Source organism: Rutilus rutilus (genome assembly GCF_951802725.1).
Source record: "Rutilus rutilus genome assembly, chromosome: 4".
Taxonomy (NCBI): domain Eukaryota; kingdom Metazoa; phylum Chordata; class Actinopteri; order Cypriniformes; family Leuciscidae; genus Rutilus; species Rutilus rutilus.
The window spans coordinates 23,984,379-24,056,467 of record NC_140212.1 but is presented as its reverse complement, the minus strand read 5'-3'; the positions used below and the strand labels follow the sequence as shown (position 1 = coordinate 24,056,467).

The 72,089-nt window shown below is 39.3% G+C and overlaps 1 protein-coding gene across 1 annotated transcript; it reads right to left on the bottom strand.

Annotated features, from left to right (window-relative positions):
• Positions 1-15,626: 15,626 nt before the first annotated feature.
• LOC311289873 (uncharacterized protein) lies at positions 15,627-42,371 on the bottom strand. The gene is made up of 3 exons (XM_084408124.1): positions 42,326-42,371; positions 30,727-30,870; positions 15,627-16,929 (listed from the first exon to the last, which is right to left on the bottom strand). Exons 2-3 carry the CDS (start codon positions 30,806-30,808, stop codon positions 15,740-15,742), a joined length of 1,272 nt encoding a protein of 423 aa, XP_084264250.1. The 5' UTR covers positions 30,809-30,870; positions 42,326-42,371; the 3' UTR covers positions 15,627-15,739.
• Between the last annotated feature and the right edge of the window lie 29,718 nt (positions 42,372-72,089).

Sequence of the window (72,089 nt, the reverse complement as noted above, 5' to 3'; positions counted from 1 at the left end):
GTAATTTACCTTATATCCAGAGACAGATCCAAATGCATGCAAAACGGTTTTTAATTTAGCAAGGGAGTCAGATGGCTTTGTTAAATACAGAATTATATCATCTGCCATAAGATTGATTTTATGTATCGTCTGGTCCACTTTCACACCTTTTATCTCTGAGTCTTGTCTGATTGTCTCGGCCAGAGGTTCAATAGCTATAACGAAAAGCCCGGGGGATAATGGACACCCTTGTCTGCTTGATCTGCTAAGGGGGAAGGCAGTGGACATTTGTCCATTGGTGATTATTTTGGCCTGTGGTTTTTTTTATACAGCGTTCTGACCCAATTAATAAAATAGGAGCCAAATCCAAATTTAGATAGATCCTTAAATAGATATGGCCACTCAAGCCTATCAAAGGCCTTTTCCGCGTCTAGGGTAACGGCTATACTAGGTTCAGTACTGGAGGTTGCCATATGAATAACGTTAAATAACCTACACATATTATTGGCAGAGGATCTCTTCTGGATAAAGCCGACCTGGTCTCGGTTTATCAATTTTGGTAAGAATTCACTCAACCTGTATGCTATAGCTTTAGAAATCAATTTATAATCCGCATTTAGGAGTGAGATTGGTCGGAAAGAGGAGCATTTTAAGGGGTCTTTGTTTTTTTTATGGATCACTGTAATTATAGCCATTGAAAATGAATCAGGGAGGCTTTGTGTTTTAGATGCTAGATTAATTACATCCATAAGGAGAGGTATAAGCAAATCCTTAAACTCATTATAAAATTCGGGGGGGAACCCATCCTCCCCTGGTGATTTATTAGACTGCAGTGTAGCTAGAGCGTTTTCAATCTCTTTGGAGGTAAATGGTGAATCTAAATACCTCTGTTCGTCCTGACTCAGTTTAGGCAGATCAATATTATTTAAGAATGTATCTATCGTGGACGGATCTTCTGGTGATTCCGACTCATATAAATTAACGTAAAACTTTTTAAAGGTTTCATTTATTTCTTTTGGGTTCTGTGTAATACAGCCACGTTCATCTTCAATTTGGTTAATTGTTTTTGAACTCTCCTCTTTCTTTAATTGCCATGATAAAACTTTATGAGCCTTCTCCCCCAGCTCATAGTACCTTTGTTTCGTTCTCAAAATATCTTTCTCAGCCCTATAAGTGCATAATGTGTTATACTTGAGTTTTCTTTCTACCAATAGACTATATATATTCTTATCTCTATGTTGCTGAAAGTCTTTTTCCAGCCCAAGAATTTCTTTTTCTAATTCTTCCACTTCTGCTACATATGATTTTTTAAGCCCTTTTGTATACGAGATTATTTGTCCTCTTAAATAAGCTTTTAATGTATCCCATAGTATGAAACTATTAGGGGAGGAAGGACAGTTTGTTTCACAGAATAGTTTGATTTGATCCCTGACAAATTTACAGAAGTCACTTTTTTTCAGTAGGGTTGGATTCAGGGTGGGAATTATACCGCGGCCACGCGGCCATGGCCGCCGTTGCCCTACACTTTGGCCTTCATGCCCCGTAAAAAAAAAATCATCGTACGGCCACAGTGGCCTGTGTGCCCTGGCCCTGTCCAAGTTCCACCCAAATAGTCTCTGAACTTAAATTAGTTTGTGGATTCGCGCAGGTGCAGTGTCATAATCACATCGATGATCTCACGCATCAAAACAGCAGTGCAAGAAGCATGTAACGTCAGCACCAACAGAAGAACGACACTCTGTTGTCGAAACTGGTGCATAGATATATACACTAGATTTCGCCTTGGCTACGGTATTCGTTCATGAACTGCCGTAGCCAAGGCGAAATCTATATGTCTATCTATGCACCAGTCTGCGCACACGTCACACAGCAGGAGGCGCGGGCGCCCTCAGATCACTTGGACGTCGCTGTGTTACAAGAGGTAAAAACGATATAAAAACTGTTCGTTTTCTCACACAAACCGCTCGTTTCGTGTCTTAGGCCATCAATGTGTACTTACGATGGGGAATTGTTTAATTTGGACGATGGGGAATTGTTTTAATTTGGACTCTGTGGATGGCTGCTCTTTTAGACCGTGACCATAGACCTGCATTATATGACTGACAGACAAGAACGGTTTGACCTAAAAATATCAAAATCTATTTGCTAGTAGATAAGTGCCCTTTTCAGAAAAGGGCCCTATGCAAGGTTATATAGGCCTATAACGGCGTCGGCGCACTGAAGCGTTTTTTTTTTTTTTTTTATAGTTCAAAGTTACTATAAGATTGAATGTTATTACCTTGACAAACTATAACTTACATCATTAAAGAGATATAAGACTCACGTTTCAGTATTTGAACACTATTGTATTCTGAGAAATTTATATTGACAGTTATGTCTTAATTTGTGTCAGGAGTTATGAAATGCAAAAATGAGTCGATACCTTTAATATGAATTATGAGCGTCAGATTCATAAAAAACTCCTGTGCTGTCGTCATGAAAGCGATTCACAAAACAACGTCCCTCACGGCTTTTAGCTCAAAAGTGTGCAGATTTGGAGAAATATTGATATATTCTCAGTTTACATCAGATTTCTATTGACAGGAATAATATTTTATTGAATTTATAGCCAAATGCGTCGATGTAATCATTATAAGCTCTGTATACTGATGTGCTGTGTTTTCAATTCATACCAGCAGCCTGAGGGCGCTCTACTGAACATTATAGTCCATATTTGAAACACATGAAGAAGAGCGTTCGACAATGCAGGAAATTATTAATTTATTGGCATTTGTGTTGTTTCTGAATGCTTTTATTGGCATTTGTGTTGTTTCTATTGTTGTGTGAGGGTGTATACCTTCTGGATGTAATGGCGCTCTCTCTCTCTCTCTCTCATTAAAAAATGTTGTTTTTTTTATTAAAAAAGTCATAATCCATGTCTTATTCCAAATTAGGATGTTATGGTATCAATCTGAATGGGAAAACCATCGAACTGTACGATGGCCTTTGTGCCCTGTCATATGGCCTTGGTGCCCCTAAAAAAAAAAAAAAGGTGGAGGCCAAATGGCCTTGCCCCTAAAATTACATAATTCCCACCCTGGTTGGATTCAAACGCCACCTGTACATGCTGGCCATTTTCTCAGGCATTACTATAGATAGAGTGAGTGGGGAATGATCAGAAAGTATCCTTGGCAAATAATCAGACTCTAATGCTCTGTAAGCCACATGTGTTGACAGTAAGAAAATATCAATTCTGGTATGTGAATTATGACGATTTGAATAAAAAGAATAGTCTATGGTCTGGGGATGTATTTGCCTCCAAACATCTGTTAAATTTAAATCTTTCACAAATGATAGAGTAGTTGAGGCTGCTTTAGACTTTGCAGTGGAGGTTGCTGATTTGTCCAAAATCGGGTCCAGACAGAAATTAAAATCTCCCCCCATAAGAATATGTTCACGACCCCCCGATACTTTAAGAAAAATGTCTTGAATAAAGGAAGTATCATCATAATTAGGGGCATAAAGGTTTAGTAAGGTCCATTGTTCAGAATAAATTAGACAGTTTATTAAGACATAGCGGCCTAATGGGTCACTTATTATTTCCTGAACAGTGATGGGAATGTTTTTGTTTATAAGAATAGCAACTCCTCTGGCTTTAGAGCTGAAAGATGAAGAGAAGACTTGACCAATCCATCCTCTTTTTAATTTATCGTGTTCCTGCGCAGTCAGATGAGTCTCCTGGACAAAGGCTATATCTGTTTGAATCTTTTTTAAATATGTTAACACCCTCTTCCTTTTAACGGGTCCGTTAAGACCATTGACATTAAAACTGACAAATTTCACCACCTTATTCATGTAAAAAGTTTAAAGAATTGCAGTAACCTGCCTAGTAGCCTCTCAACAATAAGCATAAAGAAAATGCATCTACGGAAACCAACAGAAAAAAAACAAACAAAAAAAAACCTCCCCGTTCCCCCAGGCACCGCCCCCCTGAACACTCGGCGCCATCCAAAAACACCAATCGGGACCTCCGTTGAATGCTCCCTAAAACTATCATACCCGACTAATACCTTATTGTCCCCGGAGCTCTCTTGTATTTAAGTTTGTAATCACTCAGTATAAACAAACTCAAGTGTAAACATTGTAACTCCCGCTCTAACCAGAGGTAAATGAAAGTTCAAAGTTCAAGTGCAACCCCATACCAATAGGATAAGTTTGCTTAATGTCCAAAAAAAAAAAAAAAAAAATGTGGCGGGGATATCGTTGCACTTACATAATAGTCACTGGATAGTTTGTGGATCTACAGGAATCGCTTCTCCTCAGAATCAGAGGAGTTTATGGTGCTGCACCTGTAATCACCTGTGAGACGCGGGATTAATCACCTCCCGGGAAGTTTCGGAGAAAGGATGCCGCTGCTTCTGGTGATTTGAAGAACTTTTTTTCTCCATTAGGTAGGATGACTCTCAAGGTCGCTGGGTGGAGGAGGCTAAACTGAAGCTTCTTTGCGTGCAGTTCCTTCTTAACATGATTGTATTATTTTCTTCATTACACTGAAATTATTATACAGTATTATATTAATTGTATTCTATATTTATTGTATTATTCTTATTTAAATGATATTTACATATATACACTCATGTACATATATATATATATATATATATATACACACACACACACACATACACTATATTTATACAAGATATACAATATAATACATATACCTAACTATATCTATTATATTACAATACACATGTATATATACATATCTTTATACAGCATTATATTTATTGTATTATTCATAGTTATTTACACTAAACAATATTTACATACATACACATACACTATATTTATACAATATATACACAATATAATATATATACCTATCTATTATATTACAGTATATATACATTATCTTTATACAGCATTATATTTATATATATATATATATATATATATATATATATATATATATACACACACACACACACACTATATTTATTATATATATACCTATCTATTATATTACATTACACATATATACATATATCTTTAGATTCTTATTGTTTTTTTTGTGTTATGTATTATGAAATTATAATATATATATATAAGGAAACACTGTCTTAGTTTTGTCTGTTGATCAGAGGTATGAATACAGAACAGAGTGTGAAATCCATAGTATTTACAAAAGTATATGTACAATATTTATACAAACCTTAGCACATCATCAAGGATGAGAGTTTTTAGACTCAATGGCTCCATGCCTTGACAAGTGGTCCACATTGGTAGTTCACAAGCAAACATGCCACTGTGAACAGTTGGTTTATGCTACCAGAAATGGACAAGGGAATGACTGTGTCAAACAACTTATGCTCTTTAACGCGACGGATAAGACGTTAAACATGTACCCTGAGCCTAGCCACAGACTGAGTGTGTGTCACTTCATCAGCTGACATTTGTTTTCCATTGGTCAGGAAAACAGGCCGGTGGATTTTACATGGCACTAGGCTATCAATTAAGAAGCCCTTATCCACCATGATGGCCATGTCAGGGGTAAAAAGGTTAATGATCCCTGACTGTTTGAACAGCTCCCGGTCACTAATAGACCCTGCATACAGTGCAGAAACAAATGTTATTGCACCATGAGGTGCCATTCCTACTAAAGCTTTGTTGGATTACATTTTTATTAAAGGTTTAATTTAGTTTTTCCACTGCAATAGTATATAAACTGATAAAGTTTAGTAGACTGATTTCAGATGATTATTGAGTCTCCAGCAAAGAGTCTCCTTTCCTGCCAGAGCTGTTTTCTCTATTGTGTTTTAAATGAGTCAGATCACTTGATTCTCACCTTTCGGAGCCCAGACGTTGAATCGTTAGGTTGATTTACTTTCACCTTTTGTCTTTAATGGCTCTGGGATGGCTCTTGGAATTGGAGTTCCTGTCCAGTATCAGCATGTGAATAGTTATGCTGATTCAATTGGACTCAGAGTAGGGTGTGTTCCTACTTCATTTGCATGCTTTGTTCAGAGTCTCCACCTCTATGTAATCCCTCCCCCTTGGAATGTATATAACTACAATGCATACTGTATTAGAGTTAGATTATGTTGGACGAAACCGCAGCCGCGCTCAAATAAAGAAACTCTTCTGTTTGAACGTGATCCAACGTCTCCTGGTCTGCTTTGAAGAAAGAAAAACTTTACAACAGATGGTGCCGTGACCCGGATGGAGAAACAGGAAACTGAATCTTGAAACTTCAAGATCAAAGATCTCAACAAAGCCTGACTAAGTTCCAGACTGAATCTTCTGAATCCAGATTGAAAACTTCAAGCTCCAAAAAGATCTCAAAGACTGAAATTTTTCCAGACGGAATCTTTCTCTACAAACGAAAGACTTGGTGAGTTTCACTTCATTCAAAGAACCTTTGCAGACCAGTACAAAAATTGTTTTCCTCTGCGCCGTTCAGAGAAGTAGTTAACAAACAGCTGTAGAGTTTGGTTAACTAAAGATAAGCCTCTAAAGTTTGCTTTTAGAGATGAAATTTACCCTCTGTTGTTGTTGGCAGGGAAGATTAACAGTTACATGTTAATATTGTGTGTTTGCTCTTGCTAGAGAAGACCTATCTGTAAGCTAGAGAAATTTAGCGTCATGTGCTAATAAGATTGTACCCTCTGTTTGCAAGACAGTAAAGAGAAGTTTTTTAGTGTTTGTTTGTGGTAACAGAAATTCACAAAATGTTTAGGAAAAGTACTAGACAGATTACACCTTTTTGAACAGATAGTGAATTCAAGTCTTTGTTATCAGAGCACATGGACTCCATCGTGACTGAGAAAGTCAGATTGAATTTAACAAAGAAATTTAGCATTGATGCAGACAAAGTGTGGTCAATTGAAGATTGTAAGAAGGTACTAGGAGAAAGTATTCGCAAGAACGATGCGAAAGCCATTCTCTGTTGTCACAGAGAATTTAGCTTATCCATTGCACAAGAACAAGCTCGTTGTATTGCTACATTAAACGATCAGAACAAACAATTGCAGACTCACATGTCCTGTCTCAAGTCAAAGGTGGGCCATAACAAAGCCTCAACCAAATGTGATTTAGAAGACCAACAGTCAGATGAAAGCTATCCTGATTTACAGTCTTTTGATAGTATAGAGGACAATGTCAATGCAGATGTAAATGCAGTTGAAGTGTGCGTAGCTAGACAAAAGCCTCAGGAAAAAGGTATTGATACAGTTTCATTTGCAACCCCCATATTGCAGCCACAAGCAGTCAAAACATCTTTAGGTCCTAAAGATATCGAGAGAATTTCTGAAAGTTTGCCATCAGTGCAAAGAAATTTTTCTGAGTTTAGGAGAGAGTTGTCCAAAAAGATGCGGCTCTATGATATGACTCTAGCTGAAGTCACTCAGCTAATATCACAGATCTTGACTGAGTCAGAATTCAATGATTTTGAAAGTGCTGTAAACAATTCTGAACTGCAACAAGCCAGTAAAGATGAATTGAGAGAGGAAGTTTTGAAAGTGTTAAAGGACATTGTTGGACCGAAAGTGGACTGGTCGAAAATTACCAATTGTGTACAAGAGAAAGAAGAAACTGTGAGTGAATATACTGAGAGGTTCTGTCAGGTAACTACAGTGTACAGTGGAATTGCAGATACTCCAGAAAAAGTGCTAGGTGATAATGGTCCCCTAGTTCGCGCATGGTTTCAGGGTCTTCTGTCAGAACATAAAAATGCATTGCCTTAGAACTAACATGGTCCAGTAGAACCCTGCAAAACAACTTGGACAAGTTAGCTACTTGGGAAAGAGACTCTGATGTCAAGGCAAGGGTAAAAATTGCAGCAGCATCCTTTAAGGTCAACTCAGAGAAGCCAAAGAAACGCAAAAGTCCTAGAGAAGCCAGTTGTTCTTACTGTGGCAAGCACGGACATTTTGGAAAAGAATGTAGAAAAAACAAAAATAACTTAAGACAAGTTGACAATGTTATGCAGCTCTTACTACATTTGTTTGCTACTTTAAAGCAACCCCTCCCCTCGTCATTGGACTCGTGGGTAAGCTTTTTGAGGTGTTAACCATTTGGGCTGTGATTGCTTAATCTCCCCAGTAACTCACAACAAAGATGAAAGACTTAGTGACTGTCACAGCCTTTGTTTGGGGGACATTCAGAAAACTCACAGCCTTAAATGTTATACTGCAGAACACAGAATATTGCAGTCAGACAACCATCCTCTGTTAATGATGTCTACTAGGACTGATGTTTCACTGGAGAATGGAAATGTGCCAATTTTCTCACACACTCTACAGTGTGCACACAACACAGGGACAGGATAGGACACGGACAAGTGGGGTGCCCTGGGAGGATCTGGACGCAACATGCGTTCGGGGGTGAACCCAGGGTGAAGACACTACCTCATAGGCCTTTCCCGATTTAGTCCATCCTTACCCTCACTGGTCCATAGGTGCCAAATAAATTAAGAAATAGGGAAAGAATGAAACGACAACAGTAGACTCTGAAAACGATAGAACCATAGTGTTTAAACTGCTACAACCATAGTGTTTTGAAGAAATACTGCTCTCTGTTTTTCTGTTTTCTGTCTTACAGTGTGCAGATAAAACTTGATGGCTTTTACAAGATCCATATGCAACGACCGTCTCATCTGCGTATGAAGCCCCAACCTCAAGAAGACCACCTTCTTGAGTCCACTGCTGAACGAACTATCACCAAAGAAAATGAAAAATACACAACGCAGAAAATTCACGGACCCTAATTGCATGTTTTGTTTCTGTGTCAGCATGCAATTACAGATGAACAACACAGAGCATGCTTGTGCCTGTAACTTTTTCAAGTTACAAGAATGAACTTTTAAGTGTACTTTGATAAAAGTTAGACTTAAAACCACTATACGATCAAATGACTTATGGAAGGATGAAGTCTATGCATGAATATTGCTGTTCTGCTGTTTCTTTGTTTTCTTGTGTTACTCGTATGTGTTGATGTCTTCGCAAGCAGAAACCTGGTGTAAAGCATCACCTCAGATTTCCATGAACAAGCCTCATGAGGGACGAGTCATCAGAGCAACTCTACGTGGTAAATGGACGCTACAGGAAACAGACTTCACAGCTATTCAGGCGCCATGGACTTTCAAGAATTCCACTCTTATGCTACATGGTTTTCTGTGTAATCATGTAGTTTATATGACATTTTACACCCTGCGTCGCAGGTGTCAACAGTTATGGTTTTGAGAAGAACTATGACACTCATGTAAATCAAGGACACAACACAGAATAAGTTATACATGCCTGTAACTTACACAAGTTACAAGAATTAACTTTTAAGTGTATAAATTTGTATTTTTGTGAGAGTTATTAGAACTCTCAAAGGGGGAAGTGTTGGATTACATTTTTATTAAAGGTTTAATTTAGTTTTTCCACTGCAATAGTATATAAACTGATAAAGTTTAGTAGACTGATTTCAGATGATTATTGAGTCTCCAGCAAAGAGTCTCCTTTCCTGCCAGAGCTGTTTTCTCTATTGTGTTTTAAATGAGTCAGATCACTTGATTCTCACCTTTCGGAGCCCAGACGTTGAATCGTTAGGTTGATTTACTTTCACCTTTTGTCTTTAATGGCTCTGGGATGGCTCTTGGAATTGGAGTTCCTGTCCAGTATCAACATGTGAATAGTTATGCTGATTCAATTGGACTCAGAGTAGGGTGTGTTCCTACTTCATTTGCATGCTTTGTTCAGAGTCTCCACCTCTATGTAATCCCTCCCCCTTGGAATGTATATAACTACAATGCATACTGTATTAGAGTTAGATTATGTTGGACGAAACCGCAGCCGCGCTCAAATAAAGAAACTCTTCTGTTTGAACGTGATCCCAACGTCTCCTGGTCTGCTTTGAAGAAAGAAAAACTTTACAACAGCTTTGAAGGTGCAATGAGACTTGTAATTTGAAAAGACCTCACTTTGTTGTAGCAAAGAGGAAGGTGTTTGGCAGCGGATCTCTGTACAATCCAGGATAACCTGTGTGTCTCGAAATTGATGGAATTCTTCTGGCAGATGGGCTCATACTTTCTCTTTTGGCATCCAAATGCACACTGACCCCAGGACAAAGTACAGGAAGTTGGCCCAGGTTGTTACGATGCGGCTTACAGTGGTCTGATGTACTTGAAACCGATGACCAAGGTCCTTTTGGTTGAGGCCCAAAGCAAGATGCATCAAGAACAGGAAGAACTCATCTATTGCAGGAAGTGCCCGAGTGTTTCCAGGCTCCTTGAAGACTTTGAAGTTGGTGACACGAATCATCCTGTCTATTATGAAATTGAGAAGTCACCAAAACAGAAGGAGATTTTCTCAGAGTTTCAGAGTCTGCTCCATCTTCCTTCCAAGAGCTTGATAAGACCAATTAGCAACAGATTCTTCAGATGCTGGAGGTGTGCACCAGGCTGAATGAACTCATGGATGTACTGGTGGTGCATTACTACTATGTGCTGGATCCAAATGAAGAACACAAATACAGTTAATGCTAATCATTTTGTAGTTTTAATTAACTTATTTTTTAATGTCTCTTCAGTTTGAATTCAAAAAGAAATTGTGCACAGTTGAGTTAACAATTTTTATTGTATTATATTGTATGTAGAGTGATGTGCTAGTTTAGAGTGTGGTTAGGTTTTATGTAGGAATCAGCAATGAAAATAGCCACAGTTGTGTGTGTGTCCAAGTGTATGTGTGTGTGTGTGTGTGTGTGTGTGTGTGTGTGTGTGTGTGTGTGTGTGTTTTGTGTGTGTGCTACAGAAGGCTTCTTAACCCCCTGAGGTCGGTGGTCTCGCCGGCGATACCAGCTCGCTTTTTTTTTATCAGTGTAAAAGAAACTCATAAATACTCTGTTGACTTTGATTTTCCATAGGAGTTTCATACATCAATCGATTCTGTTAAATGTGTATTATTTTTGTGTATACTCACAATAAAAACAAAGTGTTGTGCTTTTCGCCAAATTAAGAAAAATAAACACGGAGCGCGATCTGCCTTCTCTCTGTCCGTGTAGTCCATTCTGAAACGCGTCCGAAAATGAATCATAACTCAGCGAATACTTCTCACACAGACACGTGGTATATGTCTTTATGAAGCTTGAAATCTCTTCTTTTAAATGAAGTAATTAATATAAAAAACAAATGTTTTCAACTCATGTAATCCGTTTGAAAGCAAGGAGAGGTACCGTTTTTTCCTTCTGCCTCATTATCTCTATAATGAACCGAGGCCGCCCGCCCCCGGCGCTATTCACATGGTAAATAGTTTAGGTAATCTATGCTTCGCACCCGCCCCCCGATCAATGCCTTGAAAACACGAAGTTTCATCAGATCAGATTCACTGATAGTTCATCGCGTTTAGAGAGGATGGCTCGTTTCTCCGGGAAAGACGCCCTTCAGATGATTCTGGACAGCGAGGAATAACTCACCTTGGCTTTTCCTCAGAGGAAGATTGTAGCTCAGACGACGAACGGCAGCATTTTCAAGAGCGAATTGATCACGCCGAGTAAACACCGAGTTTTCACATGAGTAAATACGTGTACTCAAGTGGTCTAGTGGTAGAACATTTGCCTAGCGTGTCAGAGGTTCTGAGTTCGAATCTGCACTCATATAGTTTTTTTTTTTTTTTTTTTTTTTTATCAAATCAGATTATGTTTATCAGTGGTTGTATATCAGGCAGAGACATGTTTGTGTGTATTTTGTTTTGTAATTTCACTGGAACGAAAAGAGAGTCTCCACAACGGATTGAAGCGCGCGTCCGAGTGAAGACTGCGCGAGCCTAAAACAAACACAGTATCCGCGTCTGACTCGCGGGAATCCACGGCGCAAACCTGTGAGGGGCCCCATATCAGCTCGAGAAAACACAAGTTTATTCAGATCATTACTTGTTTACACCGTCTCGCAGCGCTGTGAGGAATAATAATAAGGGAAAATGTCCCTCAAAAGGTAGATGTAAACAAACTATTAAAAGGTAAATATAATTTTTTTCTATAAATAATTTTTATTGTGTTTTATTAGTAACAAATTTGGGGAGAGGATAAATATTCCAAAACTGAAAATACAGTATGAGAATTAACTGCACAATTACTAGACATGTTTACCTTGGATATTATACAATTTGCAAGCACAATTTGTGGAAAAAAAATGTAGCCTATATAAAAAATATAAATAAAATTTATTTTTGTGTATAAATATATACACATATATATGTGTGTGTGTATGCACATATATATATTTGTATAAGCAACGTATTAAACTGCAAATTAACATTTATATTCCTTGTATAAGACCTATGTTACAGACATATGAAAGACAACATTTCGTTGATTAGTTTTGGATAGATTATACATTTTTACTGTAAAATATCTGCCACCTCAAATAAGCTTTTATTTGCCAATTTTTTGTCAAAAATAATCAAATAATCAATCAAATCCTTAACTTTGAAATATGTATGATAAAATGTATACTTTAGTTTTTACAAAGAAAGATTACACTTGAATTGTTGTTTATTGAAATATTTACAAGGTAGATGTAAACAAACTATTAAAAGGTAAATATAAGCCTTTTCTTTAAATAATTTTGTGACAAAAAAGTGACAAATTTGGGGAGAGGATAAATATTCCAAAACTGAAAAAACAGTATGAGAATTAACTGCACAATTACTAGACATGTTTTCCTTGGATATTATAGGCCAAATTGCAAGCACAATATGTGGAAAAATAAAAAAGAATTGAGATGCTTCCAACTGTAGCTCTTGCATTCTTGTGGCTCAGTGACTCACCTGAATGAATGGCTCATTAAGTATGCGGTCCTCAGGTGTGAACCACTAAATATGCATGATCTGTGACGCCCACTCGAATATTGCCTTTCCAAACAGAAAGTGCTTTGCAAAATTCAAATCAATGTATTGTGTTATGTGAAGGATTAGGCAGGGTGATTTTCATATCATTTTGAAGAAAAAACACTAGGCAATGACATCTATTAGACAAAAGTCTTATTGGCACATATTTAGTATGTGTTTTGTGGTCTTATTTCAGAAACTTTAGTTTTTAGTTTTTTCAATAACCACGCATAAACATTATTCTCTCAAAAATGCAGACATGTACATTCTTGTTGCTCACATATTATGGTAGCCCTGTTTGTGCTAAATAGTGTGTAATTTTTTTTTGCCATTACTATGTTTAGAAGCAACTGAAAAAAGCACAAATGTCAGGGCATGTCAGAACATCTCAAGGACCCCAAAAACACCTCAGACCCCAGAGGGTTAACCAAGTGCTGACGAGATATGCACTAACAGTTGAAGAAAAGACCAGAGTAGAAATTCTTCAACAAGAACAAGCCACAGCATCCCGAATGGGAACCTAAGTCAACCTTAACCGGAAGGCACGAATCTCAAAAAACTGAAATTTTCAACTTCTGAGCTGAATGGACTCATGAGGGCCTTGGCAGCATTGGAAACCATGTGCACGGTGTCTCCAGATACGTCAAGGAGGTATGGGTTCTCCTTCCTTGCTTAGGTTTCAAGGCCAGTCTTTTTTCCTCTCATGACTGCACAGTTGTCAAGGAGGATGTTGGTCACTTGTCTCCACTCAAGACCATTAGTCTGCCGGACATCTTTAAGTTCCAGCATAAGTTCTGGGGTATTGGCAATGTTGATTTTTCTGCTTGCCAGATGTTGTGTTATTACTCTGTTGCTTTCATTATCGAAAAAGCGAACAGGCACATTGAGAATTTTATCCATATTCAGGGTTGTTACTTGATCAACATTGAGTGAGAACATGCATTTTTGTAGCTTCCCAGACAAAAAATTTTTTGAACTGTAGTGCGATGCCATGAGTGTTCATGTAACTCGCATGTTGATTTGAAACTGACAGGCTAGTTAGCGCTTTTTTGTCTTCTGCTAATTTTCTACACAGGGTGACCAGTGGCTGCGAAATTATGAATGACAAGTCATGTTCTACAATAAATGTGCACAAATATCTTTTTAAGTCACAGACACGGTCAATCATAGACAAACGGTGTGTCAACTGTAACAGTTGCTCCCGGCAACGTCGTGGTAAGTTTGAGTGCATGGGCAGCGGCTCTATGACTGGGGTCTAACTCATGACGAGCAAGCACTTTCTTGCCACTGCTGGTATATAGTAGCTACCTCGGGCAAAACGTGCAGAAACAAGCACCAGGCTCTCTCAGTTTCTGGCACCAACTAAACACAAACTCATATAATTATGAACATAAACATTTTGTTTATCCCCCTTTCTGATTGTATTAAATAATAAAAAACAGCCACTTCTTTGTCTATTTAAAGCTACAATATGTAAGATTTTTGTAATAAAATATCCAAAAATCACTTGCACAGTATGACATATTTCCTGCAGTTGTGTACTTACAATATCCCAAAAGTTCCCAAGATTTTTAATTTAAGAGAAATTCCGATTTTAATAATGGCTCGTCCCTGTCGCACTTGTCGCCTGTCAATGACGTAATATCCGCGTTATCCCTGGTTTCCGCTCGTACTGCCATAGTAACCATGGCGACAGACGTGGACAACTGCGTACGTCTAGCGGCACGCTCACGCTTTTGTCATTTCGTTCAAACTAATCAATGTTATATAGCTCAACATGATGAAATGTTAGAATATGATCAGTATGTTATTCTAATGTTGATCTAGTTTACTGCTAGTCTTATACAGACAAACTAACACATAGAATAACATCATAACTTTCAACACACTTAAATGCAGTTAGTGTGATAGTGTAGACCAAGTGAAACGACCTGTGTGAGTAGGAATTCAGCACTTGCGGGTAGTTCGGTAGAATGAAATGTCCTTATTCCTTTATATACACGGGACTCGTGTGTGGCGCTGATATCTGTCTCTCGTTAGCAATCACACCCTGCTTCAAACACATTCTATATGTTTGCACTTAATTATATTTATAGAACCTTAGAAATGTGATGGTAATTAGATTAATGTAGTGTCGATACATACCCTTATGAATGTATGTATGTATGTGTATCTCCTTGTATATGACCTGACAAAAGTTAATGTGTGACTAAGTGTATGACCGAGACAGAGGGTCTCCATTCAAGGGTATAATATGATAGACAAATCTAAACAATGTATTAGTTATGGCTGAGAGACATCTTCATTTAGCCTCGGGAAAACAACCTTGGGGGTGGAATAACTATAAAGAATGAAGGATGCGCCCACTCGTTGTCAATCTCTGCAGGCACTTTGTAATGACTGTATGACTGCTGACCTTTCCTTGCAAGGGAATAAATAATTGTTAAAGACAATTGATCCATGTTTGTCTCTTATTCAGTATTAGAAAATTGTTTGCCACCACACATGTTAAAAACATCAATGTATTCACTCATCCATAAACATCATTAGATCCTTCGGCATGACGGCAAGTTCCATAATTCCACTTATGCGTCATCAACCTGTGCCTTTGTTATTTTAAGAGGTTAGCGACCCCTAGCGGTGAAAAAAATTACACATTGTAGCTTTAAGCTTTTCATAATCTGTTCCCATAAAACTAAAGGTAATCTTAACATACGGCTTCAAAATAACAAACATGTTATGTTTGTGCATTCTGTCATTAAAGGTGATTCAAATAATGCAGTGCAATGTTCATTATTTCAGTTAGTCCTTTTATTTCAAATTTTACTTACAATGTTGTATTTCACAGCAAGATGGAAGCTAGCTTATCAAAAATGTTGACTTAAGTTGAATCAAAATTGTAAGTGACGCCTCTATACAATCGTAAATAATTTCACACAAATGCATATTTTCTGGTGCCATTTTAAACTTCTGAGCCATTTAAAACCCTTTCCACACAAAGAACAAAAATAGGGTCTCAAAAATGCATGCCTTTTCATGTGTATCTGTAAGTGAGATGGCAAAAGAAATGTTTTATTACACAGATCACAATTAAATTGCCTTCCAGAGTGAATGTGCATTTGATTTTCAAAATTGCTCCTTTTTGTTAACCTCTTGTCAGACTCACAATTCTGCAATTTCTTTTCAGAATGACTCTGGAAATGACGTTTCAAGTCTTTCTGATATGTGAAACACTTTCCACACTGAGGACATGTGTAAGGCTTCTCTCCAGTGTGAATTCTTATGTGAGTCTGAAGGTTTCCTTTAACTGTGAAACTCTTTCCACACTGAGGGCAGGTGAAAGGCTTCTCTCCAGTGTGAACTCTTACGTGAACCTCAAGGCTAGCTTTGCTTTTGCAAGTCTTTCCACAGTGATGGCACATGAAAGGATGCTCTCCGATATGAGTTATTACGTGATTCTTAAGGTGATTCAGGTCTGTGAAACTCATTCCACACTGACGACATATCTCTTGATTACTGTTCTCTCTTGAGTGAATCCTCATGTGGTAATTAAGGCTTATTTTACATCTGAAACTCTTTGCACAATGACCACATATGAATGGCCTCTCTCCAGTGTGAATTCTCATGTGAGTCTTAAGACCTTCTTTTCGTGAGAAGCTCTTTCCGCACAGTTTGCAGGCGAAAGGGTTTTCTCCAGGGTGAGTTCTCATGTGGGCATTAAGGGTTCCTTTATGTGTAAAACTCTTTCCGCACCAGTGGCAGGCAAAAGGCTTCTCTCCAGTGTGAATTCTCGTGTGGACTTTAAGACTTCCTTTTTGAGTGAAACCTTTTCCACAATGTTGGCAGCTGTATGGCTTCTCTCCAGTGTGAAGTCTCATGTGGACTTTAAGGTCTCCATGCTGATTGAAACTCTTTCCACACTGTTGGCATGTGAAATTACTTTTAGTTGCTATATTCTGAGCTATTTTTTGTGACCAAATATTTTCAGTCTGTGAGCAACTAAAATATTTGTCTCCAGTTATCAAACCATGATGTTTCTCATTCTGATATTTCTCCTTCATTATATTCAGTTCTTGACTCTCCTCTTTCAGTGACAGCAGGTCTAAAATGAAGGGGAAAAAATAAAAACACAAGTTAACTAGGGATGCACCGATCCGATACTCAGTATCGTATCGGCTCAGATACTGCCATTTTTGCCGGATCGGGTATCAGTCAGACGAGGCCGATCGAAATCCGATATTGTGTGTATACTATTCTGTGTTATTGTTAAGCCCCACAAAAGGCACACAAACATTATAAAGCGCCATATGTTTTCGTGCACAATATTATAAGTGTTCTGAAGCCATTATATAGTATAATGTGAGATAGAAATTAATATTTAAGTCGTTAAATTCAAGATCACGTAAACGTTTCCCTCAGCTGCGGCTGTCAATCATTCTTCATTCAGCATTCAAACAGCACGTCGCGTTCGGTTATGACAGTAAACAAGATGATTCAATAGCTGTGTCCCAATGTGAAGTCTGCATCCTCCGAAGTCCGTATTTGAAGGCCGATTGCGTCACAGCGGCGCGTCGAAACGTCACAGCGGAGCGACGAAGGATGTCCCAATTCAAAGGCTGCACACTTCGGAGGTCGCATTTGAAGGCCGATTGCGTCACCGCGGCGCTATGAAGGCTGTCCCAATTCAATTCTGCATCCTCCGAAGTCCGTATTCGAAGGCCGGTTGCGTCATCGCGGCGCGACGAAGGCTAAAGCGACGCCAAATGCACCCTTCGTTTCCCCGTGAAAGGAAGGATACATAAATGGACACTTTGCGGACTATCCTACCCCATAATTCATCGCGCGGCGGTGACGACAACATTTTTATAAAAAAAAATAAAAAAAAAAAGACGGCCGAGAGTTCGCTGGTGGACGGCAAATTCACATTTAAATGTAAGTATTATGTTTTCATTTACTCAAATAACTTAGCTAGTGAAACCTGAGTTAAAAGCCACAAGTTTTTCTTTCTTATAAACTTCACCTTAACTCCATCACCATTGCGTGGCTTCATTTGTCAGGTGGTCTGAGGCAAAACTTGTGCTAATAGTTTAATAATTGTTTCAGGGAGCAAGGAGCAGACAGCTCAATTTATTAAACTGCAATTAAAAAAAAAAAAAACTAAATAAATTAAATGACATTTTATTGTAATATTTGCACTAGTCTGTCAAACTTGTGTAAATAAGAAATATCACTCACCCTATAAAGCCCACAACAATAGGAAAAGCAGTACCATAGATGAGGCAATGGGGTTTCACTTGTATGTGTTTTTGTAGTGCTGTCATGCAAGCCATGTCTACAAAGGTTTTAACCAAATTTGAGTATTCATGAATATGATTTCTGAATATGAATGATTTTAAAAATACAAAGTAAGAAAGTTGAGATCACATCTTTGCTGAAATGTATTGTGCTGTTGTTGTTAACAAGCCATGGTTAATTTGCTCTGCCTTAGGATTGCAAGTGTCCTGGGACAAGGTGATGTTGTGAGTGGGAAACCCTCGGCTGAAACTTGGCCCTGGTTTGTCCTCATGGATGAGATGTTGGGACAGAGGCATTGCACCCTCATTGCCTCAATCCCTGAGGACACACCAGGGCTGAGTTCAGCAGTGTGTGACCAAGAAGAGGAGCCAGGGGTAGCAGCACCAGCACCACGAAGAAGGCGAGACAGAGAGGACGAGTTTTTGGACTTGAGAGAAGACATGGGACTGCAGAGGCGAGGAGAGCACAAGAGAGAATGGACAGGCTGTTTTCTCTTCTTGAAAGAATGATTGAAAAATATGTATATATATTATATTCTTTAACTTTTTTCACTTATATTTTTTTAAAAGGAAAAAATTATGCAACTTTAAATGTGTAAATAAAAGAGAATTCATTGCTCTGGACATTGTTTAATTTTGTAATGACAGTCATAATTTCTACATGAAACAAATTCTTCTATAACGTTTTTCCCCCAACTATTTACAACAAACGTTAAACATCTCAAAATCAACATAAACATTTAAATTGTACAGTAGGCCTACATAAAATAAGAAAAATGATGTAGACTTATTCAGCTGAGTTGGAGACACTGGTGTGCTGCTGGACCGGGATGGGCTCCACAATAGAGTCCCTGGTAAGGCCTCCTGCTGGTGGGACATCATCTGGGATGGGCTCCAGAGTGTTTGACTGCATATTTTCACTATCCACTAAGTTGTCTACCAACAGGTTTGCAGGGCTGACTCATGGAATAAATATTGAGATACTTTATTACACTGAAGTACTTTTAATAACCACTAATACCGCTTTGGTGAAAAACTACTAGTCATATATTTCTAACCCTAGTTAAGCAAAATTATCTTGCATACTCTAATGTACTTAAGGTATCAAGAGTAAAAGTAAAGGAATTCTGGAGGGGAAAAAAACTTGTCAGGGTTTTTATGATGGTTCTGCTTTTATATTACTGCATATGTTGCATTTTACTTCGGAATATTTTTAAGGTTGATACATTTATGTACTTTTGTGTAGTTTATTGTAAAACAATGCATCATATTGTAAAATAACATAATTTTGTAGTCCTGTGTGGGAAAATCACTTCGAGTAGCCTACGGCTGTGTCCAAATTCAGGGTCTACATCCTTCGGAGTACTCATTTGAAGGATGTTACGTCACAGCGCCGCGACGAAGGCTGTCCAAATTCGTAGGATCCTTCAAATGCGGCCCACAAATACGTCCTCCTTTTCCCCGAATTGGAAGGATGGGTGTGATGGATCCTTTCCCGTCCTACCTATCCCATAATTCTTTTCGGCAGAGCGTAATGGCGGACGAAGCGAGCGGTAGCGGAGTGTGAGAGGAGTATGCTTTTCGATGCAAGTTTTTTAAAAACTGGCTTTTCAAAAAATATATATTTTTTCAGTGGTTGAAATTTTTATTTTTATTTTTTTTAATAAGGAATGGCCAAAGCTCAGGCTTGTCATGTATTTGGCTTTTCATTCTTGGATAAGAATTGTGAACACCCCCATCCTGAGATATAATTTAATTTTCACATTAAATTAAATAAGGTTTTCTTATTGTGGGAAAAGCATATTCTGTCATTGACCCGATTTTAGCAATAACAAAGATAACTGATGGATCCTTTATGGTAATACATATGATATGGTACAACTACAGTGCAATGCAAATAGTAAATATAAGATAAAGTGAGAGGTAGGCTAATAGTAAATAGTTTAGTCAATAAAATAAACAAACAGTATACAGCAAATAAAATAGTAATGAAAAGTATAATTATATAATATCATAAGTACTAATATAATAATAATAATAATAATATTGATAATAGCATATAGTTTATGTATAATACTATAATAATAGCAATAGAATATGAAATATCAATTACAGAATATAGACAATAAAAAATAATAAGTTAAATAGTTACTATGAAGAGTAAAATAATTTAACAGCATAACTATAATAGATTGATAATCGCAAGTGGTATATTATTATAATAACAATAATAAATAATGTAAATGTATACATTTTAACATACATAGGCTATATAAAATAAAATGACGCAACCCTGTCTCTCTTTGTTAAATTTCAGTTTTTAAAAGGTATAAGAAGCTACAAGTCAAGAAATAAAGTAAACGATTCAGTCAAACATACAGCAGGCTACACCGTTAAAGTTAAATAAGCCTAAATATATAAAGTTATGAAACTTCACTTTGCCCTCAGCCACAACAATCTGCCAAGGAACAAATTATAGATTAATGAAACCAAAGATCGCCTGTTAGATAAACACAAGACGAATTATTCTCACTAGACTGACAGCGGCGAACGTCAGAAGCACTATAGCCGAGGTAAGGCTGTTCTCGGCGGGGTACATGAGCGCTGAGCGCCCGGTGATCCCTGGATCTCACAACTCCGAAACCGTCAGATAACATTTTTAAAATGGCGCTCTCTTTATAAAAACTCTTAAAACTACATTTCGTGACAGTAACAGTAGTATTTTTAAATTTCGCGGCCTTTCTCCTCTGAAAATATGTGAAAGAAGGGTAGGCTGTCCAAATTCACAAACACCGACTTCCGGGCTTTGCGGTCGTCGGAGGACCCCTCCTCCTTCAACCGGGTAGGAAGGATCCTAAGGAGGATGCAGACCCTGAATTTGGACACAGCCTACCGGACCGGTCTAGCCTACGGAGGATTGTTCTTGTCGCCTAGCAACAGTAGTGACTGACAGCTGCCGATCACGAGCGGGAGTTACATTCGCACTGGACTTTATTCAACTGGGTTTTTATATTCAAATAGGGTTGAAAACCTGTGTAAATATATTTACCAAGGTCCATTTATGTGCATAATAAAAAAAGAATACACTAGCCTACAAAATCGCATCAAGGTAAGATATAAATGAACATTTGAATCTTCGGCTAAGCCGAAAGTAGGCTACATGACCTGAAACATCCTTAATACCATGTCCTCCAGTAAAATATAAAAAATGACAATTCTGGCTCCATAGCTGTTTACTTAATTTTATCAAATGAATTGTCAGGATGGCAGCATAGGCTACTCTCGCACCGTTGCTTGGCGCCTGGAGCGATAATCGGGAACACCTGGCTGCGCAATTAGGAAATCCTACGAAGGCTGCATGGTGTGTCGTTCGGAGGACGCATAGGCTGCATCGTTTGAAGTCCGCAGCCTTCGAAGGATGCAGTCTTCACATTGGGACACAGCTAATGTTACTATAATTATACTTGATCTGTAGATAAAGGTCTATGGTTTTGCATAAAACAACTTTATCTTGCTGGACTTTATTGCTGTACCTTAATCATGTTACTTTCTATCGGGTGTCTGTTAGATCACATAAGTTAGATGCGCATAAGCGCTTTGTGCCGCACTGTATTAGAGCCTTTCATATCATAATACAGTGACGCAATGAAAGATTATTAATAGCCGTTCTTGTTCTGTCCTATCTATCATATGTTGCTACCTCATTAAACAGCTGTGCTATACATTTAAAAAATGTCTCAATTTTATAGTAGGCTATATATAAAAATAATTGATATTTTTTATTTTTGCTATCTTGTTTTTCATGAATGTATTTTACAACAATACAAAGAGCAATGTGTAACGTTTTACCAGATTTAGTGTTACACTTATTGTCTCTTATTTGTTCCCCAATAAACGTTTTTTTCACAAAATGTTCAGATTTTATACAATTATTGTGCACTCGTGATTTTTCTAGACTAAATTTTACTGCTGAATTATCCACTAATCTAGTTTATAATAGCATTTATGTCAGATTATGATCATATATTTTTTGTTGTTGTTGTTTTTCTTTATAATGAAGTTGTCTGTATTAAGTAGTATTGCGTTTAACACACAAAATAGTGATTATCAGTTAAACACAGAGTTATAGAAATTCTACTTAATAATAATAAAAAAAAACACTGCGGTGGTATCGGATCGGTATCGGTACTCAGAATTTTTGGTATCGGATCGGATCGATTCTGAGAAAAAATTGTATCGGTGCATCCCTAAAGTTAACCCCAGTTTAATGGCACAAAGCAAAAGATTTCCTGTAAACTCCAAACCTCTTCCCAATATTGTTTAATAATTTTTTTAGGACAAGTCCCAAGAACTTTTAACATGTCTTGGCAAAAATTTAAACATTTATATATAAAAAAGACAAAAATAAAAAAACACAGTTTGACCTAGCAGAACTGGCTAATTATAGACTGATCTCAAATCTAACATTTAGGTCTAAAATATTTTAAGTGTATACGTTGGCATTTGTGGACAAGTATTAGCATTGATTATGTGCCATCTAACCGACAACTACCACTTTCTTTGTGTAAATGAAGAGATGCCTTATCAAACACAAATACAGAGTGCCACAGTCAATTTCAACAAGAAACTGCAGAAAAGATGGGATGGCTACAAATGTTAATTTATTAAATTCTGACAATGCATAGGTAATAATTTTTTGATCAAAAACTTCCACACATAAGAGTCTAGATCTCAGTGGATGTACTGTTATGTCGTTTACTACCGTTACGAACCATAGTGTTGTGTTGAGAGCAACCTGTTCTTGGAAAATTAAATTTCCAATGTCTCCACAAAGATTGCACATTTTAATTAAATAAATAAATATGCAGTGAAACAGCGTCGTAGGCTGCGTTTACACTTGGCATTAACATGCGATCACCGTGATCCGATCAAGCAGATCGGATCATAAGCCAATCAGGACACGGTGTGTTTACACCTGTTCACATCAAGTTGCTTCTGTATCTGGATAACAGATCGGATCTCGCAGGTCGGATCTTGCATTCCCACAGAAAAAAAAAAGAAAAAAGGATGGCTCCGGTGCAAAGTCGACCTGAAGTTGGTGTTTTTTCTTTTAAAAACAGTTTTCAGTCGGGGGACATTTTACAAAGCTCACAAAATGAGGATGATGAAGAGGCTGCAAGTACTAATACAGGGTTTCTGCAGGTTTCAGTAAGTCAAATTTAAGACCTTTTTAAGACATTTTAAGACGATAAAGATTGAAATTTAAGACCTACACGACGCATTATCCAAGTTAGATAGATAGTTACCTCGGGATCATTAGAGTATCTATCTATCTATCTATCTATCTATCTATCTATCTATCTATCTATCTAGGATTATCTGATGTGTGTGTGTGTGTGTGTGTGTGTGTGTGTGTGTGTGTGTGTGTGTGTGTGTGTGTGTGTGTGTGTGAGAGAGAGAGGGAGAGGTAGATTTTTTTTTATAGAAAATTGTACTTTTGCATATTATACTGTAAAAACTCAATTATTGTTGATTTTAGTTGATTATAACTAGAGAGGAAATGATGAGATGATTAAAGTGACCAAAATGATCACGGTTATCACAGAATCCTGTTCAAAAAGTACTAATACTACAGAATGAAGTCAATTCAACAAGTTTTATGTCGAAAAACAGCAAATAACAAATTGATTAGCATCAATATGCACTTTTTGTTTACGTACATTAAAATACCATTAAAAATGATGGCCAGATTTTAAAAGAGTGTCTTGCAACATGTTATCTACTAACATGTACAAGTTCAAATAAAGTTTTGACAAAAAAGGTTTTATACAAAGACAAACCTCATATTTCAGCCTTTAAATATTTTTTTTATAAAAAGAATGAGTCAAAAAAGATAAATTACTGACATTTACACATTAGCTTATATTTATTAGTAGTGTTTGGGTGCACCCCCATCCTTCATGTTGACTGAGCTCTCAGTGTTGTTATGGAAAGGGGTGATTGGTTGGTTCCTGTCATATGGCCTGCGGTGCGTTTGCGGCATTCTGAAAAGTTTAGATTTTTTTCATCTCGTTGCGCCTGGTAAAAAAATTAGCGCGTCGCTTTAATTATGAGGCGCTTGCCGCGCGCCAACATTTGAACAAACTTGAGCGTGCAAAAGACGCGATATGTGAACGGCCTCTGGCGAGCTAGCTCATATCAAGCCACGAGCTATTGGTAGCACGCGGGCAACGTGTTGGAGACCCCTGCTCTAGGGCTCCGCTTTGTAGGCTACAACTCGATACTTTTTTGCTACTTTGTAATAACTTTCTGCGGCCAGCGTTTCTGGAAATGAACGAGGGTAAACACTTTTTTAGACCTGACTAAATGAAATTTAAGACCTAGGATGAAAATCTGGCCGTTTTTAAGACTTTTTAAGGCCTTAAATTTAAAGTTCAGAATTTTTTACTTTTTAAGACCCCGCGGAAACCCTGTAATAATGTGGATAGATGCCATAATGGTAACGGTACAGAGAAACGTATGGGTCCGAGAACGTTGCCAGCTGTGGTGGGAAACATGCGTGTTCTTTACAGAAAATGAATGGTTCTGCAACTTTCGAGTGCAAAGGCAAACATTTCAGTATATTTGTGTGGTTTTGTGTGATGTCTACCTGTAAATGCAGACACGATGGCCGGATTGCTTTTACATTACACTGAGATCCGATCACAATAAGTCCTTGACTACCTCCGAACCTGGACATGCTGATTCGGATAACATTCTGATCAGAAGCGCATTTACACTTGTCTTTTCAATGTGTATGTGTACAACATCCGGATACAGGTCGCATGTTAATGCCAAGTGTAAACACAGCCTTAGTGAAGAGCGGTTCTGTGAAGTGGTAAATGCTGCTCCATCGCTGAAAGCACAGCGAGTTTGAGTCGCTTATAATATGCATTTGAAAAAGCAACATGCGTCAAACAGCAGGAGTGATTCAGCGTTGCCTCGTCTTCCTCGCTCTCTCTCAAAATGCGCTTAGCATCACCACATTGCATCTGCACAAAGCAAGCATCAAGCGCGCTTGCAGGCGGACCAGACTCTAACGTTTCGGGAGTCAGGACAGTTGACGAAATTTTCACTTGCACAATCAGGCCAGTGTTGCATCGTTACTAAAGTTTAGCATTTGCACGTCTTTTTAAGTCTTACCAATTTAAACATTAAAACGAACTACTCAGCACTCGCACTCTCTCTGAGAGATGTTTTCTCCGCGCATGTACTATACAGTAAAGCCTCATAAAAAGCTTGCAAGTAACAAAACAGTACTTTTTCACAGATTATAAAGCTTTGATGGTCAAAAACACAATTTCGGTCTTGTCGGTTAAAAGACTTCGGTTATGTCTTCAATAGGGATGGCACGGTACATGAAAAAACATCCGAACCGTTCGATTCGCTTGTCTCGGTTCGGAGCGTGTGTGCGTTGCCTCGTGCCCGTGCTAATACAATGCTAAATCATAAATCAGATGTGTGTAGAATAACATTACGATGTCCAGCAATCGATTTAAATAGTACACTGGGTTTACTTAGACATTTAATGAGATCTACTCCACTATATGTTGTTTTTTTTCACGTGAATAAATACGTAGATCGACTGTTTGACGTATGTACTTTAATGGTCCAGTGGCAGAACTTTTGCCAAGCGTGTCATAGGTTCTGAGTTCTAATCCGCACTCGTATATATATTTTTTTCTTTTTCATCAAAACCGATTATGTTAATCAGTGGTTGTATATCAAGCAGGGACAGATTTGTGTGAATTTTGTTTTGTGATTTCACCGGAACGAATAGAGAGTCTCCTCAACGGATTGAAGCGCGCGTCCGAGTGAAGACTGCGGCGCGTGCGCGAGCCACAAGAGAACACTGTATCAGCGCCACTGATTTTTGAAATTGAAACACTGAAATTTGCTAGTTAACTGGAGATGTTTTATTTATTTGTATTGGTACATCCGTGCCGCGAGATGTTTCAAAAGTGGTGGGGACAATATCGACCCTGGCAAAAAGTGGTGGGGACATGTCCCACCCGCAAATTACCCCTATGATGACGAGACACGAGGAGAAATTGACAAAGAACTGTCCGACACAGCCCACGTAGCTCTCACTACAGATGGATGGACGTCCAGGGCCACTGAAAGTTTCCTCACGGTGACCGCTCACTATATTACTTCGGAATGGGAAATGAGAAGCTGCGTTTTGCAAACACGCCCCATTTATGAAATAAATAAATAAATAATTAGATACTTAAGCTATCATATGCTGAAGTAAATTTTTGGAGTGCTAAAGTTTAAAAGAAAAACAAGAACCGTACAGAACCGAAAACCGTGACCCTAAAACCGTGATACGAACCGAACCGTGGGTTTTGTGATCCGTGCCACCCCTAGTCTTAAAACATAAGCAGTTGATAAAGAAAACGTAACATGGATCCATGCACTAGCTCTTAAAGTGAAAGCAGCAGTATCTGTCATTAATGTTGATAAAACAACTAAATATAGATTTAAAGGTACAATAAGCAAGATTTTCTGCAGCTAGAGGGCACTACATTCCAAACAACAACAACGGCGTAGCTTGATGACGATGTGTAGGAGCGTGGAATTATGGGAATTGTCGTTTTCAACTCCACCTAGGATGTAAATCAGACGGGAATCGAAAAATCATGTTCATGGATGAGGTAAAGTTCTATTTTTATAAATGTTGCGTTTAATGACATGTTTTATTTAATTAAAATGAATTAACCGCAAGAAAAGTAAGGTTTAATACTAAATTGGTTATCATAGATGTTACTGTATTTGTCGAATTCATTGTTGTGATAACGCTGCGCAGTTTTACGTGTTCTAAACAATTGTTGTAAAAGTACACTCGAACATACCCACATCATTTGCCAAAATACTGATTAATCTTTATGTATAACACATGCTATATGTAACGAAGTTCAGATGTTATGGGAAGGAGGCGGCGGGAACCGGCAAACATTCATGACACATTTTAATTATAAAAATAAAACACATACAAAACTAAAGTAGAAGACAGCAGCCCCTCACGGACGACTGCTGTCACAATAAAACACAACACAAGTTCAGGCCTGTCCTCTCTCGCTCTTCACTGTCGTCACTCTCCCTTTATGCTTCCGCTCCTCCGTGAGAGATACGAGACCGGTGTGTCGCGCAGGTGTCGCTCATCATTAATCACGCCACAGGCCTCGTGCCGCTCTCTCCCGGCCCTCGGCCTCGTCCTGCTCGCCACACTATATTTATTTACATGGCCATAAACACCAGGGGCCCGTTCTTCGTACGTTGCTTATTACATCCGAGATCAAATGACACATCCAAGATGATATCATCGTGCGAATCATGATCTGGCTAACTCGGTTCTTCGAACACACTTGCCGGATATGATTAGTATCGCTGGATTGAGTTATCTGAGACAATTGCGCGTTCATGCGCTGGTTTAAAAGGGGATATGTATCGATAGTAGAAACATTGATCAGCAACGCTGCTATTGGCTGTTCAGCGTGGCCAAAGAGCGGGCTCAGTTTTTCTCCTCAGCAGAGCAAGAACTAATAGTCGAAGTTTATTCGGAATTTTAATGTTTAATCAAAACGCCAGGGAACACCTCAAAGTCTGCAAAAGCCAGGAGAGAGGGCTGGCAAAAAGTAGCAGACAATTTAAATCCGTTAGAAGTGGCCATGTTAGATGTTTTTATCACTTATTAGCCTATATATTTGTATTTTAATAATTGCAAAATTACTTTGTTCATTGTAATGTCAGAGTCACCACATTAGAACATGGGAACAAATAAAAGTGAAGTACAAAAATATTCTACATAATGGTAATTTTTAGTTATATTATAATCTCTTTTATAAAAGGCACTGTTAAATAAATGGTTGTCTGTTTATAAAAGCAACCAAGAAAAAGGCTGAGAAAAAATAGAAAAGATCTTAGTAGCCTACACTGTAAAATAATTTTTGCTGCATTAAATTAAGGCCGTATAGTCATTTCAGCTGTTAAATCTTGAGTAATGATGAATTGCTTTGACTTGTGAAAGTGAAAACTGATAAACTTATATTAATGTAAAAATATTTTGCCATGAGTTATTGATCACATTTTTCCCGAGTGTAGTTCATTGTAATGACATTGTGTTTTCCTCTTTTGTGCACTTTTACATAATACACCAACACTTGTATCTGTTCCCAAGAAAGTGGTGGCTGAAATATGTGCAGTAAGTGGACATTTTCTAACTTTCCAAAGGAAAGAAAGTATAAGACTTAGTTATCTGAGAGGGTTTATTCACTGTCCAGTGCAATGGAAACAAATGGACATTACAGTCATATGGAGGAACTAGCCTACCTGCAAGTGCATAAATAACTTTACTTCATTTATACTTGTATGCTTTATGGCTGCAATATAAGTTGCATGATTCCACATCTACAGAAAGCCCTACAGAAGAGTCTGCACAGACAGAGGAGACATAGGCCTACAGGTGGGCAGTGTATAGCCAACTTGTTGCATGAGGCATGTGTCTAATATCTCTTGTTGCAGGCACTTGACCACTGGCTTTTCTTATACAAAGAACAATTGAAATAAAACTCAAGGAACTAAGCCTATTTGTCTTTTATTAAACATTTAATGTAAAGTGTTTTTTGTGTGCCCTTGTCCTGGAGCTGCATTGTAACTGGTTTGGGTCAGGGAATGGGGTCATAAAACACCTGTATGAAGGCAGGAACATGTCATAATCACCTATGAAAAAATGCAGTTCTGTTAGGATCATCATAAGTGTATGTAATACAGTGAGCTTGATATTTAATTGTGGAACTTTCCTTACTACTTTCAAATAATGTGCATAAATGTGAATCTCTGAAAATTCTTAAGTCATGCACAGATCCTGGCCATTTTGCTTTCACATTTGTGATATGGAAGATTTTAGTCAACTGCCTTTTTTTTATTTGATATAATATTATTAATCTGGAATATTAAGAATCACAATAGTAACTGGGCTGCACATTTACATTGTGAACCCCCTTTCTGTTCTCATAATCCCCTTCATTGAGGCCTTGATGGTAGTCTATGGTAGCCTATAGTCTATGGTACCAATCACGTTAGTGAAGCCTGAGTGACATATCTGTAATCGGCATGGTCATGATTGTATGATCTTCATAAAAAATTATGATAGCGAAAAAAAAAAGAAAAAAAAACTGCTTTATCCTACAACATTGGGTCTTAAGTGGCTTGGAAATGCAAAAAAAAAAAAAAAAAAAAAAAAAAAAAATTTTAAACATAAAAGCGACAAAAAACGACAATCTCACGAATCACGAGAAAAAAATATAGCCAATATCTCAGAAAGAAAGTGCACTATCGCGCTGCGCTGGACTTCCCGTATCATCTCCGCTTATGAAGCCGGGATCTAATCCTGTTAACATGAAATAAGCCTGCTCCCGAGCAGGTTTAAGATTGCGCACCTGTTGCTATGACAGCAAGTCCAAGATGAGCGTTGAAGAACCAAACAATCCAAGATCATGCCAAATCGCCAACAATCAAATCCAGCTAAGTGAGTTAGCGACGTACGAAGAACGGGCCCCAGACGTGATAAACAATGTCAATAAACTAAACACAAACCTAAAGCAATAATACCCGTACGTTGACGTTTATGGGACTTGTCTTTGTCGACAGAACCAGCTGCAATCGGTAAAGAATAATTGTGTTCCATAACGACTGCACGAAACAGGCTAACGTCTGTTGCTTGATAGACGCTACAACTACAACTTCCGCATTTGTCCAGGACTCCACGCAGTACGAGCGGAAACCGAGGGTAACGCGCATATGACGCAATTGACTGGCGACTCCCAGCTCACCCCTGCTCACACGCCCCGTTTCCTTGGTTAAAAATCGCAATTTTCTCACGATTTAAAAATAGTTGGAAACATTTGGGACATTGTAAGTAATCAACTTAACAAAATATATAACACTGGCCTTGAGATTATGGGATATTTTAATGCAAAAACCATACATATTGTACCTTTAATGGTAAGGAATCAGGATTAATAGCCTATGTATTTAATTTATACAGGATTAAAAGACTATCCAGTGTTATTTTAAACTTGCTAACTTTATTTAGTTTCTGTAGTATTTCTGAATGCCAGTGTTAGACCTACCCAAAAAAAACCCTCTCTTTATTTAATTTCTATCTTTATTCAGTTGTATATACTTGTGCTACTTTTTTTATTTAATTCAAAGATTGAAATCAAGCCTCCTCCTTGTGTTTGTGTATACTCTTGAGCAACAAAATTACCCCATTGTAAATACAATGAGTGAGCAAACATTTATGTGAGATAAATGTAATATGTATGTATATACACATACACACACACATTTCATTTGTAAAAAAAAAAACAACACCTTTTAAATCGCAAATTGCAATTTTATTAATTGGGTCTGCTGGAACTGAAACCTTTTGCTTTATATCTCTGATTTAAAATCAGATAAATGGGATCTACACTAATTCAAAAATATCACTTGTTTCTGAAGAGGCCAACATTTTAAACAGGGTCAAATGACTGAGTTCAGATTTTGAGAATGAGACAAACCTGTTTTTTCCTCAGTATCTTCTTGTTTCACTCTGAATACTTCAATCTTGATGTCTTCACTCTCCTCTTTAATAAACGCCATCTTTATTGTACGTCAGGTGGATCTCAGTTGCTTCACCAGGAGTTTTCCGGTGTTTTGACACCCTATCATGTTTAGGATGAGAACAATTAACAGAAAGAAAAATAAATACAAATTAAAGCTGCAAGCAGCGATGAAAGGGCCCTCGCACCCGTGCCATCAACACTCGGTGGTTTTAGGAAGACAGAGCATGGTTGGGAAATGTACATTTAAGGAGGTATATATAGTAATAGTATGTCAAAGTCAGTTACAAAATGTTTTGTATAATGGTGATAATAGCATGCTTCATGACTCTGTTTCTAGCATGCTCAGTACACAATAATTATGTGGTTAGTACTGCATTACTGTGTTAACCATGTCAGTTTCTGTTGCCAGTAGGTGGCGTTATGACTATAACTGAATATGAGCATGGATGTGTGTTCAGGACAGAACTCTTATCAAACGTGTGAAGTTTGGGGCAAATTGGACATTGCCTTCTTGAGTAACAACAAAGTCATGTTTCATTGAATTAGCATTCTTTAGCACTTAGCTAAGCATTGCTAGCATGTTTTAACATGTTTCTAGCATGTTTAGAACTCAATGGCATTTTTAACATGTTGCTAGAACGGCATCAACGTGTTAAACATGTCACTTCCTGTTGCCAGTAGGTGGCGCTATTACTATAACTGAACATTCTCATGTAGATGTGTTCAGGCCATGACTCTTATCAAAAGTGTGAAGTTTGGGGCAGATTGGACATTCCATGCCTGAGTTACAGCAAATTCCTTTTTAATTGCAATAAAAGCATGCTTTAGCACTTAGCTAAGAGTTTGCTAGCATGTTTTAGCATGTTTCTGGTATGTTGTTAACATGTTTAACACTTGCTGGCACTTTTTTATATGTTATTAGGAGTCCATAACAGTGTTAAACATGTCACTTCCTGTTGCCAGCAGGTGGCGCTATGACTGTAACTGAATATAAGCATGGTCATGTGTTCAGGACAGAACGCTTATCAAAAGTGTGAAGTTTGACGCAGATTGGACATTCCATGCCTGAGTTACAGCAAATTCATATTTAATTGCAGTAATATCATTTTTTAGCACTTAGCTAAGTGTTTGCTAGTATGTTTTAACATGTCTCTAGTATGTTGTTAGCATGTTTAGCATTTGATGGCACTTTTTTTATATGTTTTTATATGTCCACAACAGTGCTTAACATGTCACTTCCTGTTGCCAGCAGGTGGCACTATGACTGTAACTGAATATGAGCATGGTCATGTGTTCCGGAAAGAACGTTTATTAAAAGTGTGAAGTTTGGTGCAGAATGGACATTGCCTTCTTGCGTAACAACAACATCCTGTTTCATTGAATTAGCATGCTTTAGCACTTAGCTAAGTATTGCTAGCATGTTTTAACATGTTTCTAGCATGTTTAGAAGTCAATGGCATTTTTAACATGTTGCTAGAATGGCATCAACGTGTTAAACATGACACTTCCTGTTACCAGTAGGTGGCGCTATTACTATAACTGAATATTCTCATGTAGATGTGTTCAGGACAGAACGCTTATCAAAAGTGTGAAGTTTGGGGCAGATTGGACATTCCATGCCTGAGTTACAGCAAATTCCTATTTAATTGCAATAATAGCATGCTTTAGCACTTAGCTAAGAGTTTGCTAGCATGTTTTAGCATGCTTCTAGTATGTTGTTAGCATGTTTAGCACTTGCTGGCACTTTTTTATATGTTATTAGGAGTCCATAACAGTGTTAAACATGTCACTTCCTGTTGCCAGCAGGTGGCGCTATGACTATAACTGAATATGAGCATGGTCATGTGTTCAGGACAGAACTCTTATCAAACGTGTGAAGTTTGGGGCAGATTGGACATTCCATGCCTGAGTTACAGCAACTTCCTGTTTCATGGCGAAACATCGAAATTTGTCAGGCCGCCGAGGACCCGCCCTTCGACGAAAACTCAAGATCTTCGCAATTTAACGTCGCAAAGGCCTTAAGATTACACTCACCAAATTTGAAGATGATCAGATTTAAACTGTAGGAGGAGTTCGTTAAAGTACAAGGCCTGAAAATGGCAAAAACTGCACAAAAATCTGAGAGGAAGTTCAAAATGGCTGACTTCCTGTTGTGTTTAGGGCTATGCTCCAAGAGACTTTTTTGTAGGTATTAGGTCATTACATGTATGTACCGAATTTCGTGCACGTACGTGGAACGTTGCGGGAGGCGCACTCCGTTGAACTTTTATAGGTGGCGCTATCGAGCCATTTTGCCCCGTCCAATTCTGAAACCTATATCAGATGTAAATTTTCGCCAGTTCTGACGCGTGTGCAAAGTTTTGTGAGTTTTCGAGCATGTATAGGCCCTCAAAAATGCAATTAAATGCGGAGAAGAATAATAATAATAATAATAATAATAAATATAGCTGCGAGCAGCGATTACGGGCCCAAGCCGGTGGCACCGCAACCCCGGTGCCTTTAGTTACCTAAAGGCACCGGGGTGGCGGTACCGCCGGCTTTGGCCCTCCATCGCTGCTCGCAGCTATATTTATATATATATATATATATATATATATATATATATATATATATATATATATATATATATTATACAAACATATATATATATATATATATATATATATATATTATACAAACATATATATATATATATATATATATATACCGTTCAAAAGTTTGGGGTCAGGAAGATTTTTAATGTTTTTAGGAGAAGTCTCTTCTGCTCACCAAGGCTGCATTTATTTGATTAAAAATACAAACAAAAACAGTAATATTGTGAAATATTATTCCAATTTAAAACAGCTGTTTTCTATTTTAAAATATTTTACACTGTAATTAATTTATGTGATCAAAGCTGAGTTTTCAGCATCATTACTCCCGTCTTCAGTGTCACATGATCCTTCAGAAACCATTCTAATATGATGATTGATGGTCAATAAATATTAATTATTATTTTCAATGTTGAAAACAGTTGTGTACAGATTTTTCTTCAAAATGCGTTGATGAATGTAAAGTTCAAAAGAACAGCATTTATTTCAAATATAATTTTTTTAACATTATAAATGTCTGTACTGTAACTTTTGATCAGTTTAACTCATTCTCGATGAATAAAAGTATTGATTTATTTTATTTCTTTCCCCCAAAAATAAAATTAAAATTATTACTGACCCCAAACTTCTGAACGGTAGTGTTTAATGTTACAAAAGCTTTAGATTTCAGATAAATGCTGTTCTTTTGAACTTTCTATTCATCAAAGACTGTACACAACTGTTTTCGACATTTAAAATAATAATGAATGTTTCTTGAGCATCAATCATCATATTAGAATAATTTCTGAAGGATCATGTGACAGTGACGACTGGAGTAATGATGCTGAAAACTCAGCTTTGATCACAGGAATAAATAACAGTTTAAAATATATTAAAATAGAAAGCAGCTGTTTTAAATTGGAATACTATTTTACAATATTACTGTTTTTGTTTGTATTTTTAATCAAATAAATGCAGCCTTGGTGAGCAGAAGAAACTTCACTTAAAAATCTTACTGACGCCAAATTTTTGAAAAGTAGTGTATATATATTATATAAAAATGTAAGGGATAAGACACAGATCATTTTACTTGCCTGACCTGATTAGAACAATGAAAAAAACTTAAATGAAAAAATAACTTGGGAATCACTAAAACGAGGGCGCGATTGAACAGTGGACACATAAAAACATACTCTGTCATTTTGTTCAGAACATCATTCAAACTGCAAAGTGTTAACTTATATTTTTGTACAGTAGCAATAAAACACAACATTGTGCTTTTTTTAAATACATTCAAGCAATCCGCCCCGAAAACGAAACTAAAATGCTCACGGCTGCACAGGCATTCATAATGGTGCGCGTCCTCAGCGAGGAACGAGCAGAACAGAGTCAACGTTTTTTAGGTCATTCCTCCTTCCATAGAAATTTATTGAAAACGCTCGCTCTGCTCCGCACCATTATCAATGTCCGTGCGGACGAACATATTTTACTTTCGTTTTTAAGTTAGCGATTAAAAAGCCCCCAGCAGTGTCACACGTCAGTTAACCGGTGGTAAAATATTCTCACCGTCACATACCTAGTATATTTTTATATAGATATAATAGGCCTACCTGATTTTGAACACAAGAGGGCAGTATAGCACTATGTTTGACTTTATTTATTTATTGTTTAGACTAAACAACCATTCTGGCAGTTTTTAAACTTAAACTTCATTCTTAAATTGAAAAAAAAGAATAAAATGAGTTAAGTTCTGATATTTGTATACTTTTATATAGTAATAAATGGTGTATAATTACATTTTTAGAATATATGAGCCTTTGAGTGTTTCCTTTTTAGACAATACTTTAATCCCTCACCATAGCAAAACCGTTTGAGATATTTATTATCCGTTCACAATTTAGCATCATTAATATATTTTTATCATGTTGAAAAAGTTTGGTTGGAATAAAATAAACCACTTAGATAAAGGTGGCTAAAAATTCAGAGGCTGATTTTGCAAAAAAAATCCACATTCAGATCAAAATATCTGACTTCCTGATGGTCAGAGCTAATGACTTTAAATTAGAAAGTTGTCCGGGTCGATGAGACCAATGTACGTACTGATTTTTGTTACTTGTATACAACTAACCCTCCCACTTTTGTCAAAAGCATTTTGAAAGTGACACACTTCCTGCTGCCAGTTGGTGGCGCTATAACTTTGACTCACAATAGTTACATCCATCTGATCGGCCTCTTTCCACGAACACACTGTTGAAGTTTCATCAAGATCAGTTAATGTATGCAGAAGTTATACCACTTCGTGTTTCTCTTTTCTCGCCATAAATTCGTTTCCTCGCCACGGCCAAACCGTTCGAGATATCAAAAATCCGTCTGCAATTTAACATCCTCAATGTCTTGACTTCATGCACACCGAGTATGGTGGGGATTGGATGAATTTTCTAGGAGGAGTATTTCACATTCCACAGCAAGCGTTCTCCAAACAACCCATAATAGCCGACTTCCTGTTGGGCTGGCGTAAAACTTGACCAGGGGAAAGTTGTTCGGCCCGATGAGATCTATATGTGTACCGAGTTTCATATTAATTCATGCAAGCGTGTTTGATCTATGGACCAAGTTTTGGGACCCCGTTCAAGGGGGCGCTGTTGAGCCCCCCTGCCACGCCTGGGTACCAGCTTCAGCCCGTCCCTGATGGCAGGGGGTTCTGACTTGTGTGCAAAGTTTCAAGAGTTTTTGAGCACGTTAAGGACCCCAAAAGCCCCTGAAACCTTGATTAACAATATAAAAGCAATAGTCAAATCCCCCCCTCCCCTCACACACACAGAGACACAGAGAGAGGGAGAGAAAATTCTTCAGAAAATCCACATTCAAACCAAAATATCTCTCTTCCTGTTGGTCAGAGATAGTTAGTGTAAATTAGAAAGTTGTCCGTCTTGATGAGAACAATACACATACCAAGTTTTGTTGCCGTTGATAAAACTAACCCCCCCACTTATGACTAAAGGTGGCGCTACTGAGCCCCTCACCACGCCCGTTTCTGAAACTTTGCACATGTCTACTAGGTAATAAATGTAATGTGTCTGTCGAGTTTCATGCAATTTCAAGCATGCTAAGAGTCTCAAAAGCATCAAAAAAGAATATTGATGTTTGATGCGTTGCCATGGCAACAGTATTAAAGATATCAAAAATCCTTTCACAGTTCTACATCTGCCGTGTGTTTACATTATACACATAAAGTTTGAAGCAAATCGGGTAAAAATAAGAGGGTGATTTCAAAGCATTTTGAAAGTGACACACTTCCTGCTGCCAGTTGGTGGCGCTATAACTTTGACTCACAATAGTCACATCCATGTGATCGGCCTCTTACAACGAACACACTGCTGAAGTTTAATCAAGATCAGTTAATGTATGCAGAAGTTATAACACACTTCCTGTTTCCATTATTCGCCATAAATTCGTTTCCTCGCCACGGCCAAACCGTTCGAGATATCAAAAATCCCCTGGCAATTTTTCATCCTCAATGTCTTGACTTCATGCTGACCGAGTTTGGAGCCGATTGGATGAATTCCCTAGGAGGAGTACATTAAATTCCACAGCATGCGTTTCCAAACAACCCATAATAGCCGACTTCCTGTTGGGCTGGCGTAAAACTTAGAGCACGAAAGTTGTTCGGCCCGATGAGATCCATATGTGTACCGAGTTTCATATTATTACATGCAAGCGTGTCTGATTTATGGACAAGTGTTCGGATCCCGTTCCAGGGGGCGCTGTCGAGCCCCCCTGCCACGCCCGGGTACCAGCTTCAGCCCGGCCCTGATGGCCGTGCGTTCTGACCCGTGTGCAAAGTTTCAAGAGTTTTCGAGCATGTTAAGGACCCCCAAAGTGCCCGAGAAGTAGAAAAAAATAATAATAATAATAACAAAATATAGCTGCGAGCAGCGATTGCGGGCCCAAGCCGGTGGCACCGCCACCCCGGTGCCTTTAGTTACCTAAAGGCACCGGGGATGGCGGTGCCACCGGCTTTGGCCCTCCATCGCTGCTCGCAGCTATATTTATATATATATATATATATATATATATATATATATACATATATATATATGTATATAAATATCTATATATATACACACACACACACACACACACACACACACACACATATATATATATATATATATATATATATACTTATATATATATATACGTATATATATATATATATATATATATAAATATAAGACAGAAAATTTTACTTGTCTTACCTTATTCTGATTTTATGATACACCCAAAATATTCCACAACAAATCCTTTAAATTTAATGTAAAAATAAAAACGAAAGTAAGCAGTGTTGGTCTCACGTAACCCTCTCATTAGAATCAAAATGTTTCAATATTTGCGATGTATTTGGATGCTAAACTATTCTTTATTATAGGCTTTGTACTTCACTCATGTTCCAATATCGATGTAAAAAATCATCCTCTTCACACGCGCGAAAATGTTCTTGGAAACATCACAGTGGAGCTCTGCTTACTGTGAATGGTACAGATTGTACTACTGACTATTTAAACAGAGCAGTGTAATTCGTTTATGTTAGGTTGACTATTTTTATTATTATATTGTATTAGGGCTATAATGAACAGGCTGCGATGTCAAGATTGCAATTCTGGAATGTGTGTGTGTGTGTGTGACGCGGTTGCGGTTGAACAGTGGACACAAAAACATAAATAAAATGTTTTAGTTAATTCCTACATCCATAGGAATAAATTGAAAATGCTCGCTCTACTCCGCACCATTATCAATGTCTGTGCGGACGTCTGTATTTTACTAGTATATAGTATACTATAGTTAGCGATTTAAAAGCGCTCAGTGGTGTCACACGTCGATTAACCGGTGGGAAAATGTTATCACAGTCACATCCCTAATATATTTATATATAAATACAATAGGCCTACCTGAAAGAGAATTTTACTTGCCCGACCAGAGTATAGCCTGATTAGAACGTCAATAACAAAAAAATAACTTGGGAATCACTAAAACGAGAGATTATTCTAATTTCATTACATTCATTTTAAGTTGCAATCATCAGTTAATAATAAATGTATTACTGATCAATGGTAACAAGGTTGCACTGCTTAGGCTCATGCTGCTTCTCCAGGAGAATTGTAAACAAATGAGCGCAGCACACAAAAAAGCAACCCAGTTAACAACATACTGACTATAAAAATTACAAATATGGAGTTTTTATATATTTTATAACATATGATAGAGTTAAGCAACCTCACTTGACGAGTAGGCAACTATTTCCTGAATACAATCACGATTGAAACTGTGACATTGATTTCATACAACAGGTTAATAAACAGTTACAATTAAGTCACTTACATTTTAGATGCAATATTGACTGTTTTTGTTCTGTTTCAGCAGCAAAAATAGTTAAACAAAGATCACAGCAACTTGTTTTCTCATTACTGAATGATTCAGCATTTTGAAACGAATCGCTTGACTCAAAGATTCAATGGTCAATCCATAAACATCTGTCTCAATCATGAATGACTCACGTCATTGGAACGAATCATTTGAACGAATGAATCAATGACTCGCTCATTAAGATGGTCGCCTGGCGACACCTAATGGCGGTTTAGTGTTATGTTTAAAAGTATCATTCTTTCCAACGTGCACCATTATCAATGTCCGTGCGGACGTCCGTTTTTTTACTTTCACTTTTATATTAGCAATTTAAAAGCACCCACTCGTGTCACACGTCGATTAACCGGTGGGAAAATATCCTCAGACACATACCTAATAAATGTATATTTAAATACAATATTGGCCTACCTGGTAAAAAGTTTTATATACTATTTTGATGTCCTTTTGGACACAAGAGGGCAGTATAGCCCTATGTTTGCTTTTTTGTTGAACCAAATAGCACTAAATAGCCTGTTTTTAACTTTTTCATTCTTCTTGAATTGCAAAAACAGAATAAAATGGGTTTAGTTGTGATATTTGTATACTTTTATATAGAAATAAATGGTATATAATTACATTTTTAGAAGATTTTTAGTGTTTCCTTTTTGGACATTAATCCCTCGCCATAGCAAAACCGTTTGAGATATTTATTATCCATTCACAACTTAGCATATTTAATGTAGTTTCATCATGTTGAAAAAGTTTGGTACGAATAAAATAAATAGTTTAAGAGGAGTGGCTAAAAATTCAGAGGCTGATTTTGCAAAAAAATTCACATTCAGACCAAAATATCTGACTTCCTGATGGCCAGAGCTATTGAATGTAAATTAGAAAGTTGTCCGGCTTGATGAGAACAATATAAAAACTATTTTTTCTTTACTGTAGTTAAAACTAACCCCCCCACTTTTGTCTAAAGCATGTTGAAAGTGACACACTTCCTGCTGCCAGTTGGTGGCGCTATAACTTTGACTCACAATAGCTACATCCATCTGATCGGCCTCTTACCACGAACACACTGCTGAAGTTTCATCAAGATCAGTTAATGTATGCAGAAGTTATTCCACTTCCGTGTTTCTCTTTTCTCGCCATAAATTCGATTCCTCACCACAGCCAAACCGTTCGAGATATCAAAAATCCGTCCGCAATTTAGCATCCTCAAAGTCTTGACTACATGCACACCGAGTTTGAAGGGGACACGGTGAATTTTCTAGGAGGAGTATTTCACATTCCACAGCAAGCGTTTTCCAAACAACCCATAATAGCCGACTTCCTGTTGGGCTGGCGTAAAACTTGACCGGGGTAAAGTTGTTCGGCCCGATGAGATCTATATGTGTACCGAGTTTCATATTAATTCATGCGAGCGTGTTTGATATATGGATCAAGTTTTAGAACCCCGTTCAAGGGGGCGCTGTTGAGCCCCCCAGCCACGCCCGGGTACCAGCTTCAGCCCGGCCCTGATGGCCGTGGGTTTTGACCTGTGTGCAAAGTTTCAAGAGTTTTTGAGCACGTTAAGGACCCCAAAAGCCCCTGAAACCTTGATTAACAATATAAAAGCAAGAGTCAAATCCCCCCCTCCCCTCACACACACACAGACACAGAGAGAGGGAGAGAAAATTCTTCAGAAAATCCACATTCAAACCAAAATATCTCTCTTCCTGTTGGTCGGAGATGGTTCATGTAAATTAGAAAGTTGTCCGTCTTGATGAGAACAATACACATACCAAGTTTTGTGATTCTAGGAAAAACTAAGCCCCCATTTTTGACTAAAGGTGGCGCTACTGAGCCATTCCACCACGCCCGTTTCTGAAACTTTGCACATGTCTACTGGCTAATAAATGTGATGTGTCTGTTGAGTTTCATGCAATTTCAAGTATGTTAAGAGTCTCAAAAGCATCAAAAAAGAATATTAAAGTTTGATGCGTTGCCACGGTAACAGTATCTAAGATATCAATAATCCTTTCACAGGTTTACATCTGCCGTGTGTCTACATTGTACACATAAAGTTTGAAGCAAATCGGGTAAAAATAAGACACTGATTTCAAAGCATTTTGAAAGTGACATATTCCTGCTGCCAGTTGGTGGCGCTATAACTTTGACTCACAATAGTCACATCCATGTGATCGGCCTCTTACCACGAACACACTGCTGAAGTTTCATCAAGATCAGTTAATGTATGCAGAAGTTATAACACACTTCCTGTTTCATTTTTTCGCCATAAATTTGTTTCCTCGCCACGGCCAAACCGTTCGAGATATCAAAAATCCGTCCGCAATTTAGCATCCTCAATGTCTTGACTTCATGCACACCGAGTTTGGAGGCGAATCGATGAATTCCCTAGGAGGAGTACATTAAATTCCACAGCATGCGTTTCCAAACAACGCTAAATAGCCAACTTCCTGTTTGGCTGGCGTAAAACTTAGAGCACGAAAGTTGTTCGGCCCGATGAGATCTATATGTGTACCGAGTTTCATATTATTACATGCAAGCGTGTTTGATTTATGGACACGTGTTCGGATCCCGTTCCAGGGGGCGCTGTCGAGCCCCCCTGCCACGCCCGGGTACCAGCTTCAGTCCGGACCTGATGGCCGCGGGTTCTGACGTGTGTGCAAAATTTCAAGAGTTTTCGAGCATGTTAAGAGCCCCAAAAGTGCCCGAAAGGTTGACAAAATAATAATAATAATAATAATAATAATAATAATAAATAATCCTACCGGAAACAATAGGGCCTTCGCCCTTTCAGGGCTTGGGCCCTAATAATCCTACCGAAAACAATAGGGCCTTCGCCCTTTCAGGGCTTGGGCCCTAATAAACAGAGCAATTCCAAAAGGGTCCTCACACCATCGGTGCTCGGGCCCTAAATAAATCTCTGGGTGTGTCTCAAGCAGCTCCCTAGATCAGTAGTCAAGAGCACTGGTAAATGTCTGCATGGGCTGCGTTCCCCAAACACTAAATATTATATCATGATTTACGTTTGGTTTTTAATAATTTGAAGATGATATACTGCAATTATTATTTTAATTTTTTAATGCATTTTTTTCCTCTCGTTTCATTTACAGCTTTGACCAGCACGCGTCGCCAGCGTGCGGTGATTCGCGCTTTAATACAAAATCATAAACATTACAGGAATTTAGGCCACACGAGCAGTAACAGTCAATATTATAATGGTTACTTATTAAAAATAAGGGATATTAAAGGCGACTACATTAAACTTGCAGCATATTAATCATGTTTGGAAGTCAACTGAATTGGTTCAGTTGACTCAGTTTCGAAAAGCTCAGTTTCTCCATCTCACGTTACTTGCCAGTAGCCGAATTCGTGTTTACAAATTCACTCGAGCGAAATGAAACGCATCCTTTATGTTGTAGTGCAGATTCAGTTTACTCCCGAAAAATTCAATAAGTTTAAGAATTACAATGTCACTCAATAACAATGAAAACAGATTTATTTTAAAGCTATACAATTTAATTAACGGTTTGCACTTTGCATTGACTAAAACACTTTAGAGGCTTAAAAAAACAAACCTTTTAACAGCCAAGTCAAAGGCGCAGCAGGAGTGTGGCGCGGCCTTATGACGTGACATCGTTAGACCAAAATAAAAGTACTTGTCAGTGATCACATGCTAAAATCACCAAAAAAAGCATGGCATGGAATTTCAATGAGCCTTAAGATAATAAAAATACGTCAGAGCTATTCAGTTTAATTCTACAACTTTAAGCACATGTTGCCCAATTAACTGTCACATCTAATATGTCTAGTAATATGTTAATGTAGTAAAAATAACTAGTAATAATATTACTAATATGTAATATGATTTTGTCTAAAAGCAAAACAGTCAAGTTTGGGTGCACAGAGACATTTTGTCTTTCTTTTCTTTTTTTGATGCATTCATTTTTTAAATAGCCATAGCAAAACCATTTTACTCTTTTACTATTATACAATAAACACTATTTATCATTACAAATTAAACCTTTATACTACTTTAAAAACACAACAATATTTTGATTGTGTGTGTATTCATTTGAGCTGTACCATTTGTAAAACATCTGGGCCCATATTTAGCAAGCTTCTCAAAGTGCCATTTTAGTCTTAAGTGCTGACAATTCATGAAATTTACTCCAAGTATAAAAACAAGTCATTTAAAGCTAAGATTCACTCTTTCTCTCCAGCTCGAGAGGTCTCTCAAGTGGTTAGAAGTTGCCAGTAGAGGCTTGTGACGCACTGAGGAGACAGAGACGTGCGCAAATATTTCAAGAGATGAAGAATGTTTTTGAAATATTTGACAACAAGCAGTTAATCATCTTTGCCAGCATCAATGTTGGGCTGAACTTTCCTTTTATAACATGTTTTTGTTGTTCAACTAATTCAGCAAGCAGTAGCGCTTCTTCCTCCCGCCAGTTCGGATTTCTTTTGGAATCCATGGTGGCTGAATATATCATAAAATCTAGGCCATAGCCAGGTCAGTTAACAGCACACCGATTTAAAATTTGTAATTAAAACATGGTGGAAAATATGATTATCTTTCATTTCCAATGTGTATATCATAATGTATTCTCTTGTCAAATGTGTGTTGAATGTAAACTCCTCTTAGGAATTTCACTATTGTGACGTGTGATGTGAATTTATCTGAGAATATTCTTAAATAAGGAAATCTATTCAGTGATTGCTCCATGCCTATGTCGTCATCCAAAACCCTGTTTGTGGCACAGCACCACAGTGTAGTCGGGCCGATTCTGGCGCGTCATTCATTCCGTGTTTCACCAGAGTAAGGCAACCGCAACTGGGCCGAGTTATTTCTTCCGGCTTTGTTGGCCCACATCTTTTTGGCTACCTGGGTAACTAAGCGCAGCTTTGAGCCAATAATTGTTTTACTCTTAAGTCAGTGTTTATGTGAGTAATTCTCAGAGGCTTGATAAATACGGGCCCTAACCTCTTTGCAAGGTTTTTTGTTTCATTCAGGGAATTCTCACCAATCTTTTTCTAGAGGCCAGCATGTGTCGCTCAAGCTAGTGTTGGTCCAGAGAAACATATATCTAAACATCAGTCCTTTCACATTGCTTGTAGGAGCTAAAGAGAAACATATTTTCATTTTTGAGCCCTAAACATGCTTTTTTTTTTTATGGCAGAAGACATAAGACAACAGAGACAGCTGTATGGGTGTTTAAGTGGGGCAGGATCATCTTTTAATATTTCATCATGAAATGTCGACACACATTTCCCCTTACAAAAATTAACCATGGTTTTAGTAAAGTATGGTTTAACAATGGTTTAACTATCCCAGATAGCATAAATACGTTGTGTTTTCATCTGAAAGACGTATTTGTTTAGGGCGTTTGCTCATCTGGAATACATTGCATAGACGTCCTTGTCAAGACGTTCAAATGACATCCACTGACTGAGAGATCTTGAGACATTGTGAGACATCTTGATTTTATGTAGCAAAGATTCTGTTTTTAATCAGACATTTTACATGTTCCCTCACATTTTTTTTTATAAAAACTACAGCTACACTAATTATACATGTTTCTACACATATATGATAAGTATATCATATACTTAAGTATATATAAGTATAAATAACTAAACCCAAGTAATTCCCACTCAGAATGAAAGAACACAACAGTTATAGAATTATTTGAATAATTTTATTATCAGTGAATGAAAATAACCTTTAATTTATTATATAGTATTATTATAATTTAAAATTCTGAAATAAACAAACAAAATGGATAAAAATGAACACAAGTGGCTTTAAGAGGACATTCTTCCTGGGGCCAAGCGGAGATCATCTTAAAGGAACCGTATGTAAGAAATGTATTTCAATTAATCATAAAATGGCCCTGATATGTTACTAGACATTAAGAAATCATGTTCATTTCAAATACTTATATCACTGACAACAGTAGTCCGGCCAGGATATTGTCATTTAAAAGTGAAGTTGCAGCCCTCAACTGATGTTGATGTTGTCATGTTGTGTTTTGGCCTGATGCGCCACCCTCCACCTATCTACTAATCACGAAGTCAGTAGTGTTTCGGCATCCGGGTTGCCAGATCTGCTCTAGTTACCACAGCTGCAGCTACAAACGTGTCGGATAAAAAATGTCCAACGTTACAAAACCTAAAAGACCTCGTTATGAATCCGAAATACGCAAAACATCTCTCATGAAGCATAAACATAATTGACAGAAAAAAAAAACTTACTGTGTAGGACTCCTCACTTGCCTTTGGAAGGTCCTTGTAGCAGCCTACGCTCCTGCTGGATCCTGCAGCCTAACTGGCAACCTCGAGTCAGGGGGGAGGGGGAGGGGATACACCGCTCTACAGTAATTTGAAAGTGATTGCAGTACCAGTTTTGGCCACAATCTTACATACGGTTCCTTTAAATGTGCTTTTCTGCCTCTGCTTCTGTTGGCAACAGAAGTACGGGATTCTTCATCGCTGCTCCTGTACGTTAAAAAAGGTGAAACAAAATAAGTTATATTTTTTCAAATAACATTTGTTTTTACTCACAGTTAATTAAATCCGCAAAATAGTTTTCATTTAGCTGGGTTCCTATGTTTTTGGGCAAGGATATAAAACATACATCCCGGACTACCCTAGCCATATTGTGTCAGTATCAATTAAATTATCTTCAAATAGTCCTGACGAGCATATTTTCCATGCTTATATAAGAGCACATGGAGCCAATCTGACCATTCAAAAATTACGCATTTACTGCGTAAAATAACATAAAATAAGACATTTATTTATTCTTCCTCTCAGGTCTATCTGATTTTAATCAGTTTCGGATTAATTTAGTGTGACTGCCAAAATTAGTCAAGAGATAGCCTGGGTCAAATATTAATTATTTTATTGTAAAATAGAAATGAGAGATCACAACCGGCAATTAGTCTGATTTGTTTACAATGTCCTGTAATAATAAAAGAGGAAAGACATCATCTTCACTGTCCACCACCAGCATTGCGGCATTGAAATGGCTGTTACCTGCAAGGACTAAACCACTGAAGTCAGGTGATTGATCTTCTTGTCCAGTTCATTTAGTGTCTCCAGAATTGTCCTCTCAACAGCTGCAATACAGTAGGTTTATCTGGGAGAGTATGTTTATTAAACTATAAAATGTATAATTTTACAAATTTAGAACTTCAATTTAACGTTACGTGATGCAACTCCATCGTCTCACACCAGAAGCACCTGCAACCACAAAAAGCTCTTATATGTGATTAAACCACCACTTGTAAAAATGCTGTTGTAGCAAAAGATATGGTTACATGCAATTGCATTGTTTAAAAACTTTTAACTAAATCCATTTGATTACACATAGTTTCCATGCTTAAACTGGATTGAACTGAAAATCTATCACAGAATCCAGAAAAGTAAAAGCACAAAACTAAATGTGGGGAAAAGTAAAAAGAAATTTTTACATTTGAAAATTAAGTTCCACGGCCCTTTGGTGGTTATTAACAAATGCTGTTGAAAGAATTGGTATGTAGAAATGTGATGTCTGCCTCCATCAAAACAAGATTTCTTTGTACAACACAAAGCCTTACTAAAGCTTGAGAGTGCTTTTGCTCCTGATTAGCAATCAAATGTTTGATTTGCTTCATGTTTAGGATGTAAAAACCTTAAGCTATACATGGAATGATAAGTTCTACCTAAAAGACTCAGGAGAGAATTATTGAATGCAATAGATTTATTTGTGAAAGATTACAGACGGAATAAAATTGATGCTCGACAAGCTCCGTCTCGGTTCTTTGGCGTGGGCTCTGTCCTCCGTCTGGGTCGGTGAGTTAGCCGGTAGGTCCTGCCTGATGGTCTGGACAGGGGCGGAGCCTAAACCCCCAAAATAAGGAATATATGATGGATTCCTTACGTACCTAAGATGACTCTGGAAAGTATACAGGGTAATTAGACAACATGAGAAAAGTTGATTAACGTCATTTAGATAAGGCTTAATACGAAACTAACGTTTGATTATAACGATGATGTAGCCTTGAAATTAATAGGGAGAGTGAAAGATGCAGTTAATAGTGCACTGTGTTTCGGTATGTTACAACTCCTAAACAGAGCAACTTTTGGCAAAAGAAAGTGAAGATTCTAATCCGAGCCTCGATAGGCTTGAATAGAGGAGCTGCGCATAAAAAAAAAAAAAAAAAAAAAAAAAAAAAAAAAAAAAAAATTAAGGAAAAATAAATAAATGAATAAAATAAAGGCAGAAATTAATCTTTGATAGGCCTATGCGTTAACGTCGGCGGCCACGGTTGGCCTCAGAACTTTTAGCTTAATCGTGAATCTCGATAGATTGCGATGCCTCGATAGGCCGAGGACAAGCATGTGCGATGCCTCGATTGGCCGAAAACGAGCATGTGCGATGCCTCGATAGGCCGAGAACAAGCATGTGCGATGCCTCGATAGGCCGAGAACAAGCCTGTGCGATGCCTCGATAGGCCGAGAACAAGCATGAGTATTAATATCTTAGTTTGGCTATGAAAATAAAACCATAGATGGGAAAGTTAAAAGTAGGTCCGTGATGACCTTCTGTTTAAAAGTTACTAATCTGCTGTCAATGTGACGTTCCCGGGCGCTTCGATAAGCAGAGATGGGAGAATGAAATATTGATATTTCTTAAAGCTAGAATTGCTTTGTGACTGGTGCCCGTGATCAGCGTGAAGTATAGCTTAATAGAACTACGTGTACGCTCGCTAATATTAATGCCTCAATAGGCCGAATAATCGTGTATGAACGAGATACAGAATCTCGATAGCATTACTGTAAAGGCTACGATAAGCCGTGGACCAATGTGAATGTGATGAAACAGGTTCGTGATAACCTTACGTTTACTGCTGCCGGGCCGAATTTGCAATTCGATTAATTCGTTCGATAGGGTCTCGATAGGCAGTTGTGCTCATCGAAAACAATTTCAGTGCTTCGATAACTTAAATGAATTGATGTTGAAATAGAAGCCGCGGAGGCTAGAGAATATTGCGTTGCTATGAGAGACTCAATGAACGCAAGCAGTCTGTCAAGGAATAGCTGTTTGTGGAAGCTATTAATATAAGGTTTAGTTCATTATATTGAACTCGGTCTAAACGTTCGAATGTAGTAACCACCACCAGTAGCTAGCGAATAATATTACCTTGAATGTAGGTTGAGAGGGCTTGTTGAGCATTAAGAAGGACGTCTACATCGGATCTGATGTATGTCTTGTAAGCCGTGGAAGACCATCTGCCGAGCATTTGGATGGTGGAGTCGGGAACTCCGCATTCAGCTGCCGTTGTTGCTGCTCCGATGCGAAAGGAGTGCCCGGTGTATAGCCGTGGAGGAAGTCCGCATTGCTTTAGGACAGAAGCTAGATGAGTTCTGAACCAGGGCTTTGTCATGGGAAGCCCGTTAGGTAAGATGAATAAAGGGGAATTTAGTGGAAGGCGCGGTCGTGCTTTGAGATATCTAACCATAGAAGAAAAAGGACAATATGAATTATTTATTTTAGAAACGGAAATGCTAACGCCCGATCCGGAAGAGTCTGTTTTCGAAAACTTAAGAAATAGATTAAAAAATGTAGGATAAAAGCGTAAATCGGAAATAGCCAAGCCACGAGCAGAATTAAAATTATTTGAGTCAGACGCAAATTCCCCTAATCGTAGAAACCCGTAAAAAGCGGTTAAGAACACAGCTTCTAAAAGGATGTTAATGTATTCACAAAATAGGCCATTGCGTAATGAAAAGACGAGCTTGTGCAGAAGAGGTAGAGTAATGGGGAGGCGTTTGTCTGGAGTCTTTTGATTAGATCTTTCTATGCCTTTCAGTAAAAGCCGGATAGTAGGTGTAGAAAAAAGACTGGGGAAATTGGGATTAAAAAATCGTGCGTGAAACTGAATGCCAGCGAACAATTTACGAATTGTGGCAATCTTTAGATGCCGAGAATCGGAGCAATGAACTAGAAACGCGCATACAGTCGAAATTAAGATAGGCAGAACGGGGATGCCGAACGAAAAACAAAAGATGATAAACCGGGACCAAGCAGAATTATATGATTTAAGTGTTAATGATGAGACTCCTTTGGTGATATAGAACCTGGCAGAATTTAATAGGTTATCGTAATGAGAGTTTAGTCTAGCATCAGCTCGGCTAGGTCCGGACATGGTGTAGGATTCTGGTTTGCTGCTGGGCAAAGACGTCGGAAAGCCTGCAAACGAGAGCGAGAGAGAGCATCAGCAATGATGTTAGATTGTCCTGGTATATGTACGGCTTTAAGGATGAAATTGTGTGTGACGGCTTGCCAAGTTAGGCGTCGAAGTAGAGACATAATTGATGGGCATTTCGAACGCCCTTTATTTATTATATCAACTGTGGCTTGGTTGTCGCAATTCATTTCTATACGTTTGCCGGACCAAGCGGAGCCCCAGAGGACGCACGCTACGACGATGGGGTATAATTCGTGAAGAGCAATTGAGGACGAATTCGCGCTAAATGAATGAAAAGCATCCGACCATTTTCCTGAGAACCAATGCCCTTGAAAAAATCCCCCAAAACCTTTAGAAGGGGCTGCGTCAGTATAGCTCGAGTGCGACGGATGATTCGGGAAGATCGTTATAAAAAAAAGAGATGCCGTTCCAATTGTTAAGCAGGTGAGACCAAAACCTAAGGTCTGATCGGCACCCGTCATCTAGGAGGATTACGTCGTGCAGGCGGTCGACGGAATGGGCGAGCGTAAGGAGGCGAGAAATAAAGGAACGACCTTGGGGAATAATTCTCATGGCGAAATTGAGATGCCCGAGTAGGGAGAGCATGTCGCGTTTAGAGACCGTGCGCGCTGCGAGAAAAGATTCCAGAAACGCTCTTATTCTGGAAAGTTTATCGTAAGGAAGAGAAGCTTGCATCAGAACTGAGTCGAGAACGATACCCAGAAATACGAGGGAAGTAGCAGGACCCATGGTTTTCTCGATAGAAAGGGGCACGCCTACGTCGCTGAATAATGATTTGAGCGAGTCGAGTGCTGAGCTGTGTGGTGAGGGAAAATCTATTAGTAAAAAATCGTCGAGTAAATGTAATACGAATGGAAGCTTGCAAACGTTCAACAGGATCCAACACAAAGCCTCGGATAAACAATTAAAAATATTAGGACTACTTTTACAGCCGAACGTGAGTCTTACAGCAAAATAGAGCAGAGATTCCCATTTGACGCCGAAAAGATGCCAGTCAGACGGGTGGATAGGCATGATCTTGAAAGCATCGGTAATGTCTGCTTTGGCTAGCCAAGCACCATGACCTGCTATTTTGATTAGATGGATAGCGTCGTCGACCGAAGCGTAGTACAGAGAAAAAGGCTCTGAAGGAATGCATTCGTTAACGCTCGCAAGGCTATCAGAATGGGGAGAAGACATGTCGAATATCAGGCGCTTTTCCCCCGAGTATTTGCGTGTCGCTATGCCTATAGAATTTACACGATACAGGGAAAAAGGAGATGCACTGAAAGGGCCAATTAAATAGCCTTTTTTTAGCTCCTTGTCTAGCAGGCTTGAAACTGTTTCAGGTTCTGCTAAAGCAGACTGAAGGTTTTTTGCGACATAGGAGGTGGAGAGGGGAGAGCAAACACCGACACGAAATCCTTGAGAAAGTCCAGTAATTAAGTAGTCAACGAAAGAGTAATCGGGATGGGAAGAAAGGTAGCTGGAGAGTGAAGCGATGTTGATAGGTGTAGAAGGGTGACCATTTAGAATTTTTTCTGAGGCGCTGCTCTTCCTCTGGTCGCTGGTCTGAAGCGTCGTGGGCAGACCGATTTTGGATGTGGGTCTCTGCAGAAACTGCAAATATGCGAAAATTTACATTTAGCATAATTACAAACAGATTCGTTAAAGTTATTGCATAGAGGAATGCCATTGAAAGCGATTATAGGTCTGCCTTTTACATCAAAAGTCACGTGTGCAGGGTCAGCACCATGGACAGCGGCAGACTCCTTTGTTGCTATTCCTTTGGGGCAAAAGGCGGCCGAGTGACCGTGCGAGCTGCACAAAACGCAAGCCAGAGCTCGTTGACCACCGAAATGACGAACCAGAAGTTCGGAGTCGGCAACAGACCAGTCCAGTCTAGTGTTGAACAGGGTGGTGAAAGAGGCTGATTTCGCGGAAAAGGATTTGTGATACTCGTAGAAGAGCGTGCCTCCGTATCTTTGATTAAAATCGGCCAACATGGCAAGGTAAAGATCTAATTCTTCCCTGCGGTCAGGGAAAGCTTGGCATAATATGTCTCTGAAAATGCCGAACGCTATGACGAATTCGCCAAATGATAGGTTGCATTGCAGTCTGGGATCAGAAGATTTCAGGAAGACTGCCACGTCACCGCAGTCAACCATTTGACGATCAGCTGCAGGCGATGGTAGCAGTAAGGCAGCTAAATTAATATCCTTACCTAAGATGATATCGGATCTCATTTTTGAAGACACGGTGACTGCAGCGGGAGGGACGAAGCGCCTACCGAAATTTTGAGCTGGAGTAGCCGTGGAAAGACTGAAGCTCGGTGTAGATGCTGACGTGGCCGCGTTCAGGAATGGCGGTTGATTTGATGAGGAAAAGGCCTGAGCTGCTGACGTGGCGAGGCCCGTAGGCTGATCTACCACACCCGGAAAAGTGGGGTAAGCAGAGAACATACCTGCCAACCTTGCAAAAATTTTTTGCGTACCGACGACGGGGGGGGGGGGGGGGGGTATTGTATGGGCGGTTTGGACGACGACACACATGCATTAGATACTCAACAGGCGGCCCGCAGGCCGCATCCGGCCCATCGGCATTAATTTCATGGCCCGCGTCATGCAAAAGATGAACGCACTTTTTTTTATAATTTGAGCTCAAAAGTTACGCGAATATTAGACAGTGTGATTTTTATCTATATAATTGCGGACGGTCGATAATCCGTTGGTCGATTAATAAAAAAAAAACATTCATCATCGTCATTGTGATGTGTGTGGAATGTTTAGTGAGACTTTATATAGCTACTTGATATCTCCGAAATGTAGGCTACCATTAACTTGCTAAGCGCAACAATAGCAAAACAAGCGGTAAAACTGTCAGGCAACTTGTGTGTGCGGTAGGCGCTATGCATAGCTCGTGCATTCAGAGCTGCGCACTTTCACAGCTGATTCGGGTGACGTTAGAGCTGATAATTAGCCGATGATCCTCTTAACAGCATAAAAAACAAAATTATTTTCAAAGTGTCAATGGGTTATAAACAGTAGCAAAAAGCGCTCCCATTACAATTACGAGCTGTCAATACGTCGATGAGTTCGCGACACTCTTGCAAAACCTCCAGTTTTAATCTGCAGTTTTGTTCGGAACGGGGCACGGCTCGCATGAAAAACTGATCAAAGCTGCTTTTGAGCGAATTCTGACAAACTTAAAAGTTATATGTATACTGGGATAATAGTTGGCCTAGTATTAGTATACTAATAATAATAGCCTTATAAATTTGTAAAGCGACCCTGTATAACGTCATCTAAAGAAAACATATAATAAATAATTGAACATTTGATGTAGGCAAATTGCCTATATATAGGGCTAATCAATAATTGTTAAATATTTAAATATAAAGATAATATATGAAGAGCTCTTTTCCAGAACGAGATAAACGCCATTTTTAAAGAAAGGTTTGTGCTTTCTGTTTGAGGTCTCTGTGAAAGTTTGAAAGTCTTTTAGTGCCGCTCACGTCCGTAATGGAGAACTGTCACGTAACATTGTTTTTGCCTCATAAATGCAAACACGAAAAATAAAAGACAAAAGACTTAAAAAAAAAAAAGATTTATAGCGTTTTGGGGAAAAAAAGGATGGATTTATAGCGTTTTGAAAAGAAAAAAAATTAACTCTGTTTGAATATGAACTTTTTTTTTTTGCTTAATATTAATAATTAATATTGCTAGAAAACTGTTAAATCCACGTTTTGTTCCATATTTTTATTTTCATGTTCAGTATTAGCCTACTTTAAATAGGACAAAGACTAGCAAGACTTACTTAGCAAGGTTTTTAAATACTCTGAGTATGAACCAGGCGCGGATTTATGGGTGGGCCTGGGTGGGCACGTGCCCACCCAGATTGATCGGTGGTCCACCCAATCAGATTAATAAAAACAATTACAATTTTTAATTTTAATAATAATGAATTAATAAGTAATTTCATTTTAATAGTCTCCTGAGGACAATCAGGACATTTATGTACAGTAGATACGTAGAAAAATATTATGTCGACATGTCACGTGTCAGTCCAGTGATGCTATCACGCAACACCGCGGGCGCGTTTCGGACCAAAAGTTTTCCGTCGCCGCGGCAACCTAACTGAGCTATGGCTAAACAGCTATCATTGACACACTTAAAAAAAAAACACGTCTAGATGATGATATACTTCTGGACCATGTCATACCTGAGGAGGAGGAGGATCGTGAGACACTTAACGTTAGTGGCTTATTTTCTCATAAATGCGAACACGAAAAATAAAATTAATATTTTATGTTCTGTGGAGAGCCAACCCTTCTTCATCCGGTTGGTAGTATTACTTATTACTTTTTTGTGTGTGTCACGACCGTTATGGCATGTGTAGCCTATTTCATAAATATAAAACGCATGTGTTTGTGGACTGATATTTTTCTAATGTCTGGACTCCTTTATTAAGGGAGTATGGATATATAAACAGTTTTAATATGTATTAAATGCTTTTTCTGAGGATTTATATTTCAAGTTTTTACTGCAAATGTCACGTCCATAATGCTGGGATTGCCCAATTTTAAAGAATTTATCCTCAACTAGATTTGTGGTGTAGGTATTGTATAGGCTAATGTTAAGTTCAAATTGGGTGTGTGTCGCGATTTCGGTTTCATATTGTTACAGCCCTAATTATTAGAATATAGACATTAAGAGAATAAATTGTAGGCTAATCTAATGCAAGTACTTTTACTTTTAATACTTAAAGTAGCCTACATTTAAAATCAGGTACTTTTTACTTAAGTAGGGTTTTCATTGTGGTACTTCTACTTTTACTGAAGTAAATATGTCTCTGGTTATTTGTACTTTTACTTAAGTATACTGAGATAGGCTACTTACTCCACCACTGTTCAAATCCAGAAGTTATACAGCAACTTATAGCCTATTTAAAAAAAGTTTTGTCAGTATTGCGGTTTTCCTTGCTTTACCCCGGTCTTAAAGTAGCCTAAAAAAGATGACTGTGAAAAAGAGTATAATTAAATTAAACGCATTTATGGTGAGATTATTATATTTTCATGTCAATCTGTGTTCATTTTGACCACGAACCATGCGCTGTCACTTTAATTCAGCGCGTGCAGCACAGAAGAAATAGACTCGGTGCGGAAACGATCTCTGCACTGCTATACGCCATAGTACGGCGCCATTTCAAGATGGCGCCGTACTATGGCGACTCGGTTTTGCTCTCTGTTTGTTTGGTCTATTTGTTGTTTTGTTTGTTTATGAAATCTTGTGACGGTCTCATTCAATATGACAGAGCCGAACTCATTCACATTCGGGACAACTTGCCGGTTTCACAGTCATTTGTGCCGGATACATTCTCTGGTTTCCCTTGGAAACACCCAAAACACCGGCTGAGGAAGAAGAGAGGTAAGCGTGGAGGAGCATTGGTTCGGCTAAGATACCGGGGGCACAGGCTTGCCCTCCCGAGCCTCACTCTCTCCAACGTTCGCTCGTTATCAAACAAGAAGGACGAACTTACTGCCCTCATTCTTTCCCAACGGGATCTAAGAGACTGCTCTGCCATTTGCCTGACAGAAACTTGGTTGCACGAGTATATCCCTGACTCTGCGTTACAACTGGATGGCTTCACCTTTCATCGGGCAGATCGAACCAGCGAATCCCTTAAGCAGCGTGGCGGCGGTGTTTGTATTTATATCAACCGAAACTGGTGTGTGAATACCAAAACTCTATCACACAACTGTTCGCCGGACTTGGAATATCTCACAGTTAAATGCATCCCCTTTTACTCACCGAGAGAAATCTCCTCCGTCATACTGTGTGTTGTTCACATTCCACCGAGCGCTGCGATGACGTCAGCGACTCAGGAACTGGCTGATCACATCTTCGCCATGGAAAACTCCAATCCGGATTCTGTAATCCTGTTGCTGGGTGACTTTAATCATGTATCTATGAAGAAAGCTCTTCCAAGATACAAGCCTCAGATTCATACTTCTACCAGGCTGGATAAAACTTTGGACCAGTGTTACTCTCCCATTCCAGAAGCATATCAAGCTCTAATCAGAGCCCCGATTGGTGAGTCTGATCACAACACTGTATTACTTGTTCCTAAATATCGCCAGAAACTAAAAACAATTAAACCAGTGAAAAAGAGGGTCAGGTGGTACTCTCCTCCGGCCATAGACATGTTACAAGACTGTTTTGATGTCACAGACTGGAGTGTTTTTGTGCATGATGATATTGACACTTTCACTGATACTGTAATGTCTTATATAAACTTTTGTGAGTCTGTGTGTATTCCCACCAAAACTGTCATCAATTACAGTAACAACAAGCCTTGGCTTAACATGGATGTAAGGCGTTTATGTAGGGAAAAAAACGCTGCATTCAGATGTGATGATAAAGCACTTTACAGACTCCTCAAATACCAACTCAAAAAGGCTATTAAAACAGCTAAAGCCACTTACAGAGTGAAACTTGAAAATAAGCTCCAAGTCCATGACATTAAGGGTGTCTGGCAGGGTCTGCAGACAATTACCAACTATAAGATCAAGCATCACGTCTCAGACTGCGACCCCTCCCTCCCTGAGAAGCTAAATGATTTTTACTGCAGATTTGAGCCCAGAGTAACCCAGATTAATTCTCTGAGCCTTCCTCTAACGGGTATGGTCGATCACCCCTCCCCCCCTTTTACAATCTCAGAGCATGATGTTAGGAGGCTGCTGCACCATCAAAATATCAGGAAAGTTGCGGGGCCTGATGGTATAACACCAGCTACGTTGAGGAACTGTGCAGACCAGCTTACTCCAATATTCACTTACATCTTTAACTGGTCTCTTTCCTCCTCAACTGTACCTATCTGTTTTAAATCAGCTATGGTTATTCCAGTGCCTAAGAAGAATAACATCACCTGCCTAAATGACTACAGGCCAATTGCGCTCACATCGACTGTAATGAAGGTATTTGAGCGCTTGGTCTGCAGAAAACTAGCGCATATCACACTGGATTGTCATCAGTTTGCCTATAGGGCAAATAGGGGTGTAGATGACGCAGTGTCATTGTGCGCTCATTTTATTCTCCAACATCTTGAGTCAAAAAATACATATGCTCGCATCCTGTTCCTTGATTTTTGTTCAGCCTTCAACACCATTATCCCTATCAGGCTGTATAACTCTCTTTCAGCGATGGGTGTCGATGTTGTCCTCTGTCAATGGATTTTGAACTTTTTATCCTGTAGGAAACAATTTGTTAAAATTAATAATCATGTGTCATCAACGAGGACTCTTAATACCGGCGCCCCACAAGGGTGTGTCCTGTCCCCGCTCTTATTTTCACTTTACACTAATAATTGCACATCAAATCAAACATCAGTCAAACTGTTAAAATTTGCAGATGATACCACCATATTAGGCCTTATCTCTGATGGTGATGAGACTGACTATCGGGCAGAGGTTGAGCGGCTGGTGAAGTGGTGCGAGGCTAATAACTTAATCCTAAATACAACTAAAACAAAAGAAATGATTGTAGATTTCAGAAGGAAGACTGTTCAACACCTTTCCCTCTCCATCAATGATCAGGTTGTTGAGAGGGTACCGTCCTTCCGTTTCCTGGGCACCACCATTCACCAGTCGCTCTCATGGGACCTGAACATCAGTCTCATTGTAAACAAAGCCCATCAGAGACTTTATTTCCTCCGTCAGTTACGGAAATTCGGGGTCAGCCAGAAATGCATGACTCACTTCTACCGAGCCGCCATAGAAGGCGTGCTAACATTCTCTATCCTGTCCTGGTATGGTAATGCAACCAGTCAAGGCAAGCAACAGCTTGAGAAAGTAGTGAGCAGAGCATCTAAGATCATAGGCTGTAGTATGCCCTCCATAGCTTCACATTTCAACACTAGAATCATTAAGAAGGCAAGAAACATCACCAGTGACTCCTCCCACCCAGCAAATTACTTATTTAATATTTTACCATCAGGCAAGAGGTATAGAAGCATTACCAGTAGAACATCACGCTTCAGAGACAGTACCTATCCTCAGGCCATACGTCACCTAAACATGGTCTGATGCTAGGATACCGAATGCTTTTATATCAGTTTACTCCCAGAATGTTTTATATGAGGTTCTGTTTTCAAGCACCCTTCATCTGGTCATTCTGCTAACTAATCTCATGTGCAATATGAGGCTCTTTTGTTCGTGTATTTGTTGTTGTTGTGAAGTATGTGTGGAACATGTTGTAATGTCAGTGTATTATGTCAATTAAGCTGTATGTGAGCATACCAAGACAAATTCCTATCAACTTAGTTGAAATGGCTTAATAAATTTGAATTGAATTGAATTGTATACGCACCGCAACTGGAACGCATCGCCAGACCGCACCCGCGCGCAGTGTGAAAGCTCTAATACGGAGCCCGGGAATCAGGTGTGTATAAGCTTAAAAAAACCGAGGCCCCTCCGTATATTCACCAGGCCCACCTATTAATGACGTTCTGTATCCGCCACTGGTATGAACTCTCTTTTTTTTTGCATTAATATCGCAAGAAAATTATTATCCAAATTAAATTTTTTATTTTATGTTCAGTATTACAGTATTCAGTAGAACAAAGACTAGCAAGACTTACCTAGCAAGGTAATAAACTGAATTTCTATACAAGTAAAAACTGTAAATATTGTCATAAATAAAGTGTTACGATGCAAGTTGTAATTTGTGGCCCTTCACATTTAATATGGTTTAAATGTGGCCCCCTTGTCATCTGAACTTGATTATATAATTGCATTGCATATAATGTGTGCTGGTCAACTAGTCTAAAATTAAGAAACCCCTAGAACACAGTAAAAAAAAAAAAAAAACCTTGGGAACATTGTGTACAATTAGGATTAGCTAATTAATTTATTTTCCAATATCCTAATATGATACTACATACCACAGGGAAAAGGGCTTCGATTTATGACGTGCTGTCTTTGCATTTGAACATTGCACATTTTAAACACGACACGCATTAGCTGAATAAATGTTAACCAAACATATTTATAGAAAACAGTTGACAAGAATAGACAGGAGTCCAATAATAGCATAACGAATCACTTATTCTAAAAATAATATAAAGTATAAGTTCCGAATCCGACATATGAGGGCTGCGTTAACAGTAAAACGTCCGTCATTTAACGAATTTTAAAAGAACAAACGAACAAAATTTAAACTTAGCCCGTCAATTTTAATTTTATAATGATCTTCTCTCTCTGTGAACGCGCGTCGCGTTTGTGAGAGAGAGCTCGCGCAGCACTGATACAACGGTACTTTTTAATCCATAAGTAACTAACGCGCTAGTTTTCATACAAAATAAATATGTAACATAATTAGGTAGCCTACTTTAGTTATAATTAACACAATAACGTAACACAAGGCGGCTACGTTTCTCAACACTGAGAATGAATGAATGAATAACGCCTGTTCTCCAGACTCGCGCTTATCAGTAGGCTAATCCACAAATCACAACACTTTCATAATCACTAAACCATAGCGATTTCAAGATTTATTGTTCAGCATTACTTGAGCATTTTATTATTTGCATTATGAGTATTTTAAGATAATCCATGCGATCTGTGTGATCGTCGAATCCATACGATTAAGTTAACTCAACAATCAACTTTCCACATCGAGCCCAGGCCGTTTACCTTCAGGAGTCAGAAGTACCGTGACTACTGTAGCCTACTGTCCTCGCTTATGAACTCAGACGGCGGCCGCGGGAGTGAAGGGGGATCGAGCGGGAATCTTTTTCAGTCTCTTTTTAATGATAGGCCTTACGCATCTGTCAATCATCCCCGCTTGCTATTTGGGTAATGAACCCAGCGCTATGATTGGTCGAACTCTTCTTCTTTTGCTGTAGCTTGATTTGAGGACAGCGCGTGCACAGAGGCGTCAGCAGGTTTTTGCGTAGTTTAGAGTGACAAATCGTACCAGCGTACTTTGAAGTCAAAATGCGTATCCGCTACGCAAAATGCGTACAGGTTGGCAGGTCTGAGAGAATAATTCTGAAGATGTTGATGGCATAGTTGAACCAGTATTTTTCGAGGCAAAAGCAGTTTCAAATACTCCTAGCCTTGATTCAAATCCTTTGACTGTCTCCGTAAGACCTTGGATAGATTTTAAGAGCTGAGTGTTGAAACCTTCTGATCCTGATTTAGGTGAAGATAATGGCGTTGGTGCAGATGACTTAGCCTTTTTGGCTTGGACTGGTGGAGAAGACTTAGCAGTGCGCTTTCTGCCTGCTGGTTTGGGTTGAGGGGCTGGAGCCGCGATGGCTGGAGTATCCTCGTCGGGTGGGGCAGCGGTGGTGCCCAAAGTGTTTGAAGCCAAGAGTATTAGGTCGTTACGTGAGAGATCGTTACTGACCCGCAGCCCGCTTTCTTCCAGGAGAGCAACGATTCTCTCGGAGGTCAGTTGAGCCCAGGGGGAATCCCGGGTTTGGATACGGCTGCTCCTACGCACTGACTGAGGAGAAGGTGGTAGTAGATTGTCGTCTGAATCTGAGGAATCGAAATCCACGATTGCAATTTGGGACATATTGAGCTGCGTGAAAGATGCGTGTACAAGCGAAAACTTTTCTACGACACCTACAGCAACGAAAGGGGGAGGTAAGGTCAGTCTTTTATATCTGATGTTGAACTGTGATTGGTGGTGCGAAATTACATATTAGTGACGTGGCAATAGAGTCTTTCTGGTAGAACTTACGCTGACGCTTCCATTTCTGGTCAAACTGTTGAAATAACAACAGAATTGGGTGAAGTTGAAGAAGGAAAAAATTTTAGAAAAGCAACAAGAGACTGTGCATTGCACATTGATTTTACCAAAGGTTAGAAGCATTCTTGGGCATGGCTCAAAGTGCTTCAAACATCCAGAAATAACAGTTTAATACATCTAAACTCACAGTTGCAGAAATATTTCCCTGCTCTACTTGGTGTAAGCAGGAGTCTTACAACAGGACCTGAAAAAATAAATAGCAAACCGTTAGACACACTTATGTCCGGGGCGGGGGGTGGGTTGGTTTGTGGGTGGGGAGGATCATGGGGCTCATAATCTAAGAGCAAAATCAGGGTATTAGATTATTTTACAAAGCAGGATTAGATAAGTAATAACACTGCCCTGTTTGTCAACTGAAAGAAAAAATGTACCCAACAAAAATAATTACAATATAATTTCCTTCCCCTAATGTTGCTCCAAACCATTATGTTTGTTATGCAACCGTGGCAGTCAAGATCCAAAAAAGGTCCATAATACTAATGATCTCTTTATTTTACTTATTCTATGTTCTGTGGTCTATATAACAAATCTTCTGACAGCATACAATAAATGTATAAAAACCTCTTCTTGTGGCATGATTCTTTCTTTGCATGTTGCAGGACAGCACAGCACAATTGATGAGACATTAAAAAAACTAAACGTACCTGGTTTCGAATTGTGAATGAGATGTGAAAGCTAGGGCTGAATTCAAGATTATTAGTAAATAACTTAAATGTCTCTTTGTTACTCACATAATATTATTGTATGTCTTCAGAAGACTATGAATATTGCTGTTTTTTTTATTATTATTATTATTATTATTATTTTTTACATTTTTATTAAATATCAGTGTATCTATTCTCAAAGTAAAATATGCATTGACAACTTACTTGTGAATTCTTTTCAATTTAACCGAAATTAGAAATTATTTGTATTTATATGTGCACTTATTTTAAACATTCTTTTTATCCTAAATTACTGGATAATGGAGTAAATCACGCTGTATGAAATCGAAGGTTTTTGCAAGGCATTTCGGGTAATTCAGGTCTAATGAGTAAATGAGACTGAAGAGAAGACGTTGCTTGTGGGAGATCCTGCATGTTGATCCTTCAAGTATTATCCCAATAGTGAAATGCAAGGAGTTGGGGTGCTGAAGATTGGTGTCCTCAAATAAGATCCCCACTGGCACATCCAGGATAGTTCCAATGATCAGACACCTAGTGAAGAAACAGGTATTAACATAGATTATTTTGATCATGCATCAAAGGTTAACTGTCCTTTTTTTTTTTTTTTTTTTACGCTCACTACATTTATCAAAAACACAAATCACTAACCCTTAGCCCTAACCCTACACATCACTGATTGAAGGTGCAGTCTAAATGATCTCTTTATGCCTAAGCGCGAAAGTCAGGTCCATCTGTCGTGCCAGAAGAGATGAACTGGGTGTTCTCATCTTCATTTTATCTTGAATTTCTTTACGAACCGCTTCAAGGCTGTCATCATTATGTCATTCTGGAAAGTTTGGCATAAAGTTGATTTCACATTTCTTTGGCTCCTTTGTGTTTTTTTTTTTTTATTATTATGGAAGTCCTTTGGAGTTGTTTATGCCTCGCTTTCTTACATTTACAGTTACATCAGGGTATACTAAGTTTCTCCTCTTGGATCTAAAATTTCACATATGACCGAATATGCTCAATGTACCATGCTGTCATTCGTTTACAGACAAACAGAATCTCAGAGTTCACTGCTATAATCTGTGATATCTGCTTAAATTCTGGGAGACCAGATCATGAACCAGCAGGGATAACCATATCTGCACAGTATTCAATTCCATCAGCTGTCACAGAGGAAGAGATCAGCACTGTCTTTAGCGGTGGTGCCACGTGATGAAACACCTGCTGAATAATATCAGGAAATGACGTAACCAGTGCGGTTTTAACTTTGTCCATTTCAATTGAGGGTCTGAAAAATTAGCTAGAGTCCAGATATTACGCCATCATTCTCTGATGTTGGACAGCCAGTGTGAGAGCTAATATTATTTTTATTTTATTTTTTACCCTCAAAATGCATTGTCCAAACATCAGACAGTGTGCCAAAGGCTTTAATCAGCTGGGAGTTTGCTCAATGAAATGACGCTTTGGTTTCAATCTAAAACCAGGAAAATTGATTTTGCAACTCAAGAAATCAATGGTTTCTTCTGTATGTTTTGATGCCACAGCCAATTCAGCTATATCCTTAAGCAGCATCAAAATTCCCCATGAACTCTCTCCTTCTGGGACATCATCCCCTATTAAAAGACGAAGTAGTCTAAGCAAGGTCCAGTTTCCGTGGCCATTGCCACCAATTCTTTCTTTGTTGGCAAAAGCCTTTGAAATTGGCTGAGGTCTTTTGGTTTTATCAGAGAAAGTGTAAGCAAAGGTCTTAACTGAATGGTTCACTGATTCAAGAGAGAAGTATTTCTTTTCAATCATGTCTGACAGACAGAGACAGAGTTCAGCTGGCACAATCCCCTCTAGAAGGTTGTGTAAAATGTCTGGTGGGTAGCCTATGACTGCATGAAAATGTTGCAAAGTGTCACTAAGTGGGCCGCTTTCTTTCACTCCAAATAGCTTTACTCAATGAAGGATCCTGCTCATGCCTTAACATGCCTGTTATGTGTGTCTTTAGTGCGAGGTTTAAAGTTACTGGAACCTTCCTCTGTGTGCTTAGCCTCACTTTCATTACCATGCAAAAATGACAGAACCTCTCTAAAGTAAAACTCTCAAGGAATCCTGCCATACAATGAACACCAAGGTTATCAGCTGATACATATAGGACAGTCCCTTTCACAGTTGCACCCAACTGATCAATGAATAAACCAGTCTGCTCCAGCTGAACAAGGTCCTTAACAAGTGGTTGGATGACTTTTTCATAGCCTTTCATTTACTGTACCAGCATTACAGAGATCAACTGCACAAATTTTGTGTTTACCTCTGGATGACCCTAATGGATTGGCTACCTCAAATTAATCGACAGTCCTAGAGCAATTCGAAATTCATCACTGCTGAGAAGGCTATTGTATTTGAAGTAGTGATCATCATTGTAAGAACTGTACATGTTGGGTTCAGATTCTTGCACTGAAAGTGCTTTGTCCATAATGGCTGGCTTGTTGAGTATTTTCTGTAACATAGGCTGGATTGGTACACATACAACAGGTTTTGTTTCCCTATCACTCATGTATTCTACTGGTACAACCAAAGGAAACTCAGCAAAAACATAGGAGTTTCTTCTTTTAATTGTTGACAAGTATCCATCGGAGTCACAGTATAAAAAAATAAAAATAAAATAAAAAAAGATTTCTGAAACCACATTTACCACCTCTGCAATAAGGGACTCATCAACATCTGGATGACAATTTTTCAGTGCACTTGCAACAGTTTTGTTCAACAGTGGCAGAGACAATGCATGTATCTGATTCAACTGCTGAAGGATATCTTGAATGGAACTGGCTGGAATATGAAGAAGGCTTTAGATCTTCAAAAAAAAGGCCAGCCAAATTGTGTTCCAACTGATGTGCTAAATCAGAATGAGTTGCATCAGCATCATCCACGGTTTCAATCTCATCAAAAGAATTCTGTCCTTGTGCTTCACTCTCATTCTCACCACTTTGACCAGAAACTATTTCTGGGTTTAGCATCGGTCCGTGTACTTTTTGATTTCATTTCCTGTTTGGAATGGAATAACAAGAAATGAAAACCAGCTTGTTTATTCGTTTTTTAGTTTAGTTTAAAAAACGAAAAATTCGTTTGTGGTTTACAAATCGGTTTATGGGTTCGTTATTTCATTTGCACACGTGGGCGGAGCTGAAACGCCCCTTTCATCTGATTGGTCAAAACGCTCCGCCTTCAGTAGGCTACGAGTGTCACATGTCTGTCCTGTCTTGTTTTGCACTTGGGTGTTGGTTATGTTAAGTCAGGTGCTCATGTTCATTGTTAGCCCCGCCCGTCTTGTTAGCTAGTTATTGGTTAATTTGCCCCACCTGTTGTGTTCGTTACCCTCCTTTGTTTGCTCCCCTATTTAGTCTCCTTGTGTCTGTAGTCTTGTGTGGTTACGTTGTCTATGTTTGGTGTTCTGTTTCCAGTCCCAGTTCTGTTTCAGAGTTTCTTGTATTTTTCCCCCTCGTGGGTATTTTTGTTATTGTGTTTTTTATTAAAGTTCTTCTTGTTTTGGCTGCAATTGAGTCCTCGGTTTTGTTTGTATCTAACGTGACAGAACGTAACCACCACCTTGAGGACTCAGCAGCATGGAGACTCACGGGCTCGTTTCGTGGGAGAGTGAGTCTTTCAGAGGAACCCGTCTCGCTAAATTCAGGGGAATTCGTGGAGGACACAGGGGAGGAGATGCTAGAAGGGAGCACCAACAGTACTCTCCAGTTTGGTCGTTTCGTGACCAAGGACCGACGAGGTTCAGCCCAGAGTGTTTTTCATCGCCGGTTCCCAGGGTTCCAACGCCGGTGACTCCAATGCCGATGATCCCAGGGACTCCGAGACGCAGGAGGAGAAGAAGGACGGGTCACGTCACACCTACCCAGCCAGAGACGGTTCATGCCACGTCTGCCCAGCCAGAGACGGTTCAGGTCAGTTCTGCTCAGTCAGAGACGGTTCAAGTCACGTCTGCCCAGCCAGAGACGGTTCACGTCACGTCTGCCCAGTCAGAGACTGTTCACGTCGCGTCTGCCGGGCCTGTGTCTTCGGACAAGATGGCCGACGCGGAGCTGGTGTTCCCTGAGGAGATGGCCACTGGAACATTGTTGGATTATTTTTCAACGCTACGGAAGATCCTAGAAACACCCAGGAATGTTCACGTCACATCTGCTGAGCCTATGTTTCTGGACAAGATGGCCGCCGCCGAGCCTGTGTCTTCGGATAAGATGGCCGCCGTCGAGCTTGTGTCTGAACTTGAACCGGTGGTGTCTGTTCCTGAGTCGGAGCTGGGGGTGCCAGTTCCAGTGCCCGAGCCGGTGGTATCAGTTCCAGGACCCGAGCCGGTGGGGCCAGTTCCAGTGCCCGAGCCGGTGGCGTCTGGGACATTGTCAGATTACTTCGAGCGTCTGGCCAGAATCCTGGAGAGACCTTTTGGACCCACAGTGTCTGTTCCTGAGCCGGAGCCAGTGTCTGTTCCTGAGCCGGAGCCAGTGTCTGTTCCTGAGCCGGAGCCAGTGTCTGTTCCTGAGCCGGAGCCAGTGTCTGTTCCTGAGCCGGAGCCAGTGTCTGTTCCTGAGCCGGAGCCAGTGTCTGTTCCTGAGCCGGAGCCTGTGTCTGTTCCTGAGCCCTCAGTGACCGCGACACTGGCCATTATGGCCACAGCCATGTGGTGTGTGTGGGCTACGCACACACTTGGACCGGTGGTGTCTGTTCCTGAGCCGGTGGTGTCTGTTCCTGAGCCGGTGGTGTCTGTTCCTGAGCCGGTGGTGTCTGTTCCAGAGCCGGTGGTGTCTGTTCCAGAGCCGGTGGTGTCTGTTCCAGAGCCGGTGGTGTCTGTTCCAGAGCCGGAGCCGGTGTCTGTTCCAGAGCCGGAGCCGGTGTCTGTTCCAGAGCCGGAGCCGGTGTCTGTTCCAGAGCCGGAGCCGGTGTCTGTTCCAGAGCCGGTGGTGTCTGTTCCTGAGCCGGTGGTGTCTGTTCCAGAGCCGGAGCCAGGGTTTGTTTCTCACAGAAACAATATGCCATGTTGCCATGCAACATTATTGGATAATTCTTATAATTGACATTTCTCTGGGCCAATCGGAATCTTAGCACTTTTTCTCTTGGCCAATTGGAATCTTAGGACTTGCGTCAGAATCTTGAAGCACACAGCGTCAACTGAGCTGAGCTCGCCATTTGATGAGACGGCTGGCTACCGTGCGAGTCTAATGGAAACTCGCGCATGAATTTTCCTGCATTTTAGCGCCCACCAAAATGATTTTTTGTCCCGCCAAAGTCTTATTTGATCGGTGAGTAATGTAGATGAACGGCTACGTTTGTGACAGGGTGTATGTTTAACTGAAAGAACGAGCAGAGAGAGAGAGAGAGAGAGCCGGTCGCGCGCGCGCACTCTCTGTGTAAACGACTTCACCATCTCCAAACTAGGCGCTGTGTTGCTCTCTCTCCCTCGCACGCACATATTAATCAAAAATAAATCGACACGGTGGTAAAAGGTCGAAAGACCTTTTTTTTCTGAATTACTGCTGGGTGTGAATTTTGCTAAATAAGTTTCCTTATCTTCTCTGAAAAGCGTTCTGGACATTCAGCTGACTTAAACAACACTTGAATTAAATGAAATAAAACTATACAGTGATGAAATGTTTTTATGTTGACACAAATCTTGGATGTCAGTGTCCTAACTGCTGGCATAATCACACAACGCGCACGACACGTCCAATTCGCGAACTAATGACTCCTTTGAACCGATTCATTTTAATGAATGGTTAAAACAACTTTTTTTTTTTTTTTTTTTGGTTAAAACAACTAATCTTTCCAACAGTGAACTCAGGTGACGTCTGAATCGGTGTAACTAATCAGTAACACTTTACAATAAGGTTATATTTATTACATAAATTATATAAAAAAGTACAGTTTGCTAACTCAAGCTTAAACTTCAAAATAAAGAAAACCACTTGTTTAAAAAAAAAAAAAGCATATGACTACATTTTTCCACACAGTGCTATCAAGAATCGATAAGAGAATCGATAAAGAATTGGATCGATAATCAGAATCGTCAGTGGCATTATTATTGATAAAATCTTATCAATTCCCATCCCTATGTGAAGACCGTAAAATTATAATCAAACATTAAAGAACATACATGTTTTTTTTAAGAGTTTTTTTTTTTTAAGAGTTAAAAGATTAAAACATTTTGCTAACATGAGGTCTTATTGTGTCACTGTCAGTCTTTTTACATCAGTGCAAAACTAGGGTATGCAGATTAATTATTATTATTATTATTATTATACATTGATTAATCCCATGGCATGTAGCAAAAAAAAAACATGCCTTTTCCTAAGTAGTTCTTATTTATTTAAGACCGTGTTAGCCTTCTGTAGTCATGTTAGCGATTTCATCTGTGGTTGAGAAAGCAATAAATGTCACTAAAGTTACCAAGCTTCGTATAATTCCAATGAAGTTAGTGTTAAAAAATAAATAGGACTAATAACGTCACAAAACAAGAAAAGGCGGGTAAACGACCGCAAACTATTTCACAGGTCTCTTAAATTTCAAAAATAAAAAATAACACGGGAACATCGCACTGAGTACTATTTTGCTCACGTAGCTATCCCAAAAACTATCGAAGAGTGCAACCTACCTTTCATTTGGCGATGACATTTAGATCTCCTGCGCCGTCTTCTGTGCCTCTTCTTTTTCTGTGCACACCGAAAAGCAGTTCTTAAGTTAGATATAAATAACTTTGTTATTAATAACCCGACCAAAGCTGTTCTCAGGGTTTTATAAGTATCAAGCTCCAATAGAGTGGGTGATCAGAGTTTTTATACGCAAGTTAGTTTTGGACACTTTGTAACTTTGATTGACAATATTACACAATAAGCCATTCTTATTGTTATGCGTAACGATGCTTGAAACATCTAATTGATTTTTTTTAATGTTCACATTGATAATTTAGTAGGTAATTTATTGTAAAAATGCATAATCATGGAAATATTTTTATTATTTTTTTATATTTTGCAATTACCATCACTGATTGCTATTGTAAAGCAGCTGTTAAATAATAAATGAATAGTAGGCCCTAATTACTTACTAACGTCGTGCACCTTAAAAGTGAGTTTCGTGGTTCGCACTTTTTTTGAGCAGCGAAGCCCTGCCTTCTTTTTTGATTGGCCGGCTACGATTGGCGTCATCGTCTCGCCTTAGGAGAAAAAAGTCCCTTGACCGGAGGCTTACATTTCTTAGATTTTAATACATTAAACTACACTTAATTGGACACTAAAATGAATTGGATTAATATTTCTTAAAATAGATCTTCGATCTGGGATTTTATTCCAAAATAAAGTTCTTTCAGAACTAGTAGGCTATGACAAAAAATACGATTTTAGTTTGCAATCTTTAATGAAAATGTCCCTTTATGGTCAATTCTTGCAAAAATGTCATTTTCCTGTTAGACCTAGAGAATTCGCTATTGTTTTTGATGCTATAACCACAGGACTTATTACACTGTTTAAAGGCTGTGAAAGGACTCTTTCTACTTTTCCTCCTTTACTTGATCCCTTCCAACAGCAGTGGGCAAGAGTTGTCTAGTTACATACTCTAGTAATAGGTCTATTCGTGCAATCTTTCAGTGCAATCTTTCAAAGAGATATTGGCACTAAACCATATGTAATTTCCTATTGGAGCAATTTTGTCAATATAGTGGATTGGAAAAAGTTTGGTTATTGCCACACAAATACCACATTGTAAATAAAGTCAGAAGTTTCTTTTGAACAGTGATGGATGAAGTACACAGACCATGTACTTGAGTAAAAGTTGAGATACCTAGTGTAAAATATTACTCCAGTAAAAGTGGAAGTGCTCCCTTTAAACGTCGACTTGAGTAAAAGTATAAAAGTACTTGGCTTCAAATGTACTTAAGTATCAAAAGTAAAAGTAATGTAGTTCCAATGTCTTGTTATGTCCTTTATACACTCAATCAAGTCATTTAAGGTAAAAAATTAATAAAAGCCCACTAACACCACTCTGAAAATACAATGTTTTCTATTTGTGATATCTGGTACTGATATCTTTTGAAATTATCATAAGCACATCATACTAAATGGAAACCACATGATAAGGAATAAATAGGGTGGGGGGAAACCACATTAGATACGTATTTCTTTAACAATTTATTGTTTGAAGTAATGTAGAAATCTTTACTCCTTTATCACATGGCACATTGCTCCTTTACTATATCACAGCTGTGCAATAACTTGCAAAAACGTATTTACTCAAGTTTACAAAGGATGTCTTTTTTCCAATTTACTAAACATGACTCCTTACAACACAGCTGTATGTCAACTCTAAAAACAAATGTTAGTGTTTGCATAAATCACACAAAAACAGAAACTAACACACCACCAGATTTCCCTGAAGACTTACGTAGTATGTAGAACTACTAACTAGTAGTGATGTGCTATAACAGAAGAATAACAGAAATAGTACTGTTAACTGTATGGCCTACCTAAAGCTAAAATATTTTTTGTTTAGTTTGAGAAGGAGCTGATTTTCAAAATGTCTGGCATCCAATCTTGCCCTTCTTGGGCTGAAAATCAGTCCAGCAGTGCTAAAGAGATGTTCGCATGCAGCAGAAGCTGGTAAGGCAGTGTTGATTTTAAGAGACAATTTGCAAACCGCAGGATAAGATTGCAGTATCTCTTTGTTGTCTACTTTAGAGGCAAGGTACCCTTCTAGCTGTTTAACACTTTCCTGCCCATGAGTTGTCTTCATGCTTGAAAAGAAGTCATCGTCATCTGAAGCACTCGATCCATTGGCTGGTGACTGATGTGAACGTTCTTCTTCCAGATGGTCCTTGATGTAGGCAAGTCCTAATTGTCATGATGGAAACAGTATGCGAGTGAAACTCTCTCTTTATTGAACAATAGAAATGATGATAGGTGCAGTCCAGAGAGAAACAGGATTGTGGCGCAGGGACTTCGATGGTCAGATGAGTGCCGTGATGAGAAGTGCTGATTTGACGTGACGAATCCAGAGTGAACATCCACAGGAACAGGAACAGGAACAGGAACGAAGAAGGCACAAGACTGGAACGAAGACGGGATTAACACAACCGGGACTCACAAACAACGATCTGACAAAGGAGATGAGAAAGTGGTGAGTATTTAAAGGTGATGTGATGAGCTGCAGCTGGTGATGATGATTGAATCAACTGGATCGTTGATCAGTGCTGATGAGTCGGCACGCCCACACACACTCACACACATATAAACAACGAGCACGAGACGAGAAGGAAGCATAGGATTTATGAACCGTGACAGTACCCCCCCCCAGGAACGCCTCCTGGCGTTCCCAGGCTCCCTTACCTGTCGATTGTAATCATCGATAAGGGTGTGGTCCAGGATGTCTCTAGCCGTTACCCAACTTCTCTCCTCCGGACCGTAACCTTCCCAGTCCACCAAGTACTGAAATCCGCATCCCCTCCGTCTTGAGTTCAGAATACGATTGACCGAATAAGTGGCTTTATTTTAGATATATGAAAGACGGGAATTCTCCTGTACGCCGGAGGAAGGTTGAGGCGGACTGCCACCGGACTAATGATCTTGGTGACAGTGAACGGGCCAATGAATTTGGGTGCAAGTTTATTAGACACGGAGCGGAGAGGAATGTTCTTGGTAGAAAGCCACACTTTTTGACCAGCGACGTATACGGGAGGCCTAGACCGGTGGCGGTCGACTTTGGCCTTGGTGCGTGACCCCACCTGGAGTAGAGTCTCACGGGCTCTAGTCCAAGTGCGGTGACACCTCTGGACGAAGGCGTGGGCGGAGGGGACCGCGACCTCGGATTCCAGACTAGGATAAATTGGTGGCTGGTAACCTACGCTACACTCAAACGGAGATAGGGCCGTGGATGGCACTGGCAACGTATTGTGGGCGTACTCCACCATAGATAGTTGTTGGCTCCACGAGGAAGGATTCTTGGATACCAGACATCGCAGTGTTCTTTGTAAATCCTGGTTGGCTCACTCAGTTTGACCATTGCTCTGGGGGTGGAACCCTGAGGACAGACTGACAGTCGCCCCCAGTAACTTACAAAACTCTCGCCAAAATCTGGACACAAATTGGGGTCCTCTGTCGGAAACCAAGACGTGGTTAACGACAACCAACGCTGTCTCCTTGGCTGAGGGTAATTTGGGCAAGGGAATGAAATGGACTGCCTTCGAGAACCGGTCCATCACGGTCAAAACTACCGTGTGACCCTGGGAGGGTGGGAGGGCGGGAGGGCGGTGACAAAATCTAGTGCGATATGGGACCAGGGTCTCGAAGAATCCGGCAGCTGTTGAAGTAACCCATCTGGGGGTCGATTGGAAGTCTTACCAGTGGCACAAACTGAGCAAGCCAAGACAAAATTGTGAACGTCACGAGCCATGAGAGGCCACCAGAATCGTTGCTTGACTAGAAATTTAGTACGACTGACTCCTGGATGACAAGCCACATTGGAACAATGTCCCCACTGAATAACGCTGGACCGTAACCCCTCAGGCACAAATAAACGGTTCGGTGGGCAACGGGCTGGAGGCGTTACCCCTTCTAAGGCCATTTTGACCTTCGATTTGACCTCCCATGTGAGTGTAGAGACAAATAGGGTCTCAGGTAAAATGCACTCGGGAGTAGACGAGCGTTCGGAACGGTAAAAAATACGCGATAAAGAATCGGGTTTGATGTTTTTGGAACCCGGGCGGTACGAGAGAGTAAAATCAAAACGACCGAAAAAAGAGCCCACCGAGCCTGCCTTGAGTTTAATCTTTTAGCCATTCTAACGTATTCCAAGTTCTTATGATCGGTCCAGACGATAAAAGGTACCCACGACCCTTCTAACCAGTGGCGCCATTCCTCCAATGCTAACTTCACTGCCAACAACTCTCTGTTACCAATGTCATAATTGCGTTCGGCCGAGGACAGATGATGAGACAAAAACGCGCAAGGATGCATCTTGTCGTCTGAGGGAGAGCGCAGGGATAGCACTGCACCTACCCCCACCTCTGACGCATCGACCTCCACCACGAACTGACGTGAAGGATCAGGGGTTATCAGGATGGGGGCTGAAAGGTTTCAGCCAGAACTGTAGGGGGCGCATGCGGAGCAGGCCCAGCTGAAGAACTGGCGATGCTGAGGCCATGAGACCTAGCATCTTCTGAAACGTCTTGAGCGGGAAGGACGCGTCGCAGCGGAGAGATCTCGCTGCGCGCTGAATGCCGAGCGCGCGCTGTGACGACAGCCGCGCCGTCATAGACTGTGAGTCCAAAACTATGCCCAAAAACGAAATCGTTTGACTGGGGTTCAGTGAACTCTTCGTCCAATTGACTCTGAGACCAAGTTTCTCGAGGTGATCGAGTAACATGGTCCTGTGTTCCACGAGCTCTGATCGTGATTGAGCCAGAATCAGCCAGTCGTCCAAATAGTTCAGCACTCGCATGCCTCTGAGTCTGAGAGGGGCGAGCGCTGCATCCATGCACTTCGTAAATGTGCGAGGTGCCAGGGACAGGCCGAATGGCAGGACTGTATACTGGTATGTCTGGCCGTCGAAGGCGAATCTCAAGTATTGCCTGTGACGTGACGCTATCTGTATTTGAAAATA

Excerpts from the sequence above, each read along its gene's own strand:
- LOC311289873 (XM_084408124.1), bottom strand. The coding sequence starts at position 30,808 with ATGGCGTTTATTAAAGAGGAGAGTGAAGACATCAAGATTGAAGTATTC. Across the intron at positions 16,930-30,726 it reads AGATACTGAGGAAAAAACAG|ACCTGCTGTCACTGAAAGAG; the intron begins GTTTGTCTCATT and ends CCTTCATTTTAG.